General features: G+C 42.2%; 1 protein-coding gene across 1 annotated transcript; it reads right to left on the bottom strand.

The window, feature by feature from the left end:
• Window positions 1–18339: 18339 nt before the first annotated feature.
• Window positions 18340–60779, bottom strand: LOC115465145. The gene is made up of 3 exons (XM_030195549.1): window positions 60545–60779; window positions 19923–20404; window positions 18340–18659 (listed from the first exon to the last, which is right to left on the bottom strand). Exons 1-3 carry the CDS (start codon window positions 60578–60580, stop codon window positions 18503–18505), a joined length of 675 nt encoding a protein of 224 aa, XP_030051409.1. The 5' UTR covers window positions 60581–60779; the 3' UTR covers window positions 18340–18502.
• Window positions 60780–68505: the final 7726 nt, after the last annotated feature.

Here is a 68505-nt window from a genome sequence, read left to right as displayed (position 1 = left end):
TTGAAAGAGAGAAAAATCAAATCACTTTCATCCATTCTACACCACGTAGACCTCAATCATACGCCTCCTTAGCCGTCTCTTTTCCAAACTGAAGAGACCTGACCTCTTTAGCTTTTCCTCATATGAGAGGAGTTCCATCTCCTTTATCATTTTGGTCGCTCTTCTTGAACTTTTTCTAATTCCACCATATCTTTTTTGAGTTTGGAATCCAGAATCATAGAGCAATGCAGAGGCACTGTAATATTCTTGGTCTTATTTACCATCCCTTTCCTAATAATTCCTAGCATCCTGTATCTTTTCTTGGGTGCTGACTGCTAAGGTGGACCCTAGTATCAGATAACTACGATTTGGATTATTCTTCTCAATGTGCATCACACTTGCATTTGTCCATATGAGCACACAAGAAAGTCAAGGTAGAAAAACTGAATGCCTTTAAAGTATGGGCTATCTTTCATTAGACTTACTAAGGGGTCCTTTTACAAAGCTGTGGTAAAAAGTGGCCTGCGGTAGTGTGAATACTTGAAAATTGCCACGCTCCGAAGCCACTTTTACCACAGTAAGTATAAATCAGAAATACTGGCATGCTGCGATTTACTGCCTGAGGCCTTACCCGCCCCTATTTAGTAAGCGGAAAGGGCTCATGCACTAACCCTGTGGTAATCGTACAGCACAGGCCAATTGTTGAGTACCGCCAAGCATGCCTACTCCCCACCCCCCATGCGGGAAACGCCACACAGCAAACACAGAACTACCGCAGGGCACCACAGTGTACCATGCAGTAGTGTTGTTTTGCCGCTAGCTACCCGTGCGGTAGCCATACCACGCCTTTGTAAATGGGCCCCATATTTATATTTTTACATAGGTGATATCTTAAAGAGCACCGAGGGCCTCTTTCTCAGAGAACTTTTCAACAGCAATTAAAAGGGAAATATACACCCAAAGTAATGCACCTTTAAAATGGCTTACATTGAGGGGCATTTTTGACCGGGGATGCCTATCTCTAAGGGCGCCCATCTCTGAGGATGGCGCCGTGAAGGGGCGGGGCCAACCATATTTTTGAACGAGATGGCTGGCCATCTTTCATTTCGAAATGTCAGAGATGGCTGGGTTTGAGATGGCCGGCCTCGGTTTTTGCCGATAATGAAAACCGAGGCCAACCATCTGGTCGTGGGAAGAGCCAGCATTTCTAGTGCACTGGTCCCCCTGACATGCCAGGACACCAACCGGACACCCTAGGAGGCACTTCTAAAAATAAAAAAAAAATTATAATAGCTCCCAGGTGCATAGCTCCCTTACCTTGAGTGCTGAGCCCCCCCCCCAACAAATCCCCCCAAAACCCACTCCCCACAACTATACACTACTACCATAGCCCTAAGGGGTAAAGGGGGGCACCTACATGTGAGTACAGTGGGTTTCAGGTGGGTTTTGGAGGGCTCCCATTTTGCATCACAAGTGTAACAGGTAAGGGGGGGATGGGCCTGAGTCCGCCTGCCTGAAGTCCACTGCACCCATTAAAACTGCTCCAGGGACCTGTATACTGCTGCGATGGACCTGAGTATGGCATTTGAGGCTGGCATACAGGCTGGCAAAAAAAGTTTTTAAAGTTGTTTTTTTGAGGGTAGGAGGGGGTTAGTGACCACTGGGGGAGTCAGGGGAGGTCATCCCCGATTCCCTCCGGTGGTCATCTGGTCAGTTTGGGCACCTTTTTGGGACTTGGACCTGAAAAAAAGGGACCAAATAAAGTAGACCAAATTCTCGCCAGGACGCCCTTCTTTTTTCCATTATCGGGCAAAGCCGGCCATCTCAAAGCATGCCCCCATCCCGCCCCTGTCCCGCCTTCGCTACCCTACCGAAATGCCCCCTTGAAGTTTGGCCGGCTACGCGATGGAAAACAGTTGGCGCCGGCCAAAATCGGCTTTCGATTATACCGATTTGGCTGGCTTTAGGAGATCGCCGGCCATCTCCTGATTTGTGTCGGAAGATGGCTGGCGATCTCCTTCGAAAATAAGCTGGATTGTTCCTATGTGTCATTGTGAGAACAAGATGTGGGAGCTAGTTGTCTTTTTCAAAACGTACAATTTACAATGTTATGTTATCTTTATATAGCTCAATGCCCTGTTACATGATTTCTGCTGCTATTATTTACTGATAGTGAACTTTTCTTGACATTCCATTTCTTTCTCCGTATTTCAAATAGGTCTTTACTCTGCACAGTTTCAGAGCTGAGTAAATAGCAGAATTTAGGGAGATATTCGGATTTTATCATGGTGTCTATTTAAAGGCTTTGTGAAGGCAGATTTTAGATAGTACACTGGGTTCGATTCCCACTGCAGCTCCTTGTGACTGTGGGCAAGTCACTTAACCCTCCATTGCCCCAGGTACAAAAAAAGAAGTACCTGTATATATGTAAACCGCTTTGAATGTAGTTGCAAAATACCACATAAAGGCGGTATATCAAGTCCCATTTCCTTTTCCCTTTCCCCTACATGGAGAGGGGAGTTCGCATGTCTAGGGCAAGACATTGGGAATTCCCATGCTATTTTACAAGAGGATCTGCCAGGTGTACAGCCTCTTGTAAAATAAGTACAGGACCACACATGTAAGTCCCTCCATGTACAGAGGGAACGATGATTTTAGAAAGCAGCAGGTGTTTTATATTTTGTTACTGAGCACCTAGATATTAATTAGGATTGAGAAATTGTGATGGTTATTTTGTATTTCTTGGAATATGTTTGCCAGCTTCCTTGAGTGTAATCTGCAACAAACTATTTTTGGTATTTGCGGGCTAGAAGATCTATATTACATAATATAACATAACATAACATGCTCCCCCTGCAACAGGACAACCCCCTCAGTAGCATCAACTCTCCCCCCCCCCCCCCCCCAAAGCAGAGTCCTCCCTATGTAGCCACATTTCCCTACCATGGACTAGATTCTATATAATCATGCCTAAAAAATTGGTGCCAAAACAAAATTCACCTAGGCGTATTCTATAGGCCTAAATTTCCGCTTGGTTTATAAAATACGGAGAGCATTCATGTGATTAAATTTAGTCACAGGCAGTTACACCAAGTAAAACGTGGTGTAAATGCCGATTCCTAAATTAAGCGTGGATCGGGTGTATTCTGTAACAATGCACATAGGGCCCTTTTTATGAAGCTGTGGCAAAAGGGGGCCTGCGCTGGCATTACCCTGTGTTTTTGATGTGCACCGAGGCCCCTTTTTACCACAGTGGATTAAAGGCAGGTTTTTTTCTTTTTCATGAAATGGCCGTACAGCAAGTGAAGCACTTGCGGAGATGGCTGTAAGGGCTCCTGCACTAACCTGGTGGTAACTGGGCAGCACATGGCACTGCCCGATTACCGCTGGGTACACACCGGCACTACAAAAATGAAGTGTGCTGGGGTGAGAATTACCACTGGGCTACTGCAGTACCCCGGCAGTACTTCTCTTTTAGGGAGCGTTGGGCTTTGTAAAAGGACCTCATAGATTTTAGAAATGCCTATTACCTGCCCATTCCTTGCCCATGGCCATGTCCCCTATAGCACTGCAAGTAAATTCTAATTATTTGTTACATTAGTATCCCACATTTTTCCATCTATTTGCAGGCTCAATGTGGCTTACATAGTACCGTAAAGGTGTTCGCCATTTCCGGTATGAACAAGTACAAAGTGGTGTTGTGGTAGAATAAAGTTCATGTGTAACAGACACATTAGGGAATCGTAGGGAGGAAGAGTTAAGTTATGTGCATTATGAGCTTTGTGTTGCAGGGTTGAGGCATTGAAGTTGGATCGGTAGGTAATTAAAGCCAATTAATGTCAATAATTGGTTGTTATGTGGCAATTATTGACACTGATTGGCTTGTTAACTAATTAAGTTGTATGTGTAACTTAAGCCGCGCCATATAGAATACGGGGCATGTGGGTAATGCTACATAGTAAGTGCTGTACCGGGTCCAGATAGAACTGGGTCAGAACCACCCCAATTCTTGTGACGAACACCAACAATTGGTTCAGTCTAGGTCACAACAATAAAACTACAAACAAAAAGACTCTTATCACATTAGTAATATTTATTCTTACCAAGATTATGAATTGTAAGAAATTATTAGCAGCAAAAATAAAGCAGGGGAATTGGAAACATAAGTAAAAGGGAAAAGCTGGTGAGAGAAACAAATATCTCATTGCTGGGTCAGACCAACACTGAGAGATTTTCAGTGTTCTCTCTTGTCCGTCTCATACAGGGCACTTATATACAATTTCTCTTAGCTCAGAGTAGAGAATGATATGGGGTCAAAGTTTGTCCCCATCCCCGTCCCTTCCCCGTGGGTTCTGTCTCCGTCCCCACCCCATCCCCGCAGGTTCTGTCTCCATCCCCACCCCATCCCCTTGGGCTCTGTCCTCATCTACAGAAGCCTTGAATACTTATGATTTTATACTTAAATCTTTTTATTAAAGTATAAAAAGGAACAATATGCTGTGCAACTGTTGTGTATAAATTACAAATAGAAAACAATAATAACAATGAGCAGCTATAATAACCCTCCTTCCCACCACCACCACTCTCTACCCTTCCAACTAGCAAATGACAAGGGGATAAAGTTTGTCCCCGTCCCTGTGGGCTCTGTCCCCATCCCCGTCCTGTCCCTGTGGGATCTGTCCCCGTCCCATCCCAGCGAGCTCGGTCCCCGTCCCCATCCCCGCAGTTACTGGGGTTCCCTGTCCCCATGTCATTCTCTAGCTCAGCATACAAAAAAGCTGGTTCTGCAATATGTCATTGTCTTTTTATTACATGATTGAGAAGGAACATAAAAGATGCATTTCCTGGGTCCTCATTGGGCACATTCTTTATTGCAATTATAAAGCAATGGGTCATGATCCCGAGGAAAAGGTTACATTCTCAGGAACCAGTTTGTTTTCCTGTTCCATCTTTTCTCCCTCACCTTAGGGTTAAGATCTCTTCACCTGACCCTATATTCCTTCTTCCCAGACCCTTCCACCCATAAATATAGTGCTGATAGAACAATGGCCTCCTGCTCCAGCTGGCTCTCTCTTTGATACACATGTAGTCCTGGATGTAATTATACAGTAGCAGAGTTCTTTTCCTCAGGGAAAAGGGGGAGGAGGGGGGTTCTGAGGCAATTGCTTAATTACTGTGGCCTGAGCAGTGCAGGGAAATTACTGTTTTTGATCCACAGTAAGAGAAATGTATTTAACATCTCACTGCCTGTAGATCTGTACTGGGCCTTCATATTTACTAGGCCATATTCTCAACAATGCTAACATGTACGTGCAAAATACATGGCTAATGGTTAGATTCGAGTAATGGTATATATATTTATTTAAAAAACTTTAACCCCCACTTACTGCTATGCAGATTACAAAAGAATATCACATACATAATTTTTAAAAAACCCATGCACACACAAAAATAAACCAAACTATGATATATGTGTGTATGTGTCTGCATGTGTGCATAAATGCCAAAATTTCACCTGTACTATTTTATAAACAGGTGCATAAATGCAAGAGAGTGTTATTGGAAGGCGGGTGCATACATGGGTGGTGTTTGGCGGACTGTGGGCAGGGTGCACTGTCACATGCATAAATTATAAATTGCTATGTAAATGCTACATAGACACCCTCTAGGCACCTAAATATAGGCGCACAACAACATCATCTTGAAGTGCCCCCAGAAGACCCCTTCACTTCCCATCCCACAACCTGCTCCAATACCCACCCTAACCTTACTAGGGTTTCATGGTGTCTAGTGGGGCAGGAGTGATGCTCAATTACTACCACTACGATAGTCCCAAGTCTCAAGTATATTTAAAATAAAATCAAAATGCCTCTGATAGTATTACTAGAGATCTCAGCAGTCATTTTGAGACCTGGGTTGTGGTGGCAGAAGCAAGTGGGCATTACCTCTGGTTGCATGAATTTATGTGCTGTGTCATGCCTCAATATGTTCTGCATTGGATCTTATTCGCCTGATATTCAGCACTCTTTAACCAGCAAGGAACGTCTCCTGACCGGTTAAATAGCCTTAAAGTTGGCTAAGAGCTAATATTCAGTGCAAGATAGCTGGCTATCTCAGCTGAATATTAGCGCTTAAGAGGCAATTCTCAGAGTTTTCTAGTGCATAAAATCCTCTATGGTGAAGCTCCTGCTTATATGGGTACCCTTATCAATTTGCCACCAAGGAATTCTCACAAATCATCTCATTTGTACTTAAATCTCCATTACCCAGCATGCTGTGGCCTCAAATATAAGACCACTTATGTATTCACCTTTCCCTATATTAGCGCACATTTGTGGAATGAATTACCTAAATCTGTAAAAATTTCTCATGATCATTCGACTTTCAGAAAATCTCTCAAAACAAATTTATTTGGAAAAGCTTACGCCAAAGTCCCTCCTTGCATCCATAACTCCTGAACTGTAGCTATCATAACGACTTATTGAACCCTATTGCCCTTCTCCTTCTCTTCTCCTCTGTAATTACTCCCTAACCACTTCAACTTCAATGTACTTGATTGGTTTTTGCCTGTTTGATGTATGTCTTTCAGACTGATGTAAGCCACATTGAGCCTGCCCATGGGTGGGAAAATGTGGGATATAAATGCTATAAATAAATAAATATGGCACCTACAAAATCGGCACTGACTTAGCGTATTCTATAATCAGTGTCTATATTTAGATGTCAGTTGTAGAATACGCTTAGTTCATATTTCAGCACCTAAATCTACGCACATCCATTTACACCAACAAAAACCTGGTGTAAACCCCTGTGTGTTGATTTAGGCGCACAAGCCATATTCTATATCTAGGCATGCAAATTTTAGGAACGCCCACAAAATGCCCATTTCCCCATCTATAACCATGCCCCTTTTTGCCTTCACACGTTAGAAGCTTGGCGCACTTCGTTACAGAATATGTTTAGAGAGTTGTGCGCCTAAATTCTAATCAGTCCCAAATAGTGCTCATTAGCTTGTTAAGCTTGTTAAATTATATGCATTGTTATTTATTTATTTATTTGTTTGCAGCATTTGTATCCCCCATTTTCCCACACATTAGCAGGCTCAATGAGGCTTACAAGTCACCGTATTTGGGAGCTCCAATACGGTCGATGGTAAACAAATGCAAATAGAATCAGGGTAAGGGAAGGTAGGGGTAAATGGGAACAATAAATGGCAAAGATATAAGAAATAACAGTGTCTTTTAAATCAGTGCAGTGCTGAGGTTGCTAATCAGAAACAGCAGGGTAGGCCTTACAAAACAGATAGGTCTTCACCTGAAGTTCACCTGAATTGTAGATGGCCATGTATCATTTTCACTGCCTATGGTAATGCATTCCACATTTGCGTACTTAAATAGAATCTGTGCTGATTTTGGCGCCGATCTTTAGGTGCACTATCTAGAGCGCAGTGCAGCACCTATACCTGCTGGTCTTGCACAGGGCCACCAAGAGACAAAGCTGGGCTCGGGGCAAGCACCCCTGGGGCCACCTCCCCCTCCAGGCCCACTCCACTTACTTGTTCTGCTCCTGTCACTGTGCACGGCAAAATTCCCCAGGGCCCAGAGTTAGGATTGCTCTCCTGTTCCTGTGCGAGGCAGCACCACAGAGCAGAGTCCTTTCCTTCCTGCTGCTTCCAAAGAGGCAGTTTGGACGCAGCAGAAAGGAAGAACTGTGCTCTGCGGTGCTGCCGCGCACAGGAACAGGAGAGCAATCCTAGCGCCGGGCGAGCCCCCCTTGGATGCCAGGTCCTGGGGAATTTTGCCCCCCTGCCCTCCCTCTCAGTGGCCTTGGTCTCACATTGCCTGCCTTGCTTTTCTCAGTCATGCCGTGCACCAGGGGCATTGCTGCTATGGGGCCACGGGGGCCAGGGCCCCCGTAGATTTGGCCCTGGACCCCCTACCATTGACCCCCCCCACCCGCTCACCTGCCCACTCGCTCGCCGTCGCCTACCCGGGCTGGCGGGGACCCCATCCCCCGCCAGCCAAAGTCTTCTAACTTCCTTTCAGGTTTCTGAGTCTGACGTCCTGCACGTACAACGTACAGGACGTCAGACTCAGAAACCTGAAAGGAAGGAAGAAGACTTCGGCTGGCAGGGGATGGTGTCCCCGCCAGCCCAGGTAGGTGATGGCGAGCGAGCAAGCGAGGGGGTCGAGAGGGTTGGTGGCAGCGGGGGGTTGATGGCGATGATGGCGGCGGCGGCAGGGGGGGTGGCGGCAGCGGGGGGGGGGCTAAAATGTGCCCCCTCTCAGCTCTGGCCCCCCTACTACTGAAGGTCAGATACGCCCCTGCCGTGCACACTCATTTTAATGAAACTGAGCATGTTCAAAGTGTCACGCATGTATGGTTACCATTTTGTGTCCTCTGAAAAAGAGGACACATGCCACGCCCCCTGCCCCGCCCCATCACACCCATACCCCGCCCCTGTCACGCCCCTTTTGGGTCCTCATGCCGCACCCTATTCCCCTCCCCTGTCACATAGTCCCCTCCCCACCCCCATCACATACCCCCCCTGTGCCCCCCGTCACATACCCCCCCTCACTTACTATCTAGCCCTGGTGGTCTAGTGACGTCTTGGAGCGCTGCCTGCCCTTGCCTGCATCCTCCTTGGTCTCGGCTGGGGATTCAAAATTGCCGCCGAGAGTTGAAATGGCCTAGCGAGACTACAACTCTCAGTGGCCATTTTGAATCCCCAGCCGACCAAGGAGGATGATGGACAAGGGAGGCAGCTCTCCGGGCAGGAAAGAGGGGGCTCTTTCCTGCCCCGAAGACGTCACTAGACCACCAGGGAACATGGTAGGGAAGGGGAGGGGAGACCAGACCAGACCCACGGTGCCGATTGCCCGCCCGCCCGCATGCATGCATGCACGCACGCCCACCCGTGCCCACGTTTGTCCAGAAATCCGGACAAACGTGCGTGCGGGCAAAATCCGCCGGACGCCCTGGACATGCCCTCAAAAAGAGGACATGTCCGGGGAAATCCAGACGAATGGTAACCCTATGCGCGTGCTCAGTTTCATTAAAATAAGCACGCATGATATGACTGAGAAGAGCTGGGCAAGCAATGTGGCGAGACCAGCATGGGACAAACGCTTCAGCTGGTGAGGGTTGGGGACCCCCCACCAGCCAAACCAGGGGCTCCAGAGCCAATTTAGGGTGGCCCAGGCTCCTGTGGCTCCCCATAGCTACACCACTGGAATAGGGCACAGGGCAGATCCAAGCATAAACCCAAATAAGTGCCAATTAACACCAATTATTGATAGCTAACAACTCATTAACTAGCTGGTTTGTATGCAGACCTGGGATGTGCACCCAAATTTTGGCAACCTATATAGAATCTGGGGGAATTGCATTAATTTATTGCTACGTGAGAATTGTCTTAGTTATCAGAGTTCTAGCTTGGGTCAGATTTGTAATTCAGAAAGGTGGTTTATAAATTATTAAAGTAAATTAAATTAGGAGAAAAAGATAAAATATTTTTTTTCAGGCAAAAAGAAATCTAAGTGAGACATACTGATTTGGAACCTAATTATAAAATGCTGTTGAAGAACTGCAGCTTTCTTTCATGAATACCAATCAGATCATGTGTCCATTAGGAGGCTTTCTGACTTGTATTTATAAATTGGGACATCACAGACTAGATTTCACTGCAGTGGCCTACCAAGTAACCTGTTTCTCTCCTTATCTGCAGGGTTAAATGCTGCTTAGCTAAGGTTGAGTTTCACCACACAGCACTTATTTATTTGTTACATTTGAATCCCATATTTTCCCACCTATTTGCAGGCTCAATGTGGCTTATAGTGCCGGAGAGGCGTTCGCAGACTACGGTGTGAACAACTACAAAGTGGTGTTGTGGTAATATAAAGTTCATGTGGAACAGTCAGCGGAAGAGTTGTGTTATGTCCAATACGTACTTTACTTTTGTTGTGTTGCAGAGATCAGGCATTTAGGTTGGGTCGGTAGGGTGTGCCTTTTCAAACAGGTTAGTCTTTAGTGATTTCCGGCAGTTTAGCTGGTCGTATGTTGTTTTCAAGGCTTTCGGTAATGTGTTCCACAGTTGTGTACTTATGTAGGAAAAACTGGTTGTGTATTTAAGTCTTTTGCAGCTTGGGTAGTGCAGATTTAGATATGTTCGTGATGATTTAGATGTGTTTCTGGCTGGTAGGTCGATGAGGTCTGTCATGTATCCTGGGGCTTCTCCATAGAGAATTTTGTGAACCATGGCACAGATTTTGAAGGCAATACGTTCTTTGATTGGGAGCCAATGTAGTTTTTCACGGAGGTGTTTTACCAAATATCAGCCTGGCTGCCGTGTTTTGGGCAGTCTGAAGCCTCTTTAAGATTTGTTCTTTGCACCCCGCATAAATTCCGTTGCAATAGTCTACGTGATTTAGTACCATTGATTGTATCAGGTTACAAAATATTTCCCTCGGGAAGAATGGTTTCATGCGTTTGAGTTTCCACATTGAGTGGAACATTTTCTTTGTTGTAGATTTCACTTGGCTCTCTAATGTTAAGTTACGGTCTAATATAACGCCGAGGATTTATAACACTAAACCTGACTATGAGGCACAATGGCCCTCTGTGCCCCCACACACACCTCCCCATACCTTAAAATCACCTTGCTTCACTCCAGTTTTCACCTGGGCAGCAGCAGCGGCATTCATAGGCTGCCTGGGGCCTGCACCAGGACTTCCTCTGTGAACTGCCCTACCCTTCACAAAACAGGAAGTTGCATCAGAATGGGCAGGATGGTTCACAGACAAAGCCCTGGTGCAGGCCAAAGGCAGCCTATGTGTGCCACTGCCACTGCCTGGGTGAAGACTAGAGGGAGATGACTTTAAGGCACTGGTGTGTGTGTGTGGGGGGGGGGGGGGGGGGGGGGATGGACTGTTGCAACACATGTGCCTAGAATAGATTTGCGACTGATAAGGCACACTAGCAATCATATTTTCAGTAGGAAAGGATCACACATTTTTTTAAAATTTTCATATACCTTAATTTTAAAGCTTAAAGAAGTTTATGAATCTTAATGAATTTCTTGACTTGTCCATGAAACATTTCAGTATCCTACAGGGCCTGTGTATCCATAGCAACATACTGTCCTAAGTAAACCTGAAGAACTGGTCAGAAGTCATCCATGAGCATGAAACTTTTTGTGTGCACTCATACATGTCAGTTCTATACCTGGGTGCCCATATTTATGCACCCCTTGTGCATGTTAAATTACAGAATACTAGCTAGGACTTCTGGCCCCAATATTCAAAGCCATTTAAGTGGGCAGGAGAGGCTGAATATTGCCACTAACCAGCTATGTCCTTGCTCTACCCCTGGACCTCCCCTAACCTAACTGGTTAGGGAATGACCGGTGAGGGGACATGTATTCAGCAGCACTACCCGGTTGAGTGCCACTGAATATGTATGGCTGGCAAGGTCAGCAGGCTTTAACCAGGCAGCAGACCCTTTTGAATATCTATCTATCTATCTATCTATCTATCTATCTATCTATCTATCTATCTATCTATCTATCTATCTATATACTGATGTATATAGCTAGCTTCATTTAATTACTATAAATTATGTGGCTTAATTTCATTCAGAGGCCACGATCAGACCCACAGATTCAAAAAACATGGAACCCTTCTAGAAAGATGGCCAGGTCCTAATCTGACTGGGTAAACTGCACAGGCATTGAACCCCCTCCAGATAGCAACACTGACTATGGGCCAATCCCAATCCACCTACTCAGCCAGGCAATGAAAATATGCAGGTACACCACTTTGAGGGTTCTAAGCTGAACAGTTTTTGTTCCTTTCTTTGGCTCAGTTAAATCTTGTTAGTTGTTGAAAAAAGAGAAGGGTAAACCATGTCAACGCAAGCTGAAGATGTCATGTTATAAGTGATTATGTGCTTACTGGAAGCTCAATAAAAACAATAATAAAAAAATAATATCATTCATGATAATCATTTTAATATTAATGAACTCATTTGCATGGACTTGCATCTTATATGTTTCATTTAAATATGTGGGTATTCCACCTTCTTTCTGTATTAATGGTAGCCCACATTAAAGTTTTAAGTACATGCTAATACATTAATGTAGTTAAAAGCCTTGATTTACTTAAATCGTCATCTCCAATCTGTACAGAATACAGCCCTTTGTGCCATGCAAAACGATTCGACCATGTCACTCTACTTCTTCAGATTAATCACTGTATCCATTGTAGGATACAATTCAAGATTCATATCCTGACATACAAGGCACATCTTTCTTCCTTAATAGTCCCTTATATTCCATCAAGGATGTTACGCTCTCAGCATGATTGGAAATTGCACATTCCCTCAGAATCTCATGCTCATTAAGGGGCCTTTTTAGTAAGCTGTGGTAAAAGGGGGTCTGTGCTAGTATTAGTGTGTGTTTTGGACGCGTGCTAAGGCCCCCTTTTCCTAAGGTGCGCTGAAAAATGGTCTGCTCTATTGTAGGCACCAGGGCTGCCGAGACACTAGGCCGGGCCCGAGTCAAGGCCGCCCCACCTCCGCCCCCCCCCCGTCACTCCCCCTGCCGCTGCCACCCCCGACACTCCCCCCGCCGCTGCAGTCCGCGGTCTCACCTGCCTACATCTACGGCTCCGGGCCCCTTTTATTCAAAGCGACAGTCGCAGATCGCGTCTCTTCTGGCCTTCCCTCCCTGTGCCCTGCCCTCATCTGATGTAACTTTCGGTTTCTGCGAGGCCCGGGGAATTTTGCCCCCCCACCCCCCCCCCCCTCGGAGGCCCTGGTAGGCACGTGTATTGGACAGACGCAAGTCCATTTTTCAGTGTGCCTGCAAAAAAGTCCTTTTTTGGGCTGAAAATGGATGTGTGGCAAAATAAAAACTGGCGCACATCCGTTTTGGGCCTGAGACCTTACTGCCACCCATTGACTTAGCGGTAAGGTCTCACGCGTTAACCGGGTGGTAATCGTCAGCGTGTGTACACTGCTGATTACCGCCCGGTTAGCGCCATGAGGTAGAAAATAAAATATATTTTCTGTTGTGCGTATCGGCCGCATGTAAAAAAAAAATGGAATTACCGCCTAGGGCATGTGGTAGTCAGGCGGTAGTTCCAAACTGATGCATATTGGACGCGCATAGGCGCCTACGTGCCGTAGTAAAAGGGCCCCGGGTAAAAGGCTGTATTTGTTTTGGAAAAGAAATGTCTGTGCAGTAAGTGAAACACGTACCACATGGCCATTTCGGTGGGAAGGCCCATTGAGATGGCGGAAAGGGCTCCCGCGGCGGGCTTACCACTGCTTAGTACAATGGCTTCTTAGTTTCTACTGGTTCCTCTGAATTTTATTACACTGCATCCTTTTTTGTGGAATTCTCTTCCCACCCATCTCAGTCTGGAGCTCTCGTATCTGAGGTTCAAGTCCGCTCTGAAAACATTTCTCTTTTGCAAGGCCTTTGCTTCTGCAGTGTGACGCCAGTGTTATGGTTTGGCTATCTGGCTCCTTATCATTTAGTTTTAACATATCATTTGCCCTGATCAGGGTTTTGTGGTGTTAGCCTCAAATGTGTCATGTTTGATTCTTCTGTTTTATGACTGAGCCTTGTTCCTATTTTATTCTATCATTTTAATGGAATTCCTTTCAATTCTTTCTTTTATTTTTGAATTGTGGTGTATTAAGCCTAATAAACTATAAACTGTAACCATAAACCATTAAATCAGGCTGGAAGTTACCACTAGTGCTAAAATTTGGCCTATCAGCCACAAGTTGCATTTCAGATATTTTTTAGACCATTTCATTTCTTTAGAAGTGGCATGACTATTTTTATTCCCAGAAATCAGCATATATTCATTTTAAAATCAGCTCTTCAGCACGTCAGTATACTGAAGGCTGTCATAATGGACTTTGGCCAGAAGAGAAGAAGGTAATAGATATAAAACAGTGAATGAGCAAATGAGCGAATGATTAACATGTTGGAGAAGAAAGATGGCAGAGTTTAACACATACATTACTGCATGAAAGCCTTTATACACAACAATATGTGGCAGGAAAAACCGTATGACAAATATTCACATGAATCTTCTCCATGCTGCACATTTTTCCCAGGCTGCTTGTCTGTGTTTTCATGTCATAACTTCGAATAGGAAAACATCCCCTTCTGTACTTCACAATATGGCATTGTGATTCCTCTTATGCAGATTTCAAGTTTAAGTTTCAAGTTTATTTAGGACTTTCTAGCCCGCTTATCAAACAAATGTCTGAGCAGTGTACAGCCTAAAAGATAGAGGGGAGAACAAGATAACACAAACAGGAGGGAGAAATTGCAATATAAGATAGAAAAAGTGAGGGAGGGGGGAAGGAGCAAATAAAGATTGCTGCGTAATACAAGGTCACCTTGGCCTAGATAGATAGATATAGATAAATAAATGCATTTTTAAATGTATAAAACTATATCGCTCTTGCAAAATAGACCTTGTAATTTTATTCTGCTTACCCCTTTATGTCAGTGAGACTCACCTTAGGTTTGGTAGTCATGTGGTGATACTGTCCAACATCCTAATTGTTTTAAAATGCACAGGATAACATAGTGGTAATTTGATTTGGCTTCTGGACAGTTAAATCTAACTGTTCATTTTCAGCGGCACGTAACTGGTTAGTGCTACAAATAAATAAATTGCCGCAGTCTGAATATCGAGTCCATCTACATTTGTTTCTATATATCAGCATGGCCTGTCAGGTTCCATGGTAGATGGAGCAGAGAAGGGTTAGTATTCAGGTAAAACCCAGAAGACCCCCAAATCTCCATGGAAAGTAAGGGGAAACAAGCAGAAACCCCTTCTTACCTGGAAGCCTCACCATACTGGCCCTGGGAAATGCTGAGGTGCAGAAGTAATCAAAAGCTCTGGAGAAGGGGCATAATGAAGCAAAACCAAAATGGCTGGCTAAGCACACAGCTTGAGAAAAAAGCCAATTCACATGGGAAATGTATAGATCACTAAAGAACATGTATAACCTATGCATGTAAATGTGCACCTCACCCATGCTCCACCCAAAGTCCTCCCATGTGAATACCTACCTACCTGCAAACTATGTAGAAAAAGGATGAAATCTAATTAAAGCAACACTTAAATGACCTCATAGCTTGAGTGAGCTTTGACAGCAGCTTCCGAGGTTGGGAAGTAAGACCAATGCAGGTAGATTTCTATGGTTTGGGTCCTATAAATGGCAAAAAATGATCGGGATCAAGGCAGGAGTGGGCTTTGATGGTGACTCTAGTAGTTGGGAAGTAGCACCTGTGTTGGACTGACTTCTACAGTCTGTGCCCCGAAATTGGCAGGAAGAGATAGAGATTAAATAAACCAGTGTTAAATCATGAAGAAGTGGAACCTGTGCACAGTGCCAGATTCAACTCTGGCCACCTTGTTAGGCAGACTGGATGAAATGTATAGGTCTTTATCTGCTGACATTTACAATGTTACTTTCCGCCAGATTCTATATATGGTGCCCAAATTTCGGTGCTAATCCATGATGTGTGTCAACTTAATTGGATAACAAGCCATTAACAAGCAATAATTGGAGGCAAACATCAAAATTATTGATGTTAATTGGCACCAATTAAGATTTGTGCATGTATCTGACTGTGTGCTATTGTCATGGTCTCAGGGTCTTAGCAAACTGTCATGGACTCAGGGACAACGTGAGCTCTTGGGCTACTGTCGACGAACGGCAGCAGCAGGCAACCCTACAACCAGGACTGGACTGAACAAGCAGGACTGGAGGAGACTAAAAGTGCAATAAGCACACAGGCAGAAATAGACCAGAAGTGCACAGAGCACACAGGCTGTACTAAGACACAAACCAACTGGACTGAACAAGCAGGACTGGAGCAGACTAGAAGTGCAATAAGCACAGGCAGAAACAGACCAGAAGTGCACTTAGCACACAGACAATACTAAGAAACAGCACTTGACTAGGCAGGGAACACAGGGACAGAACCAAGTAAAAGACAATAATTAGAACAAAATGCAGTGTGCTGGAGCAAAAACGTATGAATCAATACTATATGAGAGCTCCAGCCTAAACTTGTTAGTGTTGAATTGGTATAACAGAGAAAAAAGCCCTCAGAAACCGCTGGCAAAATGCCTGCGGTTTAGTGCATGGTTATATATTATTCAATTTATAACTCACACAGCGTTTCTATCACTGGGCAAAAAAACTCTGTCACCTCTGGGCTATATTGTTTGAAAGCAGGACTGGAGCAGACTAGAAGTGCAATAAGCACAGGCAGAAACAGACCAGAAGTGCACAGAGCACACAGACAATACTAAGAAACAGCACTTGACTAGGCAGGGAACACAGGGACAGAACCAAGTAAAAGACAATAATTAGAACAAAATGCAGTGTGCTGGAGCAAAAACGTATGAATCAATACTATATGAGAGCTCCAGCCTAAACTTGTTAGTGTTGAATTGGTATAACAGAGAAAAAAGCCCTCAGAAACCGCTGGCAAAATGCCTGCGGTTTAGTGCATGGTTATATATTATTCAATTTATAACTCACACAGCGTTTCTATCACTGGGCAAAAAAACTCTGTCACCTCTGGGCTATATTGTTTGAAAGCAGGACTGGAGCAGACTAGAAGTGCAATAAGCACAGGCAGAAACAGACCAGAAGTGCACAGAGCACACAGACAATACTAAGAAACAGCACTTGACTAGGCAGGGAACACAGGGACAGAACCAAGTAAAGCCAGAAAAGAAAACACTCAAATGGGCCGCAAGGCCGAACTGGAACCTGTGCACACAGAACCCTCTTATACAGGCCGCAAGGCTGAACTGGAACCCAAACACAATGGCAGAAGGCAGAAGAGACTAGGCAGAGCTCTAGGCAAGGCAGACTAGGCAGAGCTGTAGGAAAGGCAGACTAGGCAGAGCACTAGGCAAGGCAGACTAGGCAAAACCTTAGGCAAGACAGACTAGGCAGAGCACTAGGCAAAGCAGACTAGGCAGAACTCAAGTAGTAGTAGTAGTAGTAGCAAGACAGATTAGGGAGAACACAAGGCTGAGCCACATAGCCACAAGGGTAGAGGGAAGCCACAGGCTGTGCCACACAGCCACTCAGAATCAAAGAACAGAACAGACAATAACCAAGACAGAAGTGCTAACCCTAGCACACAGACAAATAGAGGAGCTAAGGCAGAAGTGCCTACCCTAGCACACTGACAGATTAGAACCAAGGCAGAACTGCCACACAGGCACACTAACTAGGAAACAAGACAGAAGTGCTACACAAGCACACTGACTAGGAAACAGGGCAGAAATGGTATACAAGCACACCGACAAACCTGGAGACCTTTGGGTTAGCAAAGTCCCCGAATGAATGTCATCACTTTCCTTATGAGGGCCTTCACTGATGATGTCACAACTACAGGAAATAGGCTGGAAACACACAGAACACCAGAGTGAGGCTTGGAACACACAGGAAGTGGTAGCAGAGGCAACAAAGCAAAGAAAAGAACAGAACAGACTGGAGCCACCTCTGATGCTGACCACCGGAAAACAAGGTGAGACTGAAAGTGGAGTCTTGACCACAGTCGTGACAGCTATTCTATAACGCTGAGTGTCCAAATCCCATAATGCACAACCCAAAGGGGGCATGGCCATGGGAGAGACATATGCATGTCAGGGGCATTCCGAAAAGTTGGGCACAGTGTTATAGATTATGTGGGATCTGTGCCCAACTTGCACAACAGGATTTACACTAGTTTTCAACTGGTATAAAACTGGCACCCAGAGCTGGGCACAGGAATCCAAAGCACTATTCTATAAAGGGCACGCACCCTTTATAGAAATGCACTCAGCGCCAGTTTTTTCCGGTGCTTAATTTTGAGTGCCACTGTACAATTCCCCCCCATGCTACTATTATTATTAACATTTGTATAGCGCTACCAGATGCACGCAGTGCTGAACACCTGACACAGAGAGACAGTCCCTGCTCGATAGAGCTTAAAATCTAAAAAATGCATTTAGACACCACTTTACAGAATAGCATATAGCTGAAGTATTGATATTTATGCACATATGCCACTATTCAAATTATTTATGTACATTTTCGGCACCTAAATCATGTCATCCTCTTTTACAGATCATGAATAGAAAAAGAAAGCAGTAGAGGAATTTTATTCTGTTTGATATGAGGATCTCAGATAAAGTGACTGAACTCATTGCTCATGCTTATCCAAGCTTCTAGAAGTGTGAATATAATATATTAAGCCTGTTCTATTAAACCTCTCTGTCACCTAGCCATATGGATAGTTATCTTCATCACTTGCTGGGAAGGTAATAATGTTAAGGTAATAAACAAATTATAATATGTGCTACAGAATATAAAATAGCAGAAATTTATTTATTCCTGATGGCTTATAAACACTATTTGAAACAGTCTTTTCTCCAGTTGTATGAAGCTTGTCACTGCAGGTAGTCTGTTCTGTTCATCTTGCTCAAGGTTTTACAGTGTTTCTGTGGGCCAGGAGCATGGATTTTTCTAGATGCTGAGTGAGTACCATATCCAAGTCCTGTGAGGCAGTGTCTATCTGCTCAGCAAGGTGACTGGTTATTTTCAGCAAATATTCCATCTCCAGGAAGTCTTTCTTCAACCTGACCAGAAAGTAGAAAGAACACAACAGCTTCATTAAGAAAGATGTTTTACATATTTGTGACTGTCTCTGGGGGAAAGGTGACTAAAGTCTCAGATCCAAAATATTGAGAATGGCCAATTTTTCACGACAGGGGCCCATAAGCAGTCTGAAACGGTTAAATATTTGAACGTCTGTAACTTTTTTTTATTTTTTTTCCACATAAGAGGTGTGGTTTGGACTGTTGTATTACAAATTGTTTGCTGTAATAGAATTAATTAAAACCTCATTTTTTGTTCCAGAGATAGTCAGATTTTAAGCGTTTTCTGCTCAATATTCAGCTGGAGGTGGCCAGTGATTTATTTTTAAGTGCTGGTTGCCGCCAGCTGAATTAGATCTGGGTATTCAAAGCTGGTCCCTATTTGGAATCTGCCAGTTGCTTTTGTATCTTGGGCACTCACCCCAGCCTAACAAAATTATGCATAAAATCAAAAAGAATGTCTCAGCATTGTTTTTGGCTGCCAGTGCTTTCATCGTTATGGCCAAGACACAATTACCACAGAAACTAACCACAAGCCTCTGCTAGCAAAACAGGAAACATGCCTGGTGGTGATTCTGAAATGAAATATGGCTGAGATATTAGGTCTGCTTCATTGCACCCCCTATACAATGCATTACATTTGTGCCTGCTCTATACTACAGTCAAATTGTTCCATAAACCTCTTGATTTGAAGGTGCACATTAGCCACAGACTTTATTTGCTGGAGTTATTTTGAGGGAGGATACAAGAGATAATGGTGGACAGATAGAATGTTATTGTAAATCCACCCATCACTGAAGTAGGTTCGTGAAATGTTCACATCATAATTAATTTCTTATGAGCCACCACAGGAGGTCAATATTCAGCTGCCTGGAGAATATATAATTTAAAATGTCTGACTTAGATGGTTGCAAATCATTTATCAGCAGAAACATTTCTTTCTATACATTAGGGTTAGGTCATGTATTCTCTGTTTACGTTCCTTGAATTTAGAAAAGGCAAATCCACTCTGTGTTTAACTCATCCTTTCAAATTGTTTCCAGATGATCCTTTATGTAGTAAATCTGAGAATGGAATTGCTGAAAACATCACTTTTAACATTAGCAGTTTATTCAAGTAAATTAGTTGCTTACCTGATTTACTCAACTGAGAGAGCTCCATTTTAACATCATCACACTAGTGTAATCTATACTGAACAAATTTTATCTTATAACTATTCCAGCAGCTAACATGAGACATACTTACTTCTTTTTTTCTTCTGAAATGTCAGGATTGCTATCTTCCATTTCTGTATGGAATTTATCTGTGACTTTATGTAAGTTTCTGTAGAATTCCTGGTTGTCCTCTCCGATACCTGTGATGGCTTCTAAAATGGCATCTTGATAGCTGAACTGACCTGTCTCTGAGTTGATGGTATATTGGAGGCTCTGAATGATCCTGCGTGTGTCTTGGAAGAGCTCCTTGAGATATGCTAGGTCTTCCTGGGATACAGATGCCTCATCTGTGCTTCTGCAAAGAGCTGAAGGCCCAGGCGTAAAAAATTTGAGACTGCAATGGTTTAGGTTTGATGGATAAATGTTAGATTCCTCAGTTTTGACCATCGATTCTTCTGCAATGAACCCTGATCCTGTGTCTATCAGATCTTCCTCACTTTGAGCCAAACTTGTGGGTGCTATAAGGCTCAGTCCCAGCCCTGTACACATTATCCAGAGCACCATCTTTAAAAGCTGGAGAAGAAAGACAAATTAACACTTTCCAAATATATATCCTTGACATGCTTTCAAAGCAAGTTAAATGTTTGAGCTTTGTAGATACCTCACCCAAAAGGAAAAAGGAACTTCAAATATTCATGTATGAACTCAACAAGATGGGAGACTTTGTGCAGGGATTCAGTCATGACAAGGTAAATCATTATGTCAATTTGGTATCATGTACTGGATTACCTATCTATGGTCCCCATACACTGACAACTGCACAATGTGAGTGGTTACATTTCAAAACCTCCTTCCTCATGGGCCTGTATGCAGCAGCTAGCATCAAATTGGTGCCTTGGGGTAAGCAGAATTTTTTAAATCCTGTTTTGGAATGCAAATTCTTTTAATAATAATAATAATAATAAAAATAGCCTGCAGTAAACCAATGGCCAGTCTGATGGCTTGCTGCTCTGGATTGTTTCACCCATCCCTCTCTCCACCATACAGCCGCCCTATGACTGTTGTCCAATCTAGGTTTGCCAACTGGATCCAGATTCGCTCAACAGGATTAATCCAGTCCTGGGCTTACACCAATGTATGCAGGGACTTGTAGCCTTGCTTTTTTTAGGGAATCCAATGGGGCAATCAGAACCACATGTCCCTACATGCAATGAGGTAGGCCCAGGACTGGGTCAACCCTGTCAGGTGAATCTGGTCCAGTTGGCATCCCTAGTCCAATCCCTCTCACTTTTCAGCATCCCTATCACCCTGGCCTGATCCCTGATACAATGATATTTCTCAGCACTTATTGAGTCTTAATGTCTTGTCACAAAACATTAACACTCAACAAGTGCTGAGTAATATCATTGTATCAGGGATCAGGCCAGGGTGATATGGATGCTGAGAAGTGAGAAGGTTTGGACGATCAGTTTAGCAGTGAAATGGCTGAGGGCAGGGCCGTGCAGACATGGTAAGCGAGGTAAGCAAGGCAGGAGGGCGCCATCCTCTGGGGGGCGCCCCGCCGCACCATGCTTACCTCGCCCTCTTCTCCCCAGATCCTTGTCCTTTTTTTTTTGTTTAAATTTACCTCTCCGGTGCGTGGCAGCGTAGCGTTAGTGAGGAGGCGGCGCTCCCCCGCCCCGACGTGTCAGTCTCTTCCCTTCGCTCGGTTCCGCCTTCTTCTGACGTCAGAAATGACGTCAGAAGAAGGCGGGACACTGAGCGAAGGGATGAAGACACGTCGGGGCGGGGGAGTGCCGCCTCCTTCTCACTAACGCTACGCTGCCGCGCGCCGGAGAAGTAAATTTAAACAAAAAGGAAAAGGATCTGGGGAGAAGAGGGCGGGTAGTGTAGCGATTGTTTTCAGGGGGGGGACGCGCCGGCGGGGCCAACTGCAGGGGGGCGCCGGAGACCCTAGGCACGGCCCTGGCTGAGGGGCACTATTGTTGGGCTATGCTTAAGGCATCAGTTGGCCTTAATCTGTCCATGCTTCTTTGGATTTGTCTGAAAGTGTTCCTCGGGCTTTGCTGGCTTCCAGTAGAGTTTCAACTAGCAGGTCATATGGTTATAAATGGAAGATGTTTGCAATCTTTTTATTGTGTTGCTTTTAGGGTCCACTGAGGTGAAGGATTCTGCTAGCATAAGTATTTTCTGTGTGTGTGTCTGTAGATAGATTTCCAATAATTTGTGTATTGGTGGTCTAGGACCTGGTATAATATCTATAATGCTGTCTTTTCATAGTTAGGGGGATTGCAGTTTGAGTATTGGGAGTAGGGTTATTGTGGCAATTTTGATACAGGTTTTGAATGTCTTTTTTTCAGGGTTTTATGTTAAATCACAAATTGGCATTGAGCAAGGTATTTGTCACAAGCTGGACTTCTCTAAAATAATTGAAGATTTTGCCTCTGCAAAAGCAAAGAAGGCCCACTTCACCTCTAAGTGATTTTGTTCACCTTTTTGATGTTTTATACTGTTGAAGAAATCTTGTTTTGCTTTTTCTACTTACAGAATAAAGGTTATTTAAAGTTGTATTATGTGTGGTAGTAATGGTGGTTGAGGAGATTGTGGAGGGGGGTAGGGAGGAGAGGTAATCAGAGGGGCCCTCTCTTTAATTTCTGCCCTGGGCCCCAGAAGGTCTAAAACCAGCCCTGCCTATACTCAAAGCAAGTTACAATCATAGCTACCGAGGGGGGGGGGGGGGCAGGGGAGACAAAATTCCCAGGGCCTGGGCCTCCAAGGGGGGCCCGGCGCCGCAGTCCCACCCGCCCTCCGTCGTCGACCGTCTGCCACCGGGCCGGGCCCCCTGCATTGAAATCACAGCTCCTCTCACCTCCGTGTGAAAGCGGTGCAGGCAGCAGGGCAGCAAATCGCCTCCCTTTGGGCCTCCTTCCCTCCCTGTGTCCCGACTTCATCTGACGTAACTTCCGCAAGGGCAGGACACAAGGAGGGAAGGAGGGCCGAAGGGAGGTGATCTGCTGCCCTGCTGCCTACAGCGCTTTCACGCGGAGGTGAGAAGCGCTGTGATTTCAATGCAGGGGGTCCGGCACGGTGGCGGACGGAGGGGGGCGGGTGGAGGGGGGAGCAGCGGCTGCGACCGCGGGGGTAGGGGTGGTGGAGGGTGGGAGTGGTGGGGGGCGGCCTTGCCCCAGGCCCGGCCCAGTCTCTCAGCGTCCCTGGTTACAATTCACGCCCCTGAGGGATGCAAAGGGATGCAGGGCCATATATAGAGATTCATTGGGGACCCTCATTTACACAGAGGCCATGTGCACAGTCACTCAACAGTAGGGCCAGCCTGGTTCACGTCCTATGGATAATTCCTTGCTGGAGAGGGCTTGCTATCTAAATTGGTATATAAGGTAATGGAAGGTAAATTTATTGGAATCCTGGCTCCCCACTAAGCCATGGCACTCCTCTGATGCAATCTTTGTTTTACAAATGCCATCATGAAAATTTAACCTAGGAGTTAAAATAGATTCACTTCAAGTCGTCTATATAAAAATTACCTTCAAATGTCAATGCTGTGCATGGGGGACATGCAGCCTTCTTAATATGAAACCTCTATGAGCTATGATGCTACTTCTGATGTCACTGCTTTTTCTTTGAGGTTGTGTTTTTTTTTTACCTTCCCTTCATATTTGTGACTGAGCTCTTTCTTCCTTCTTCTAGAGCAAAAGCAGATTGAAAAGTCCAAGGGAAGGGGGAGGTGACACCTCAAGGTCACCCATCAGAAATGAGGCATGGAATATATTGCTAAAAATAATACTTTTCCTGAGATTGATACCAGAATCATTAAACTCCAGCTCCTGCCAGGCGTGATGACATTTGATTCCTGGAATAGTAGTTAGAAACATCTGCCACAATTTTGATCTACAAAAGAAACGATTTGCCATTGCCATCTCCCCATGCCTTTTCATTCTGTAACTGTATGACAGCCATAAAACACAGTAACACCATGATTAGTGTGAAAAGAAATTCCAATTACCATCTGATAGCATCAGACTGAAGTCATTTACAAGAGGGAATCCTCTTTATTACAGTGTTTACCTTTGAGAATAATTATTTATTTATTACATTTATATCCCACATTTTCCCCGCATAGCAGTAGGCTCAATGTGGCTTACAGGTTTCAGAGAGGAGAGTACCAACTCCGGGAATATATACAGAGTGGAAAATAGAGTAACAGTAGGTGCAAGGAAGCTGATAAGGTTCCGGAAAAGAGAATACAAGTCTGGAACGAATATATAGTAGCATATAGAGAAAAGTAATCCCAATGAGGCTGATAAGTCTCCGGGGATGGGACTACAGCTTCTAGTGAGCAATATAGAGTAGGATAAGGGTAGAAGTACACTTAATTATAACTGGAGTGGTAAAATTCGTACAGTTTGAAGTAATAGAATTATTTGGAAGGGGTATTGTTCATTTCTTAGATCGAAAGATGTGATGCATTGTTCATGAATTAGTTCGGGTCCACTGGGTAGGCTTTCCGGAAGAGGTGAGTCTTGAGGTCTTTTCGGAATTTTAGATAGGTGTTCACATTTCTAATGTTTCTAGGTAATGCGTTCCAGAGCTGGGTGCAAATGTAGGAAAAGCTGGATGCATATGCCTTTGTATCACTCCATGGTGTGAATGCATCTCAAATATTGTGTGCACTTCTGGTCACCACATCTCAAAAAAAGACATGGAGGTGTATTTTTAAAGCACTTGGGCCCAGATGCACAAAGCTTACCCTTCTATTAACGTTTGCTTTAAGCTGGTTCTAGCCAGTCTAAAGCAAACGTTTATGTAGCTAGTAATGCACAAAGGGGTTTTCCGTGGCTCTAACATGTGCCGTTAGCAGCCACTAACAATCCCATGCAAATGTATTACAGTGAGCTTATTAGTATTCTAACAAGCTCATTCGTAGTCTAATGTGTATTCCATGGGATGCACAGCTCCAGAGCAGCTGTAACTTAACAAGCAAATTTTACGGCTGCTCTGGAGCTGTCGGAGAGGATAGAAGCAGCCTGCTTGTGCTTCCTACATCTCACCTCCTAGCTCCATTACCACACAGTTAGTAGTTAACCCGCATACTGGGAAAAGATGTTATTTGTAGTCCATAACTGACTAATTCCAGTCAAGTAGTGTATGCAATTAAATGTTTCTGCTCTTTTTGGTATATAGGACAGACTAGGTTGAAAATTAAACAGCATATTGCATGTCATTTAAGTAACAGAGTTAACAAAAGAGAGGCGCCCCTTGAGGACCATTACAGTAATGCTGGTCGTACCTTAAGGGACCTGCAATTTGTACTTTTATTACAAGTGCCCTTACCCTGAGGGGGAGATGCTTCAGCCATTCTTGAAAGAAAAGAACAATGTTTGATTTATTTATGGAATACTATTTCCCCTCTGGGACTAAATGAAGGTACAGACAGTAGTTTGAAAATGATTTTGGATTTGTTGATATATTGAGTTGTTTTGCTGTGTTTTTTGGTGTATGCGTTTGGTTTATGCCTTCGGGCTGCAGTCCCTTGGGGGATTGTTTTGAGTTTATCTGCTCTTATTTATTTAATTATGCATTCTTATATCCCCCAGTTATCCAAAAACAATTTTCAGTTCAAAGTGGCTTACAATTTACATTTTAGGTGAGAATTATAATAGTATTTTACTGTTATGACATGGATAGGACATCGGTGTTTTATGTAGTTATCTTTAGAATTTTCAGAGAGGTAGTTTTGAAGAGGTAGGACAATAGTTTATGTAGTTATCTGAAGAGTTTTGATAAGGTAGATTTGTAGGGGTGGGACATCGATAGTTTATGTAGTTAGCTATAGAATTTTTCAAAGAGGTAGGTTTTCATTTCTTTCCTGAATTGAAGATACAGTGATGCTTCTTGTGGCTTTTGATATTGAGTTCCACCATTTGGAACCCAGGTAACTAAATCCTGCTGTGTAGATGGTTTTATAGATCATGTTTCTGCAGTGCAGTTGGGTAGGTGGGAAGTAGGTAACTTCTGGTTTCTGGACTTTGCATTTCTCGGGGATAGTTCATTCACATCTAGCATATATTCAAGTGCCATTCCAAACAGTATTTTGAAAATGAGAGTGCTTGCTTTGAAGAGTAGTCTTGCCTTGATTGGTAGCCAGTGCAGTGTTTCGAGAAGTGGACTTGCTTTTCCATATTTTGACTTCTTGAATATCAGTTATGCTGCTGTGTTTTGGGCGCTTTGCCGATCATGTTTTGTGAGTATAATTGATATTTAAATAATTTCTTTAAAGTGCTTTTTTGTATTTGGTTTGTGGGAAACTATGACCTTTGATTAACTGCTTTATTTGTATGGTTTTAGATCTTGATCTATAGTCTCGCTCCGGATGAAGTCTAAATGAAACACAGCGAAGACTTTTATATCTGACGATTGGATTGTGGTTTGTGGAGACTGATATATATGAGGATTTCTGCCACCCTTGATTTTTTTTCAAGCATTTGTATCTACAAGCTTACTAATTATGTCGATCAGTTTTCAACTGAATTGGGATGCCATGAAGGACCTAAGACGCTGAATTGAAACCATGCCAGGAAGCAGTTGGAGCGCTTTTAAACTGCCAAAGGATCTCTTGAACAATATGAACAGTGTTTGTCTTCTCTCATTACTTACTTTATCTACCTTTCTGCTTCTAGCAAAAATGCTGAGAGCGAACTAAGATGTTGATATAAAATCCTTTAAGAGAACAGTTGGTATCATCAGAGCTAGTTAAGGATCTTTTTTGAATGTATGAACAAATGCTGACTGCTCCTGATAATCTAAGATTGCTGTTAAAGGGTTCTGTACTGGCTGTGATTATAGTTAGGGTCATTTTAAGATTCTTGCATATATTGAATGGGGAATGTGTTATTATTTCACTCAGTTTTGAGATTAGCTTTATTCTTGTGACCAAGTCATTAAGATTTCTGGAGTATGTTTTAGATGGGATTTATTTTCATTTATGTGTACTTTATACGAGCCTTCTTTTTTTGTATTCTTTCAAACCTGATAAAGACCCTTTCCTAGTTTAGAATTATTGTCCCTTATCTCTTATAAATATTGATGCTAAAATATTTGCAAAATTAATAGCTCAACATTTACTGAGGGGCCCTTTTATTAAAGGGTTGCTGAGCGGCAACCCAGAACTACCGTCAGCCCAACGCTGCCACCGGCGGCAGTTCCACCTTGAGCGCGTGCCATTTCTGGCAATATGGAAAATAATTTCATATTTTCTATGGTGGCACTAACCCGGTGGTAATCACTGCCCAGTTACTGCTGGGTTACCGGGGGAGCGCTTACCGCCACCTCAATGGGTAGCGGTAAGGGTTCCCCCCAGTATGGCCACTCAGTAAGAATAATCTTACCGCATGGTCATGTCTTTTTTTTAGGGGCATTTTACCATGACGGTAAAAAGGGCCCTTGCATTCAGCAAAAACAGCCCCTGCTGCTAGCTTGGTAAAAGGACCCCTTACTGTATTATCCACATTGATTAATACTGACCAAACTGGATTCATGTCTGGTAGACTTTGCTCAGATAACACCCGTCTTCTTATCAATGTATTGTTACAAGGTCAGTTATCGTCAGAACCAATTGTAGCTACATGATATTGAGAAGGCTGTTGATCATGTTGAATGGGAATATATGTTTTATGTTTTACATTGGTTTGGTTTTTCTCCAGAATTTTTCAATGTGGTCAAAATACTATATAGTAAACATAGTACTAGAATCCAATTAAATAACAGTGTCTCAGACTCCTTTCACCCTACTAGGGTCACTCGCCAAGGCTGCCCGTTATCGCCTTTATTATTTAATTTAGCTCTGGAACCTTTTTTACTTGCTATTCTACAATCCCCAAATGTCCAGGGTGTTCCTCTTGGTCAGCATATGGCCAAAGTATCTGCTTATGCAGATGATGTGTTACTTTACACTACTCCCTCTTCTATATCTGCGATTTTGGATATAATTTCCAAATGCTCTGCTTATCTGGTTATAAATTGAACGCTACTAAGACTGAACTGATGCCTATTAATTGCCCAACTACCAAACATGAGATAACTCCCAATAAATTAATTTGGGCCCCAGAATCTATGAAGTATTTAGGCATACACTTTGGTCTATCTATTGAAAATACCATATGACTGAAAACTGCTTATATTTTGAAAGTCACTAAAGATCTGACACGAAAATGGTCTCCTCTAAATTTAACCTGGTGGTTGCATTTGGACACAATAAAAATGATGATAGTTCCAAAGGTGACCTACATACTCTGTATGCTGCCTTTCCTTCTACAGCGTAGCACATATAGAGCCACTGAGACTATTTTGTCTAAATTCCTATGGGCGAACAAACCTGCTCGCATTGCTTTAAAAAGATTGAAAGCCACTAAACTGTTGAGTTATCCAGATCTCCTATATGGATGCAAATTAAAGCAGATAGATCTCTCGTACCGTATTAAGATTCTTACCTTGGGCATATATAGAAAAATCTAAATCCAACCCTATAATTTCGACCACTTAAGCAATTTTTGCAGAGATTAATAAGTATGCTCAGCATCCACCCTTAAATACTACTAACATCCCCATATGGAGTAATTATTTCTTTAAAATTAATAATGTGTGTATTAATTGGTCTATGCATATAAATATAGAAACACAGTCTCAAGTGTGTAAGCATAAGTGTAGCTTTTCTGGAGGAAAACGCCTCTAGAAGTACCTCCCCGTATTTATAACAAGCTGAGGGCTAGGGCTTCATCATCATCGGCGGCTAAAAATCTCCTTATTTTAAAATTATTTTTCAATTTATAAATACATCGCACTTCTGTGCAGTGCTAGAGAATTACTTAACTTAGGCAGACGAACAGCCTTCTTCAACCAAGACCATGACCGGACCATGGTCAACAGGTCCCATTTCGCGTTAGCTGCTTCAGAACCAACAGTCTTCAATAGAACAATTCACCGGTCTTCAATGTTAAGCCCGTTCATTTTGCCGACGGTTACATGCCGGCTTTTCATATAACCATCGACAAAATGAACGGGCTTAACATTGAAGACCGGTGAATTGTTCTATTGAAGACTGTTGGTTCTGAAGCAGATAACGCCAAACGGAACCTGTTGACCATGGTCCGATCACGGTCTTGGTTGAAGAAGGCTGTTCGTCTGCCTAAGTTAAGTAATTCTCTAGGACTGCACGGCAATGCGATGTATTTATAAATTGAAAAATAATTTTAAAATAAGGACGTTTTTAGCCGCCGATGATGATGAAGCCCTAGCCCTCAGCTTGTTATAAATACGGGGAGGTGCTTCTAGAGGCGTTTTCCTCCAGAAAAGCTACACTTATGCTTACACACTTGAGACTGTGCTTCTATATTTATATGCATAGTAATAGTAGGAAACCAGTTCCCTAATAATATCTATAGTTTATCTCTATATATCAAGTGTATTAATCGGTCTGCATGGCAAGCTACCAGGATTTGGTCTTTGAATCAACTCCTGAATAATGCTGACTGGCTTCCTTTTAAGACTTTGTGTATACAGTTTAACCTGAATCTCAATTACTGATTTCAATGGTTACAGCTCAAACATTGTATTTCCTCTTGCTTAAATGAAAGCAAACTTACTTCGGATACACCTAGTTACTGGCAACTGTTCTCATTGCTTGCCAATGTTCCTGGTGCTGCATCTAAATGGTATAAACTTGTACAGCAATGGGAATTCCTCAGCTCCACTGGTTCTGAATCACCACGGGAAAAAGATCTGAATACTAAGCTATTTATCACACATTGGCAGGACTTTTGGATTGCACTAACTAAAGCTACCTGCTCTGCTGCTATATCTCAATCTATGTTTTTCCTGATACACAGAAACTTATGGACAACACAATGTATCCAGAGTGTCAGAAAATGGAGATGACAAATGTTGGTCCTGTAAAAACAGCATTGGTACTCTTGAGCGCATTATATATGCTTATCCTCACTTAAAGATTTATTGGATGTCTGTATGGAAAATGATATCCCAACTTCTGAATTGTCATGAACCGTTCTCATTTAAACTTTTAATTCTAGGCCCTGATGGCTTGTCTTGGCCTATCAACAGATACAAAGCCAAACTGCTTAGGATCCTTTTACACATTACTTTTAAGACATTGTGCCATTATTGGAGAGACTTTTCCAAAACTGATTATCTTATATGGTGAAAGTCCTTGTGCTTTAAGCTAAATACGAAAGAGTGGCAGCGGACCACTCAAGAGTGCTACAATCACATGAAAAGGTCTGGGCTCCTTTAGCTGAATTCTCACATTACCCTTTACTTGACTTTTTTCTACTTCATATTTTCTGATTGGCTTAATTCTAGGCGGATAACAATAAAAATATACATAAAATGAAAACAGACAAACTAAAAAATCATAAAAGTACATGATAGATTATAACAAACACTAGCCGTTAAGCCTGTAAAAACGGGCGAGATTTCCAGCTACCCTCCTCGCCGCCGCTCCCTCCTCCCTTCCTGCCGAGCCCCCTACACTGACCTGACAGCACCTCTCACTTCCGTGTGAAAGCGCTGCAGGCAGCAGCAGATTGCTCTGCTGCTGCCTGCAGTGCTTCCACACGGAGGTGAGAAGCGCTGTCAGGTCAGTGCAGGGGGCCCGATGCGGAGGAGGGCGGGAGCAGTGGCGGGGATGGGGGGGAGGGTGGAGGTTGGTGCGTGCAATGTTTGTTTCCAGGCGGCAGCGTCCAACAGTGATTCCGACTCCGTTTCCCTCTCTGTTCCGCCCTCTGACGTCATCACGTCTTGACGCGAGGGCGGGACACAGAGAGAAGTCTCTACTGCGCATTTGCAGGTGAGTCGGTCACTTGCCGTTTATATGCTTGATTGGTGAGCTGGCATGTGTGTGCCTAAGAGACAGTGATACATGCATAACTTATAGTACTCTATAAGTTACAGGGGCAATTCTATGACTTGGTGCCAAGATGTAGGTGCCACCATGGGATGAATTCTATACATGGCACCGAAAAGAATTGGTGCCAAGAAAGCACTGTTCTATAAGCCACACTTAAAGATAGATGCGGTTTATAGAATAGCATGTACACTCGGGAATTGCAGCTAACTTTAGCCGCGGCCATTTGCACCAACTGAAACGTGGTGCAAATATACACACCTTATATTAGGCATGTATCCCCATTATTCTATAACAGCATGCATTAATTTTAGGAACGCCCCTGTTATGCCCATGACTCTCCCATTTCTGTGTCCCCTTTTTGAACTCACATGTAATGTGCGTATATTCCAATTAAATCTAATTAGTGCCAATAATTGCTTGTTAAGCCAATTATTGGTGCAAATTAGCTCAATGTTCAATTAAATTGCACACACCCAAATTTGCACATGCAGTTTTTAGTGACTTTTATAAAATTAGGGGGTTAGTGTCAATTCTATAACACCAAGTGCTGCTCTGCAGTACTAAATTTAATTATGGTCAATGATGCCAAGTAAAACTTGTTGCAAATCCCAACACCTAAATTATGCACGGACCAGGTGTATTCTATAACAACGCACATAGATTTTAGAAATGCCCATGACTTGCCTATTCCACACCCGTGATCACGCTCACTTTTCAACTATGCGATTTAGAATTTACGCACACCACATTATAGAATACACTTAAGACAGTTCTGTGCATAAATTCTAATCAATGGCAATTAGTGCTAGTAATTGGTTGTTAACATCCAATTATCAGCGCTGATTAGCTTGTTAACCAATTAGCTCATGCACATTGTTATGGAATATGCTTCGATGCTTCGATTTCCACGTGGAAATCTCAGCGCAATATATAGAATCCTGGGGTAAGTGACTTTGGTCTGTACTTTATAGAATGGTGCCTAGGATTTATACCTGTAAATGACAATTATTGACACCTCTGACACACATAAGTGGTCAGTGCTACCATTCGATAAACTACTCACGCAGCAGGTGCCTAATACAATGAGGGAGGACATGAGTAAATGTGCATCCTGTCCACACTTCATCCAGAGTCTGCCCATGCACATGCCCACATCTCATCATAGATATATGCATATTTTCAGAATAGTGCACGTGTGCATGTAGACACCTATGTGCTAGAATTCTGAAGACTTATGCATGTAGCTGTTGTGTAAATATTAGTCTCTACTTTATAGAATTACATGGATCTTGCCAGGCATTTGTGACCTGGATTGGCCACTGTTGGAAACAGGATACTGGGCTTGATGGACCTTTGGTCTGTCCCAGTGTGGCATTACTTATGTACTTATGATGCTAGCCATGTCCCCTGCATTCACCACACAGGTTTTGAACTTACCTTACCTTAAGTTTTGCACTTAAGATATGACCCTACCTTTCCCTCCACTTCCCTTGATGCCAAGGCGTGAAGTACAAAACCATTCACATAACAAGCTTCCCTTACGTCTGCACCAAAATCTGGAACGCCCTATCGAAAGACTTAAAATACATGAACAACTACCTATAATTCAGAAAACACCTGAAAGCCCACTTCTTAAAAAAAAAACATTCCTCCCCGACAACACCACCTAATCAACAGAGATTAAGACAACACTCCTTAATCAAGAACTAGAATGTCATCTGAACTTGGAATGACCTGAACCTTGCATAATCATACAACATGGCTTCTTAACATGTAACCAGTTTTCACTTAGTTAATTGTAAGCCACATTGAACCTACCAGCAGGTTGGAAAATGTGGGGTACAAATACAGTAAATAAATAAATATATAGAGTAAATGCAAAATCTTACAGCACTTTGATAAAAAGCCCCATATTAGTACTAAAACACATAAATGGCTTGCAGTGATGCAGGAGTGCACATTAGTAAATCTTCCTTGTATCATTCTCCTCTTATCAGCTAAAATAAATAAATAAAATATATATATATTCTTTTTTTGTTTCCCTGTTGGAAGCAGAAGTGTGTGGCCTTTCCCATCCAGCGAGTGCTTCTGAAGTATTACTTTGCAAAATCTCTTTGTTATCCTGTCTGGATGAAAGACATTCTATAAATCCAAATTATTGCAACTAAGAAGATATGAAAAGCAGCCAGCTCGAACAAAGGACAGAAGTATTTCAGGGCTCATGCTTAGAAAATGCCAGTTGATAGCAGCATTTGGGCCTTGGGGATAATGCCGCATCATTCACAGCTTCTTTCACAATAAGCAAGGCACCAAATTAATTAATCTCGCAAAACGCCAGCAGTGCAGTCCTTGAGACCATCAAGCATTATAATGTACTTGAACAACAACAGTTCAATTGTAATGGAAATAGGAAAAGGCATCTGTGTTATACTTTTGCAAACTGAATACAGCACCAGGAACAAAATGAGTTGACATTAAATTAATCATTTGTTCACAGAAGCTTCACCTTGAGTAGATTGCATGGTAATTATTGTATGAGGAGGGTGAAACTGCAGAACCTGAAGCCTATGATTGTATTGGGAATTATCATTTTCTGCCAGTTAGTTAGAAAAAAGAAGGATAAATACAGTACCCGCTTGAATCATTTAAATATTCAGACAGAGAAGATGTTCTGGGGAACCTCTGCATGAGGTGAACTATAATTTCTTTACTTAAACTTATACTCACTTCTCCAGAAACTCCAAGCAAGGTATACAAGTTTTAAACAAAAATCAATGCAACAAATAATAGACAAGATATAAAATATAAAAACAATAACATAAAATTAAGCAAGACAAATTTTATAAATGGATTTTTCCAATATAATGAGTACCTTTCTAAAATGTCAGACATATAAAAATAGGAGTAAGAACCTCAAAATGACAGGTTGATCTAAAAGCCTGTAAGACGAGATTATGCCAATGAAATAAAATTAGCTAGAGGCTATAAATGACCACTAGTGATAAATGGAAATGTGAAATACCTGCCTATTTATTTTCTGATTATATCATCATCATCATCAATCCTGTAAAGTTGCTCCTTTATTATTTTTATAGCTGTGTGTGTGTGTGTGTGTATGTGTAGGGGGGGGGGGGGGTGTAAAGAGTCATGCATTTGATATACTGCCTTTCTGTAGATACAACCAAAGCAGTCTACGTTTATTACTAGCACAGGTACTTTCTCTTTCCCTAGTGAGCTCGCAATCTAAGTTTTTGTACCTTGGGCAATGGAGGGTTAAGGGGAGGATTCTATAAATGGTGCTCAGAAATGGGCACTGGAAAAGATCGTCACTAAGCACTATTCTGTAAAAGTACACACCCTTTATTGAATAGTGCTTAGCACCGATTCTCACATTCCAACTCTGGGCACTAGACATACCCCTGCTGAAACCTGGTGTAAATGCTGGTGCCCAAGTTGGGCACGGAGACCCATTATTCTGTAACACCACACAACTTTTCGGAATTCTCCTGATATGCCCATGCCCCTCCTATTGTCATGCCCCCTTTTGAGTTGTGCCCAGCATTATTGAATAGCCACAGCCAATGCTAGATGTGGATGGGGGTGGGGGTGGGGGCTAGAGAAGGGAAGGGGAGATGCTGGACATTGATGAGGTGCTAAAGAAGATGAGAGATGATGGACATGGGGGACAAGAGAAGAGGAGATGTTGGACATGGATGGGGGGGGCTAAGGAAGGGGAGATGTAGGATATGGATGGGGCTAGGGAAGGGACAATGATGTGGACATAAAGGCTAGGGAAGTGCAGATGCGGGACATGAATGGGAAATAGGAAAGGAAAGGGAAGGGTGGTAGGTGCTGGATGTGAATGGGCAGAGCAATGGAAGTGAAGGGAAGATGCTAGACAGAGTGGAAGGGTGGCCTTGAGCTACCCTTGGGAGAGAAGTGTGCAGCTCAAGGTTTTCCTAGGGCATCAGATACACTTGGGCTGACTCTTAGGAAGAGGAAAAGAGAAGGATGTTGAACAGGGGAAGGGGGAAAGAGAAGGATGAATGCTGAGCTGAGGGTACAAGGAGAGCTAGGAGAAGCTGTCCCAGAGCTGCTGCTTGCATTGCATATTTTCTCATTTTTATTTATACACCTATTTTATTTTATTTCAATCCAAATCTATTTATTGCATACCAGATATAATTAAAATAGACTAGGCACTTATTAAAGTATATCTAATATATAACATGATGTGGTGGGAGAAAAGGAGGGGGCGTGTGGAGGTGATGAACAAAAACACTGACAGAATTCAAAAATGTGTGGGATAAATACAGGGGATCCACACAGTACTTCTCACCAAAAGCAACAAGGGGCTCAGCAGCCTACCTGGAATCCTTCTCTCTGGCGCGTCCTGTCCCTGCGTAAATAGGAAGTTGAGTCAGAGGGGGTGGGATATGCTAAAGAGAAGGATTCTGGGCAGGTTGCAGAGAGAGTGTGTTTATCGCTTCTGCTGCCCTGTCGCCAAAGCAAATTGGTTTGAAAAACCACCGGGGGGGGGGGGGGGATAGGAGTGATGATGGATCTGCAGATGGAGGGACAGGAACGGGAAAAATAGAATTTACCCCCACCCCCAAAAAAAGCAAAAAAAAACCCAGTGTGATGGCAGGTCAGGCACTGACCATACGCCACTGGTGTAGAGGTTTCTGAGCTCCCCCTTGTTGTTTTTATGGATATGGGAGGTGCTGGTTGGTGCCATTGAGCCTCTCTTGCTGTTTGACATGTTTACTGAATCCCCTGTTTTAAATGTCACCACACGCTACTGGGGATCCCTAAATAGAAAGAGAATGGAATAATAATAAAAAAACTTAAATGATCTTTTGACTGCTGATGTGTTATGATGGCCAGAAAGAACCAGGCACACCCATTAAAGGGGGGCCGACCACAACCGGGCTGAAGGCCAGCGAAGACAGAAGTGTGGGGGAGGGTACAGGGAGGGCCTAGCTAGAGAGCAGAGGTAGTAGTGGGAGGGAAACAAGGGGTAGCAAGGGGAGGGGGCAGGAAAGAAGGGGAGGAGCAAGGGAGGAGGAGAGAGGAATTTGAACTGCACAGGAAGTCCTTTTGAATTTGGAAGCAGGAGAAGGGTTGATACGTCGGAGTGTGTGCCGAATGCCCGAGTTGTTGGTGCTGTCCAATATTTGAAAGACTTCTATTGTCTATGTCTTACAAATGGCAAAGACAGATCAAGAGGGGCTCAAGATCCAGAAGTTTTGCAGTACCACAAGCTGCCATGATAGGTCGTGACAGCCATTTTCTGTAGGCAGCTGCAAGGGGCAGGAGCGAGTGGGCTTTGCTCCTACCCCCATTGCCCCCACTGGACCACCAGGGATGGAAGGTAGGCCCAGTAGGGCGGGGAGTTGGGGGATGTTTCAGTGGGAGGGGGTTGTGACTCTCGCAAGAAGAGAGAATTGAAGTAAAGAGCTGCATCGGGGGGGTGGGAGGGGTATCACGGGACTTTATGCGAGTGTCGGCCAATATTCAGTGCCAGCACCTGCACAGCTAAGTGGGCCAAATTATTTCATTCTCTTCCCTTATGTGTACTGTTATTTCATTGTCTACCGGATAATGATTGTTGTGCAATTACTTTCCCCTTCGTTTATTTTTAAAAATGTTTTCTCCTACACCTTGTTTGTTCTTCCCAGTGCAATGGCTTATGTTCAGTCATAACTAAGTACTATAAACTGGAAAGAGAAAGTGCCTATGCTAGTAATAAATGATTTTGATTCAGTAGTGTAGCCAGACCTCAATTTTTGGGTGGGCCGGTGGGTGGACTGGGTAGGCATGACCCACATATTTCCTCTCTGTCCACCCCCCTCCCGTAAAGATAAATACCTAGGCTGGAGGGGATCTCCAGGCCCTGCCAGCTAAAGAATCTTCTGGAGGCCCCCAAGGCTTGAGAAGTCTCATCCCTGCGCCAGTCACCAGCATGGCGAGAAGCAGCGTTCAGCAGCATTGCCTGCATGCCTGCCTGCCTTTTAAAATAATTCGTCTCCCCAGGCTCCGCTGCATTTACTTCTTCACCCATCGCAAAGCGCTGCCGTTCGCACAGGCAGCTCCGCTCCCCTTTGCCGTGTCCATTCAGCCCTCTCTGATCCACTTCCTGCAGTGGATACGTAGGGCCAGATGGACGTGGCAAAGGGGAGCAGAGCTGCCTGTGCGAATGGCAGCGCTTTGCGACGGGCGAAGAAGTAAATGCAGCGGAGCCTGGGGAGACGAATTATTTTAAAAGGCAGACAGGCAACGCTGTTGAACGCTGCTTCTCGGATCTGGCGGAGCTGCGGGAGAAAAGGCAGCGACAGCAGCAGGATGTTGGATGGGCAGGCCTGGAGGGAAAGTGGATGGGCCTGGGCCCGTCCAGGCCCGCCCGTGGCTACGCCCCTGTTTTGATTGCAAGGACTGGGGCTGGTCAAAGGACAGATGCTGGAAGAGTGAGAAGGAAGAGGATGACAGAAACTATATGGAGGTAAGATGGAGGGGTAGAAAGGTGCATGCTGGTGATGGGCAGATGCCTTAGAAGGGAGAGAGTTGTAAGGGTGAAGAGACAGGGGAATGGATGCTAAGAATGGGAGAGAGGGAGGGGCAACGGATTCTGATAGACAAAAAAATGGTGCTAGCTCTGTGGAGGAGGTGAAAGAGAGTAGAAATGGGGAAGCAAAAGGGAGAATGAGAGTTTGGATAAGGGGGCAAGATATAAGAAAGGGCCTGGAGGTGAAGAGGCATGAGTGACAGGGAAGGAACTGGGGTTGGTGAGAGACAGTAGTAGATGAGGCTGAAGAAGGAATGAATATAGAGGATGAAAATGGGGGTCTAGAAAGTGAATGAAAGAAAGGGGGACTAGAAGGCTGGGGAAGGAATAAGACAGGTCGAAATGGAAGGATGAGGAAAGTAAAGGTAGGAAGTGGAAACACAGTATGTAGGTGAAAGGTAGAAAGAGGGAGACTGAGGATGAGGGAGAAGGAAGAATGACATCTAACTACAGTTATATCAAAAAGTAGGTGAGAGAAATGGAGAAAAAAGATGAAACAGAAAGATCAATGCCAATTACAGATGTAAGGAAAGAAGATAGGAACAGAGAAGAAACTGAAACTTGGAAATGGGATCCTGGAAAAGGCTTAAGAGCAAACCAACAAAAGAAATGATAAAGAGAGACCAAGCTCAACCAACTGGAAAAAACAAAATGATCATACAACAAAGGTACACGTTATTTTCAGTTTTTAGAGAGCGAAATGCTTATGATCTTTCATCATCCAATATGGCCGTTCTCTGTATCAGCTTAGACATCTGATCATCCGAGTATCCAAACAGTCTGGTTTCCAGAGTTTTCTAGATTCCATTTCATTTTTTATCTATATATTTCTAATTTATAGTTTCTTACCGCCTGATATTTAAAACCATTTAACCAACCAGGAATGGCTCTTGGCCAGTTAAATGGCACTTAACTGGCTATCCAGCAATATTCAGTGAGAGATAGCTGGTTATCTCCTCCTGAATATCACCAGTTAGCGCTTAGGGGGAGATTCTATATATGGCACCTACAAAATTAGTGCTGAAATCAGTGCTAAGAGTATTCTATGATCAGTGTCTAGATTTTGGCACCAATTATAGAATACGCTTAGTTGATATTTTAGTGCCTAAATCTAGGTACAACCATTTACACCAGTGAAAACGTGGTATAAATTTCAGCGCATAGATTTATGTGCGCTGGCCCACATTCTATAACTAGACATGTAAATTTCGGAATGCCCATGAAATGCCCATTTCCCTGCCCATAACAACGCCCCTTTTTGCCTGCACGTGTTAAAAGTTCAGTGCACATCGTTACAGAATATTTTTAGCGAGTTGCGCGCCTAAATTCTAATCAGTGCCAATTAGTGCTCATTATTGCTTGTTAAGTGTTGTTAAATTATGTACATTGTTACAGAATGCGCACTGATATCTGTGCCGATCTCTAGGCATGCTATATACAATCAGGGGGCTAGCGGATAACTGGTTATATTGTGCGATATAACTGGCTATCCGCAAATATTCAGTGCGTCACTGGCTACGTATGATGGCCAAACTAGGCTGCCGGAATAGCAGGGAATATCTTTGGCCTCTTTAAACTTAACTGACCAGTGTTGAATATGGGCTTGGCTAGTTAAATGTAAACTGGCCCAAAAATATCCAGACTTTCAATGCCAGTGACTGGAAACGACCTGGCATTGAATATCCGGGCTGACCGCCAATCGCGGAAGTTAGCCGGGCTCCGTCCTGCAATCTGAATATTGGGCCCTTATTCTTTACTAGGTGATACTCTGCATTTTCATGTGCAACTGAGGTGAGGGATTCTGTTCATGTGACAGTTCTGTGCAGGAACCCATGACAGTCTGGATAGTTCTCTTTTCTCTAGCTGGAGGTGCCCTGGGGTTCTAGAATATTTGCATTGATGATTTTTATAGGTACTGTTCATGCAGTTTGAGTTTTTGAATGGTGCTCATATAATATGGTAAGCTGGATGGTTCTTGCACTTGGTATGGTATGGTAAAGTCCATTTGCAGGGTTTTGTGTAACTACACAAAAGGGCCTTTTTACTGGAATGTGCTAAAATATGAATTTAATGCATACTTTCCCTTGCGCTAAGCCCATATTTAAGGCACCAGTATTTTAAGGAGTTTCTTTTTTGAAGATCTCACGTTAATTTTTCCATTAGCACATGGGACTTGCAAAAACATTAACATGGAAGTGCCTCCTATTTAGGAGGTGCTGAGTGCTCCCATGTAAACCTTGCTTTATCTAGCTAGTATACACTAGCGTGAACATGCTAATCATTCCCTGCCCATGACATGCCCCCTCTTGAAATTTTTTTTAATGCACAATTAGCATATGTTGACAGGCAAATTACCGCAAAACACTTTAATGCATTTTGTAAAGAGCCTTATTTCTCACATTAAGTGAATGTTAGCATTTAATTCAGTTTTGTAAAAGGGCCCCAGAGTGTGTGCTGGAGGGAGGGAGAAGAGGGAAAGTTGAGAAATAGTGTCTCAAGAGAGGGACTGCCTGGAGGAAAGGGAGGGTGAGAGAAAGAGATTGCTAGGGTTGGGAAAGTTCAGAGATAGGAGATCGATAAGAGGGAATGATGTGAGGAGGGGGGAAGGAAAGAAATAGAGAAGGGGAGAGAAGGTGGAAGGAAGAGAAATGGAAAAAAAAGGCAAGAGGTATGTATGCAGTTTGCATAGCAAGCAGTACGAGGAGAGACTTGATGACCTGAACACGTATACCCTGGAGGAAAGGAGAACCAGGGGTGATATGATATAGACATTCAAATATTTGACAGGTATTAATCCGCAAACAAAACTTTTCCAGAAATGGTAAAGTGGTAGAACTAGAGGACATGAATTGAGGTTGAAGGGAGGAAGCCTTAGGAATAATGTCAGGAAATATGTTTTTCACCGAGTGAGTGGTGGATAGGAGATAAAAACCATAACGAAATTCAAAAATGCATGGGGCAAACACATAAGAATCCTGTTTAGAAGGAATTGATCCAAAGAAGCTTAGCAAAGACTAGATGGCAACACTGGTAATTGGGGGGGGAGGGGGGGGGGGAAGCCAGTATGGGGCAGACTTCTATGGTCTGTACCTTGAGTGTGGCTGGATAGATTTGGATGGGCTGGAATGGAGCTTATCAAGGGCTTTGATAACATCTTCAAAAGTTTTTAAAAAAAGTACAGTGCCATGCAGACCTTTGCAGTCTTTGTTCTGAAAATAGCATGGACAAATCAAGTTCAAGTATACGTATGTTGTATCACCTCTCTTCGGGCAGACTGGATGGATCATACAGGTCTTTATGTGTCGTCATCTATTATGTTACTATGTATTTAGGAGAAAGAGAGTTAGGAATGGGGAAGGGAGGGATGATGGGGAGGAAGATGAGCTGAGAGAAATATGAGGAGATGAGTGGCAAGGGGCAGGAGTGGAAAGAAGAAAAGAGGGAAAAGGTAATGTTGAGAAAAGAGTAGAAAGGAGGGAGGGGTAGAGAAGGAGATGAGGGAAAGAGTTGAAGAATGAGGAAATTATGGTGAGATGGGAAAAGGTGAGTGCAGAAGAATAGATTTGAAGTGGTAAAGAGTGTGAGGAAGTGAGATGGGAGGAAGAGAAAAATGGGTGCGATAAAGGAAAATACAATGAAAAAGTAAAAGAAAAGAAACTGAATCTATAAAACAAGCAAAAGAAAAGTTGACCAATGCTGAGAGAACAAAATGGGTAACAGAAGAAATAAACTTAATTTATCTTCAAGTACCAGAACCATCTCCAGATTTCTCATGGCATTATCCAGTTAGTTACTGAAAATCCTTGCAGACTGGATAAGCACCATGGCAATCTGGAGGCAGAGACAAACTAGAACAGCAAATTATCTGGATAGGTGTGATAGCTGGATAACTTAGGAGAGTAAAAAAAACTGTCAAGTTATTATTATTATTATTATTACTGTAAGTTTTGAGGTTCTGAGAAAGTGAGGGAGTATCCTTAAGAAGTGGCAGTGTCTTATAGACTCCCTCACAAACAGCAATGACTTATATACTGCCCAACCCAAGAGATCTGAATGACTCACAAAAGATTATGAAACTGCAATGCTGAAAAACTAAAGTAAATCGTAAAAACAATTAGCAATCTGCAATCAAAATATTTCTGGAATAAGGTTTAATTTTTCTAATTTGCAATAAAATAGTTTCAGATCTGAGAGTAATTGAAAAGGAATTTCATAGAAGAGGATCAACTTCAGAGAATAGCAGGAAGTAGAAGAAAATGATGTTTTTGAGGAGAATACAATTTGCAGTGATCAGGCTTTAATGCTAAATAAGATGACAAGTAACCAGGGCTTATTCCATGTAAAATTTTAAATGCAATACATAATAATTTAAATTCTACATGAAATTCAGCCAGCAACCAATATAAGGCACAAAACAGGGGAGACACTTTATCAAATTTTTGTTTACCCAAAATCACTTTAGCAGTACAGTTTTGAATCAACTGAAATTTAGCTATGACCTTTCTTAGAAGACCCAGATATAAAAAATTACAGCTATCGACGTGTGAAAGAATAAAAGCATGAACTAGTTTCTGAAGGTCATCAAGAGAAAAATAAGACTGAATCTGCCACAGTCGTGGGATGGAAAGAACATAAACAAATTCACTCATTCATATACCTCTTCCTGTTTAAAGAAACCATAAGTGATTTTTTTTTTTTTTTTTTGGGGGGGGGGGGGTAAGAAATTGAAGCAGCTTTAGTCAATAGAGTGGCAAAAATTGCTGGAAGACTTGTTATGACAGCAGTCAAAATATTTAGCCTTTTACCCACTGAACTGAATTTAATAATGGTTTTCAAACCAACAGTGGAAAATACATTTGGTCATTTGCTCCGATGTGGTTCAATAGCAGCTACATTTTGTTTTCCATGGCTCTTTTTAATTACATAGACCTATAATAACAATGTTTGTATGGTCTAATTTTTTGTGATTTATTCTTTTACAGTATATACCAGAAGGCCTTAACATTCTTGACCAAGATGTGATTGACGTATTTTTCAAAATTTTTTCTTCAAAGCTAACAACTGCAGACATATAGGGGTGAAATTCTATAAATGGCACTTAAAAATCGGTGCTGAAACAAAGCTTAGGGCCCCTTTTACAAAGCGTCGGTAAGACCAACACGGGCTTACCACTCGCTAAAAGGGAAGTGGGGCTACCGCAGCAGCCCAGCAGTAGTTCCCACCCCTAGCGTGCGTCATATCCGTCGCTATAAAAATATTTTTATTTTTGTAGTGCTGGTGTGTACCCGGCGGTAATCGGGCAGTGCTACGAGCTGCCCGGTTACTGGCGAGTTAGCGCGGAAGCCCTTACCGTCACCTCAGTGGCCACATGGCAAATGCTTCATTTGCCGCACTGCCATTTCCTGAAAAAAAGAAAACCCTGCCTTTTACTCACTGTCAAAAACATGTGGCGATGCCAGCACAGGCCCTCTTTTGCTGCAGCTTTGTAAAAGGGGCCCTTAAAGCAATATTACTACTACTACTTAACATTTCTAGAGCGCTACTAGAGTTACGCAGCGCTGTACAATTTAACAAAGAGAGACAGTCCCTGCTCAAAGAGCTTACAATCTAATAGACAAGTGAACGGTCGGTCCGATAGGGGCAGTCAAATTGGGGCAGTCTGGATTCACTGAACGGTAAGGGTTAGGTGCCAAACGCAGCATTGAAGAGGTGGGCTTTAAGCAAAGACTTGAAGACGGGCAGGGAGGGGGCTTGGCGTAAGGGTTCAGGAAGGTTGTTCCAAGCATAGGGTGAGGCAAGGCAGAATGAGCGGAGCCTGGAGTTGGCGCGGTTTATAGAATAGCACTTAAGCCCAGGGATCGCATCTACATTTAGGCGTGGCCATTTGCACCAACAAAAATGTGGTGTAAATGCCCCCACCTCTATTTAGGCACAGAGCCCCCTTATTCTATAAGTATGCATGTAACTAAAGTCACGCCCCCGTTCCACCCATGGCTCTCCCATTTCCACACTCCCTTTTCCGCTTCATGAGTAAAATTTAGGCACGGATCCTGCACCTAAATGTATACATGTAAATGTTAATTGAATCTAAATAGTGCCAATAATTGCTTGTTAACAAGCCAACTATTTCACTAATTAGCTCATTATCCAATTAAAATGTGTGCACAAACCCCAAAATTCTATATAGTGCACCTTAATTTCTGTGTGGAAATCAAAATGTCTTCTGTAACAATGCATGTAACTTAATTGGTTAACTAGCTAATCAGCACTGTCAATTGGATGTCAAGAAGCAATTATCAGCACTAATTGGCATTAAGACTTACATGCACAACTCCTAAGTGTATTCTATAATGTGGTGTGCATAAATTCTAAGTCGCATAGTTGAAAAGGGGTTGTAGCCATGTGCATTATTATAGAATACACCCGCTCTGGGCTCGATTCTATATATGGCGCTTAAAATTAATGTGCCTTAGGCAATCACGCCTAAGCGTGTTCTACATACCACGTATGAATGTACACATGGTATTTAGCATATGCTTAGGTGTAGTTCATGCGACTAAATCTACACACGTCCATTTACGCCAACAAAAAGCTGGTGTAAATCCCCGCATGTACATTTCTGCGCACTAACCAATATTTTATAACAACACATTTAGATTTTGGAACGCCCATGAAAGACCCATTTCTATGCCCCTAAGCATGCCCCCTGTGTACGTTAGAATTTAGATGCAGTACATTACAAAATACGCTTAGCAATGTACGCCCGTAAATTCTAATTTTTGCCAATTAGTGCTTGTTATTGGTTGTTAAAAGCTGAACAATGCTTAACAGACTGTTAAAACAATTAATCTACTTGTGTAGTTATAGAATACACATAGATTTACTCACGGAACCACGTGTAACTCTAGGCGTGCTAAATAGAATCTAGGGGTCTGCGCCTAATTTAGGCGTCAGAATTTACACCAAGTAAAACATGGCCTAAATGGATGCAACCAAATTTGGTCACATGGCGAGGCACTCGGTGAATTCTATATACCGTGCAGAAATTTAAGCCTATTCTATAAAATTTAGGTGTACTTCAGAAAATATGCCAAGGCGTATTATTTTTTCTGCATGGATTTTTCAGTTGTCTTATATAGAATCTAGCACACATTTGCGCTCACATTTTTAAACTCTTTTTAGAGAATTAGGGGGATATGTACTATATAACAAATATTTTTCCTGTGGCTGAGATGTGCATATTTGTCTGTAAATTTAAGAAATATTGCTTTTGCTATGATACAAAATGTGAATGTGAAAACGTTTTGTAGTAGAATATTGAATAAGGTAATGAGGTAGCCATGTTAATTCATTCATGTATGCAATAACAGAAAGCCATGATTCTCAGGAGATGGTATTTTATTGGATTCATTAACTATTAATGCTGAATGTGCTATCTATGGTATGAGAGGTTTTATAAAGTTTTTATTTATGCTATTATCTATTTTATGCAAAAAATAAATTGAATCATAAAATGTTTGAAAGGACAAAACAGAATGAAAGAATTCTCTTAGCAATTCAAATCATAAAAATAATACTAATAAAAGTACGTAATTACCATATCTGATTCTTCAGTAGAACAAATCTTACATAAAGCATGGGAAATCAAATTCCAAAGTTACTTAAGAAGGAAAATAAAAACCACAGTAGTAAAGCAAAGTGCTAATAGTGCCACGAATATATAATATAACAACATGATATTCAGTACACCAATTTATTTTCACTAATAAGAGTGGAGTATCCAGTGTCTTCTGTGACACCTTGAGGGGCATAATCGAACGTCGCCGGTGAAATAGATCACCGGCAATCTATTTTGGCGGCAGCGCAACAGCTGGCCGGAACCGTATTATTGAAAAAGATGGCCGGCCATCTTTTTTTTTCGATAATACAGTTTAGCCCAGCCAAATGCCAGAGTTCGCTAGGTTTGAGATCGCCGGTTTTGTTTTTCAGCGATAATGGAAAAAAATGCCGGCCATCTCAAACCTGGCGAAATCCAAGGCATTTGGTAATGGGAAGAGCCAGCATTTGTACTGCACTGGTCTCCTTGACATGCCAGGACACCAACCGGGCACCCTAGGGGGCACTTCTAAAAATTTGAAAAAAAATATACAAATAGCTCCCAGGTGCATAGCTCCCTTACCTTGGGTGCTGAGCCCCCCAAATCTCCCCCAAAACCCACTGCCCACAACTCTACACCATTACCATAGCCCTTATGGGTGAAGGGGGGCACCTACATGTGGGTACAGTGGGTTTTGGGGGGGGGGGGTTGGAGGGCTCAACACTTAGCACCACAAGTGTAACAGGTAGGGGGGGTGGACCTGGGTCTGCCTGCCTGAAGTGCACTGCACCCATTAAAAACTGCTCCAGGGACTTGCATACTGCTGTCAGGGAGCTGGGTATGACATTTGAGGCTGGTTTATAGGCTGGCAATAAAGTTTTTTATTTTTATTTTTTTACTGTGGGAGGGGGTTGGTGACCACTGGGGGAGTATGGGGAGGTCATCCCCCATTCCCTCCAGCGGTCATCTGGTCAGTTGGAGCACCTTTTTGAGGCTTGGTTGTGAAAATAAAAGGACCAAGTAAACCCGACAAAATACTGCTTAACGCCGCTTTTATTTTTTCCATTATCTGCGAAAGCCGGACATCTGGTAGCCACGCCCATGCCCGCCCATGTCTCGCCTTCGCTACACCGCCGACACGCCCCCTTGAAGTTTCGCTGGCGCGGCAACGGGAAAACAGCGATGATGTCAAAAAACCCGATTTTGCCACTTTTGAGAGATTGCCGGCCATCTCCCAATTTATGTCGGGAAAATGGTCGGCGATCACTTTTGAAAATAAGCCTGCTTGTGACCTTTGATGTTTGAGAAGTTATCTCCATTTCAGAATATAGATATGTTTTAAGTCTACTCATTGGTCATTTCTATCCAACAAAAAAAATATTCTCATAGAGGCCCTTTTATTAAGCTGCGTAGGCACCTATGCGCGCCCAAAGTGCACCAAATTGGAGTTACTGCCCAGTTACTGCCCGGTTACTGCGTGGCCATTGCAATAATTTCAATTTTGGCGCGTGTCCGCTATGCGGCAGCTACGTACGGCAAGTTGAATTTGATGCACGTAGACCATTACCTCCCGGTTACTGAGTGAGACCTTACCGCTAGGCCAATGGCTTGCATTAAGGTCTCAGACCCAAAATAGACGCACTGCAATTTTCATTTTGCCACACGTTCATTTTCAGCAAAAATTTAAAAAAGGCATTTTTTGTAGGTGCGCTAAAAATTAATTCTGCGTGCGCCCAAAACACACATCTACACTACCGTAGGCCATTTTCAGCGCACCTTAGTCGAAGGACCCCATAGCTTTTTCAGACAGAAGGACATAGATATCTCATGTGGAATTCTGCATCCAAATGAATTACATGTTATTATTTAGAAACAGAATGTTTTCCTTTTGAGTACCAAAATAAAAGAGAGGCAAAAGCCAGCAGCAACAAAGAATGCAGGATATAACAAAGCAGTACAGCAGCCAACAGGCAGAATCAAGTTTATTAAAATCAGTCAGTGTAAAACGGTGGCTCAAAGGTGGTATATATGTGTCCAGACTTTATATGTGATCTTAGAACCAGCCCAACATGTTTTGACATCACAGTGCTTGCATCAGGGCCAATTTTAAAATGTATTGCAAGTCAGATGCTATCTGGTGGATTTTCAAAACAATTTAACCATCCAGAAATGGCCACTGACCTAAGTCGCTTGTTCGAGGCTATCCGCCTTATTTGCACTGGCACTTAACTGGTTATCACTGCTAAAATTTAGTGGTTAGCACCTACGTGAAATCTGGCTATTTTGAGGGCATTCCCGGCATTTGGTCTGTTAAGTGCTGATTTTCAGCACTTAACAGGCCAGGGTAACCACATAAATGGGACAGTCCTATCTTTATGTGGCAACTCATGGCTGCTTAAGTTCTGAATATCGACTTAACTGGCCATGTGTTAGCTGGCACGACATAAACTGGATATTCAATGCCGGAAGCCCAGACGTGGTCTGGCATTGAATATCTGGGAATAAAACCGGCAGCGATCAGCAAAACTCTCACCGTGACTGACTGAATATTGACCCCTAAGTTGTACCACCTCAAAATACAAAAAATGAATAGAGTTATTACATAAGTATTGCCATACTGACACAGACCGAAGGTTCATCAAGCCCAGCATTCTGTTTCTAACAGTGGCCAATCCAGGTCACAAGAACCTGGCAAGATCCCAAAACAGTACAATACATTTTATGCTGCTTATTCTAGAAATAAGCAGTGGATTTTCCCCAAGTCCATTTTGATAATGGTCAGTGGACTTTACCTTTAGGAAGCCATCCAAACCTTTTTTTAAACCCCGCTAAGCTAACCACTTTTACTACAGTCTCTGGCAACGAATTTCAGAGTTTAATTACACATTGAGTGAAGAAATATTTTATCTGATTCACTTTAAATTTACTACTTTGTAGCTTCATTGCGTGCCCCCTAGTCCTAATATTTTTGGAAGAGTAAACAAGCGATTCTGGTCTACCTGTACCACTCCACTCATTATTTTATAGACCTCTATCATATCTCTGCTCAGCCGTCTTTTCTCCAAGCTGAAGAGCCCTGCCACTTTAGCCTTTCCTCATTAATGGTAATGCCTAAAATCAGGTTTTCCAGCATGATGCAATGTGTCACATCGACTGAGGGTTACTCCTGCCCAAGGAACCCCTTGACCACCAGGTAACCTAAGTACTGGCACTGGGCTGAGGGGGAGATTCATTGAGGGCTTTATCCGAGGGCCCAGAATGGAGGGGGTTGGATTGGGGGGATGCCTTGATTGGGGGGTGATCTTGTGATATGAGTGAAAGTCACGGCAGAGAGCACTGGGCTGTGGCTTGGCAGCCTGATGCTCCTGGGAAGGAAAACAGCTGGGGTTATTTTACTGTAATTTTAGGGCTATAACAATACTTGGAGTGTGTTATGTTTATGTGTATGTTTATTTCTATTTGCTAAAATCACATTTTATTGTACATCACAAATCAATGCGATGTACAATAAAATCAAAAGATAAAATGATAAGAAAGGAAAGATACTCAAACATACCAAGAGAGCATTCAAATAATCAAGTAACATTGACTGCATGCTGTTCTTAAGACAGCAGTCGCGTTATCATTTTTACACAGTAAAGTGCTGCTTTTACATACATTTGCATATTTAGCAACTCATCACCATGTAACCCACAGTGACCTAAATATCATTGCAGTAAGACTAGTCAGATTGTGTGCCACGTTAAGGGGAAAATAACACTACTTAAAGTCCTAACACAGCTTGATAACTTCTTCTCTTGGTGTTACATTTTATTGCCAGTATATCTATGGATTGTGATTTAAATAAAGATCAGATTGTTTCTAGCCATACTATGGGTAAGGAAACGTCTATGTCATTTCCAAAGAATTTGAAATCATTACTTGATAATGTAGTTAGTTGTGTGTGTTACCATGCCAATATATTTGTATTTAAGGAATACATTTTATTGGTTTGTTCAGCCTTCCCTCATTTCCCACTCCTTTACTTGGTGTTGGATTCTCCATGGGATTTTTTTGTGTTTAGTTACCGCCTGGTTCCAGGGATATTTCACATACCTGTGTGATTAGAAAGCAGGCTTGAAAGAAAACCTATTTGCATTGCCGAATATATGACAATTTGCTAAAGATTACTGGTGTCATATGTTAACATGTGTTCTTTACCATGTGTGCAAGGGGGCCTATTTACTATGAACATGGACCCCCCTTAATTCTATATCTTGCATGAACAGTTGTTCATGCAATTGCATATGTGGAAGCAAAAGAGCCCTGCAAAAAACACTATATGCAGCACTACAAGCTACTTGGCACTTTCAACCTGAACTTTAAAATACATCTTTCACTACTGAAGCCTGTTGCTAAGGCCTGTGAATATGGTGACTAAGGGGCCCTTTTACTGTGGTGCGCTGACAAATGGCCTGCGGTAGTGTAGACACACGTTTTGAGCTTGCACAGAATCATTTTTCAGCGCACCTGTAAAAAATGCCTTTTAACAATTTTTGCCAATAAATGGATGCGCGGCAAAATGAAAATTGCAGCGCGTCCATTTTGGGTCTGAGACCTTACCGCCAGCCATTGACCTAGCGGTAATGTCTCACGTGGTAAATGGGCAGTAATGGTCTACACACGTAAAATGCCAATTACTGCCCGATTACCACCCATGCACCAGAAAATAAACAAATATTTTATGGCGCGTGTAGCGGATGTACTTCAAAAATGAAATTAACACAAGTGCCACGCGGTAGCCGGACGGTAACTCAAAATTGACAGACGGGTGCACGTAGATGCCTATGCGGCTTAGTAAAAGGGCCCCTGAGCCAACATAATGGCTGGAGCAGCAGAGAGACACAAGATGTTGTTATTGGATAATGCATTTTCCGGTCAAAATGGATCTGTGTTAGCATGAATTTGATGTAATGCTTTGGTTCTGTAAATCAGTATTGTAAAGTCCCTGGCATATTATTCCAAACTTAGTAGCATCTTTCCACCCCAGAAAAGCACTTGGTTACCTGAAACACTGACCTCATGGTTAAAGTGCTCTTCACTGTGGTGCCAGTGGTAGAGCCACAACTTTGGAGACAAACAAATTGTTGTGCATCAACAGCAAGGCCAAGAATGTACGTCAGCATCCTGGCTGCAGCTGGGCGCTTTCACTATGAGGGGCTGTCAGCTAGAATACGGGGGTTGAATTCCAGCTGAAGTGAGGCCCACCTTCACGTCTGTCTGACCATCTGAGGAATCTGCTGGACGCCTGTATCATCTACCAAGGTCATATGTTTGCATTGTACCTTTTGTGTAGTCCTGTGGGTTTATAGTAACAGGCTGCATTAGGAGCCTTAGGGAAATGTGCATTTACTGTATGCTGTTCTCATGATAAAATCAATACTGTTTCATGTATTTTCATTCTGTTCTCGCTGCTATTATTTTTTATTATTATTTATTTACATTTTGCTCACACCTTTTCTCAGTAGTAGCTCAAGGTGAGTTACATTCAGGTACACTGGATATTTCTCTGTCCCAGGAGGGCTCACAATCTTGTACCTGAGGCAATGGAGGGTTAAGTGGCTTGCCCAAGATCACAAGGAGCAGCAGTGGGATTTGAACCTGCCACCTCTGGATTGCAAGACCGGTGCTGTAACCACTAGGCCACTCCTCCAAATTAGCTTTTATAGCTCAGGTGATACACATCTATCTTCCACAAATTTGTGGTGATTGGGTACTGCACATGCTTCCATATTTGGACCCACCTTGACGTGTTTTACTTGGCAGTTTCATGTGCACTGCAGCCCTGGTCTTATTAAATATGTCTCATTTTCTGTACATTTTCAATAACACATCTACATTTACTCATCCACATGGCGCTGTATATGTTTTACTATGCCTTGGGACAATCTTGCCATTGTTCAGTCACTTTGACACTTGCTGTGCTGTGGGGTGTTTTTGACGCTGTTCAGGCACTTCAACTCTTTTCCTTTGCTATGGAGTGGTCATGTCACTCTTCATGTCATTTTCCCCACTCTCTGGGCTGGCGTTATACATGTTGTGACTCAGGGCAGAATTTTTGGATGGTAGGCATCCTTCTTCAGCTTTGAGCAGGCTTGGAGTCCCTTGTAGCCTGGGGACTCAGGGCATTTGCTCTGTTTGCACCCCCTTAATGCCAACCCTGCCCACTCTGGTGCCTTAGGGTGCTGTTGCATCTCCTGTTGATGCCTGCCTCCAAATTTCATGTAACTTGGATTGAAGACACCAGTGTTGAAGAGTCAAAAACATGGCAAATTGCTTCCTCCACTGATTTTAATAGAACACAAAATGAACAACAGAATGAAATAAAGAAAATAACCTGAATTAATTGAATGCAACAAAAAAGGGCAAATGTAAAGGAAAAATGTTTGTGCACATCCCTAGTACTGTGGTGATAAAAGAGAGGTTAATTGTTGTATTAAAAAAATAAGTATTTTTCTCTCAATAGAAGTAGAACGTTACACCTTGAAAACACTAACACAAAATAAGGAGAGAATTGAATAAATGGTGCTGAAAGAAATTGAGTTCTAAGCAGGGGCATAGGTACCTGGGGCCATGGGGGGCATGGGCCCCCACAGATTACACCATGGCCCCCTCTACATTTGATCCCCCCCCCCCCCCGTTGTTGCCGCCCGCCCCTGCCCTGCCATCGAATCAGGTACCTTGTTTGCCTTCGTTGTGTGATTATCTATTTCTGACGTCTTATGTCCTGAACCGTGCATGTAGCCCCATGCAGGAAGTAAGGCGTCAGAAACAAATGATCACACAACGAAGGTGCCGGAGTTGACCGGCGCTGAAGAAGACTCTTCGGCTGGCGGGGATTGGGGACCCCCGCCAGCAAACAAGGCACCTGATGTGGCGGCGGGGGCGGGCGGGTGGCGGTTTTGTGGTTGCAGCAGCGGGGGGTCGATGGAGGGGGGAGGTGGCTAAACAGTGCCCCCCCACCTCGGGCTCTGGCCCCCCTCCTGCTGAGGTCTGGCTACGCCCCTAGTTCTAAGTACTATTCTATAAAGAGAATGTGCCCTTTATAGAATAGTGTTCAGTGTGGATCCAGTGTCTAATTTTTGGGCACCATGATTATACCTACTAAAAGCAGGTGGTAATGCCAGCGCCCAACTTAGGTACGCTTTAGGGGAATTTTGTAAATCCGCATGCAACTTTTTGGAATTCCTTTGACATGCCCCCTTTTTAGATATGAACGATTGAAGTTAGGTGCCATGCTTTATGGAATCAAGTAGTTAATGTCCCAAACAGTTATATCTAAAGCAGGAATTCACAGCATAACATCTAGTGCATGGGGATAATCAGACTAACTGCTTACCACAACCATATGAACAATAGTGTTCCCTCGCACAGGCGAATTGGTGTGGAGCAAATCCTCATATACATCCCCTTACTTCTATTTCTTTTTATCGATAATCTTCCATCTTTTATATATCAAAACTGTGCAAATTCACATCAATCAATATTTACATTCTTTTTAAATTCTTTTTAAACAATCACTTATCTGTAAAAGGCAGCGATTTAACAGTAACAGGGAACCCCCGCCGACATGGCCAAGTTTCGCATAACGCTTTCTCAAGGAAGAGGCTCTCTGCAACACAAACCAAGTGCATATTACTGCTTGCAGTAAAACAAAAGCAACCATCACTTATTCTACTTTAAAATAAACTTATTACCGTTTCATCCTGCATATATCCCTGTGTATCAGAAAATGGCCGCGGCGTTTCTACGCGAACCTTACCTTATAAAGAGCTACAGCTGATCAGAAAAGGAGCAATGCGATTGGAGCAACCATCCACACTACACAACCAATGAAATCGCTGCCCTTACGATTACATCATCGACCACCAATCAATTTCCGAATTGAGCCCGTCAGGAACTAAAGTCTGTAACCTGAATATCCATTGCTGCTCCCTAAAGTTTAAAATTTGAGCAATGTTACCACCCTCCCACCCCACGCTCACCTGATCAATTATCCTCCATTTAAGATCAGAAAGTAAATGTTCCTTTTCCACCCAATGTTGTACCAAGGGTGCTGACAAAATAGAATTTTTGATGCGAGATTTGTGTTCATTCAATCGTATTTTAATCGATCGACTGGATCTTCCTATATATAATTTGTTACAGGGACAAACTATCATGTACACCACATTCTGCGACAGGCAGTTTGTATTAGAATGAGCATGTATAAATCTAGACCTCTCAGAATATCTCCATGAGACCCCCTCAATCGTGTTTTCACACCATTGGCATGACCCACATTTTGTATGACCCGAAGTAACAACATTCCTGTTCTTACCATCAATATCTCTAAGGGATAATAATTCCCCCAAGGTCTTACTGCGAGTATAGGCTCCAATAGGATGTTGAATAAAACATTCATAAATTTGTAGCACATGCCAATGTTGATGAATACTTGCCATAACGTTTAAACTTAAAGATGAATAGGGGAGCACAGCAGTTAACCTATCCTCATGCTCATGGGATCTATATTGTAATAATAAGTCCCTATTCGCAAATTTCGCTCTCAAATAAGCTTTTCTAATCACTGATCTAGGATAGCCTCTTTCCAAGAATTTATTTGTCATCTTTCTAGCCTGCTCCTCAAACATCCCCATATCAGAGCAGATTCTCTTAATCCTTAAAAATTGACTAATAGGTAAGCTTCTTTTGAGATGGTAAGGGTGAAAACTAGAAAAGTGTAACAGAGTATTCCTAGAGGTGGGTTTTTGAAACATGGTTGTATGTATCCCGTTAGATGTTCTAAATACCCACACATCTAGAAACTCAAGTCCTTGACAATGATGGTGAAATGTAAATTTTAAATTACCTTGTAAAGAATTTAATCTAGACATGAATTGTAGGAGAGATGCCTCAGAACCCTCCCAGATCAAAAATATGTCATCCAAATATCTCTTCCAATATGAGATATTACTGAATTCTTGTAATGTATATACCAGAAGATCCTCAAATCTGGCTAGATATAAAGTGGCAACCGAGGGAGCCAAAGTGGCCCCCATCGCTATGCCTATTTTCTGCTCATAAAACTGTTGTTGAAAATAAAAATAATTACTTTCAATTACTAGATGAGCCAGTTTCATAAGAAATTCAGTAGACATACGAGGGGGGGTAGGACGTTGGTCAAGAGTTTCTTTAATAATCTTTAAGGCCTCATCCTGTGGGATAACAGTATATAAAGATGAAACATCTACAGTCACAAAAATTGAATTCTCCGTAAGTGTAACATTTTGAAGACTGCACAAGAAATCCGTCGTATCTTTTAGGTAAGATTTTACCTGTTGAGCAACTGGTTTCAAAAAAATATCCAATAGTATCGATAACGGTTCCAATACAGTATTACATAATGCCACAATTGGGCGACCAGGTGGTTTAGAAATATCTTTATGCACTTTTGGAAGGAAATATATCCGAGGAGTTTTAGGACATTCAACATGCAGAAACCGCGCTTCCCGAGAAGTCAACATCCCAGCTGCAGTACCTTCTTCAATAATAGATTTAATGTTTCTTTGAAGGTCCACAACTGGATCCCCCATTAATTTTTTATAAGTGAGTTCATCCTCTAACTGACGATGGCTTTCCTGTATGTATTTGTTAATATCCCAGAGAGCCACCGCTCCTCCTTTATCCGCTCGTGTAATCAAAATATCATGTTGATTTTGCAATTGAATCAATGCTTCATATTGTTGTTTAGAAAGATTCCACATCTGAATATTATCTTCTTGTTGTTTTTCCATTATTTCTAGATCATGTAAAATACATTTCTGGAATGCTATCACAGACGGATCTAAATTTTCGAATGGCATCCAAGCAGATTTCGGATGGACCAAAGAGTTATCAGGAAGAGGTGGATTCACCAAAAAAAATTTTTTAAGATGTAATTTTCTAAAAAATCTAAACAAAGAAACTCGCATAGAAAACGGATCGTATTTAGTTGAAGGAACAAAACCTAATCCCAAATTTAATAGTTGTTCTTGACATCCAGATAACTCAAATGAGGAAATATTAATTATTGCTGATTTTGATTGGTCCACGCCCGGGTTTGATAATATCTGCCCGGACCTGGAGGATCCCCATGAGTTCCTTGCGTTTGAAAACGTGTTTGTCGTCCTCAAACATTGCTCAAATTTTAAACTTTAGGGAGCAGCAATGGATATTCAGGTTACAGACTTTAGTTCCTGACGGGCTCAATTCGGAAATTGATTGGTGGTCGATGATGTAATCGTAAGGGCAGCGATTTCATTGGTTGTGTAGTGTGGATGGTTGCTCCAATCGCAATGTTTGAGCAATGTTTGAGGACGACAAACACGTTTTCAAACGCAAGGAACTCATGGGGATCCTCCAGGTCCGGGCAGATATTATCAAACCCGGGCGTGGACCAATCAAAATCAGCAATAATTAATATTTCCTCATTTGAGTTATCTGGATGTCAAGAACAACTATTAAATTTGGGATTAGGTTTTGTTCCTTCAACTAAATACGATCCGTTTTCTATGCGAGTTTCTTTGTTTAGATTTTTTAGAAAATTACATCTTAAAAAATTTTTTTTGGTGAATCCACCTCTTCCTGATAACTCTTTGGTCCATCCGAAATCTGCTTGGATGCCATTCGAAAATTTAGATCCGTCTGTGATAGCATTCCAGAAATGTATTTTACATGATCTAGAAATAATGGAAAAACAACAAGAAGATAATATTCAGATGTGGAATCTTTCTAAACAACAATATGAAGCATTGATTCAATTGCAAAATCAACATGATATTTTGATTACACGAGCGGATAAAGGAGGAGCGGTGGCTCTCTGGGATATTAACAAATACATACAGGAAAGCCATCGTCAGTTAGAGGATGAACTCACTTATAAAAAATTAATGGGGGATCCAGTTGTGGACCTTCAAAGAAACATTAAATCTATTATTGAAGAAGGTACTGCAGCTGGGATGTTGACTTCTCGGGAAGCGCGGTTTCTGCATGTTGAATGTCCTAAAACTCCTCGGATATATTTCCTTCCAAAAGTGCATAAAGATATTTCTAAACCACCTGGTCGCCCAATTGTGGCATTATGTAATACTGTATTGGAACCGTTATCGATACTATTGGATATTTTTTTGAAACCAGTTGCTCAACAGGTAAAATCTTACCTAAAAGATACGACGGATTTCTTGTGCAGTCTTCAAAATGTTACACTTACGGAGAATTCAATTTTTGTGACTGTGGATGTTTCATCTTTATATACTGTTATCCCACAGGATGAGGCCTTAAAGATTATTAAAGAAACTCTTGACCAACGTCCTACCCCCCCTCGTATGTCTACTGAATTTCTTATGAAACTGGCTCATCTAGTAATTGAAAGTAATTATTTTTATTTTCAACAACAGTTTTATGAGCAGAAAATAGGCATAGCGATGGGGGCCACTTTGGCTCCCTCGGTTGCCACTTTATATCTAGCCAGATTTGAGGATCTTCTGGTATATACATTACAAGAATTCAGTAATATCTCATATTGGAAGAGATATTTGGATGACATATTTTTGATCTGGGAGGGTTCTGAGGCATCTCTCCTACAATTCATGTCTAGATTAAATTCTTTACAAGGTAATTTAAAATTTACATTTCACCATCATTGTCAAGGACTTGAGTTTCTAGATGTGTGGGTATTTAGAACATCTAACGGGATACATACAACCATGTTTCAAAAACCCACCTCTAGGAATACTCTGTTACACTTTTCTAGTTTTCACCCTTACCATCTCAAAAGAAGCTTACCTATTAGTCAATTTTTAAGGATTAAGAGAATCTGCTCTGATATGGGGATGTTTGAGGAGCAGGCTAGAAAGATGACAAATAAATTCTTGGAAAGAGGCTATCCTAGATCAGTGATTAGAAAAGCTTATTTGAGAGCGAAATTTGCGAATAGGGACTTATTATTACAATATAGATCCCATGAGCATGAGGATAGGTTAACTGCTGTGCTCCCCTATTCATCTTTAAGTTTAAACGTTATGGCAAGTATTCATCAACATTGGCATGTGCTACAAATTTATGAATGTTTTATTCAACATCCTATTGGAGCCTATACTCGCAGTAAGACCTTGGGGGAATTATTATCCCTTAGAGATATTGATGGTAAGAACAGGAATGTTGTTACTTCGGGTCATACAAAATGTGGGTCATGCCAATGGTGTGAAAACACGATTGAGGGGGTCTCATGGAGATATTCTGAGAGGTCTAGATTTATACATGCTCATTCTAATACAAACTGCCTGTCGCAGAATGTGGTGTACATGATAGTTTGTCCCTGTAACAAATTATATATAGGAAGATCCAGTCGATCGATTAAAATACGATTGAATGAACACAAATCTCGCATCAAAAATTCTATTTTGTCAGCACCCTTGGTACAACATTGGGTGGAAAAGGAACATTTACTTTCTGATCTTAAATGGAGGATAATTGATCAGGTGAGCGTGGGGTGGGAGGGTGGTAACATTGCTCAAATTTTAAACTTTAGGGAGCAGCAATGGATATTCAGGTTACAGACTTTAGTTCCTGACGGGCTCAATTCGGAAATTGATTGGTGGTCGATGATGTAATCGTAAGGGCAGCGATTTCATTGGTTGTGTAGTGTGGATGGTTGCTCCAATCGCATTGCTCCTTTTCTGATCAGCTGTAGCTCTTTATAAGGTAAGGTTCGCGTAGAAACGCCGCGGCCATTTTCTGATACACAGGGATATATGCAGGATGAAACGGTAATAAGTTTATTTTAAAGTAGAATAAGTGATGGTTGCTTTTGTTTTACTGCAAGCAGTAATATGCACTTGGTTTGTGTTGCAGAGAGCCTCTTCCTTGAGAAAGCGTTATGCGAAACTTGGCCATGTCGGCGGGGGTTCCCTGTTACTGTTAAATCGCTGCCTTTTACAGATAAGTGATTGTTTAAAAAGAATTTAAAAAGAATGTAAATATTGATTGATGTGAATTTGCACAGTTTTGATATATAAAAGATGGAAGATTATCGATAAAAAGAAATAGAAGTAAGGGGATGTATATGAGGATTTGCTCCACACCAATTCGCCTGTGCGAGGGAACACTATTGTTCATATGGTTGTGGTAAGCAGTTAGTCTGATTATCCCCATGCACTAGATGTTATGCTGTGAATTCCTGCTTTAGATATAACTGTTTGGGACATTAACTACTTGCTTGGATGATTAGTCCCCACAGTGTGCTATTTGGTGACATTTAATTTAAGAGATGCTTTATGGAATAGCATGCAACGAGATGTGTGTGCAAATTTTTAAGATTGCCATTTAACATCAGTAATTGTTTGTTAACACTTAAGTGTTGATGTTTCCAAGCTCATTAGTCAATGTGCACAAAACGTTAGGCACACAAATTTGGGCATGATGGGCTAGATTCTATATATGGTGCTAGAATCTAGGTGCATCTGATAGAGATGCCTAGGCGTATTCTATTATACATGCCTTCATTTAGGCACACTCATTTATGCCAGTGAAAAGCTGGTGCAAATGCGTGCACCTAAATCTACGTGCACTGGCACATATTCTGTAATACCTTGCATAGATTTGATTGATAGACCCATCATGCCCACACTCTGCCTATGGCTGTGCCCCCTTTTTGGCTGCACATGTTGGAATTTACACACACCGCTTTATAGAATGTACGTAGCAAAGCGTGCACGTAGATTCCAATTAAATCCAATTAGTGATGATAAATGGTCATAATCGATCACTGATCATGACTAAGTGGATCGTTAAACAATTAAGGCACGCACACAAATCTATGCACGTGCCTCAATGCGCCATATATAGAATCCAGGGGAACGTATAGAATCTGGAAAATGGTTAAGTCTTAAAGCTAGAGAAGCTTAAAATGCATTTGTCTAAAGTCCTGATTCCCAAAGACTTATGACAGGAATTATAAATTAAAGCCAGATATAATAAAGGTTTTTGTTTTCCATTGTGTGTCTGTGGGAAAATGTTTAGAACCTAAATCCACTAGATGTACCAATAGAAAAGTCCAAATAAATGCACATTTGAGAGTTCATTTCAGAGTGAACAATCACTTTAAACTGCCCCTAAAAGTTAATCGTCGTAACAAATTTCAAGGTGTCTGCATTTGGACTGGTAAAAGTGGAAATTGCAATTCACTTTCTTTTTTCTTAATGAATTTTTTATTCAGAGCACCTGGCAAGATAGAGGAATGCATGTGTAAATCTTAAAATGTCTGAGCAGCCTGCATTGACCTTAACGACGGACGACACTGATGGGCTGTCCCCTCAAAGGGAGTGTGATACAGTAATTGAAACTCAGTGCCAGCTGCCGCTCACCTCTACTGAGCAGAAATTGCCCATCTTTGTCAAATTGTTCTGGTCTTCATCTGATGATTTTATAATCTGGCCTTTCCTACCAAGTAGTGAGCTGAGACTCATGAAAATCACATTTCCCAGAAGTTGAACTGCAAACCATATGCCATAGAGCTTTACGGTTTCTAGACATGCTGCTCAAGTCCTTTCCTTTCCCTTGGCCTTCATTATTTCAACACATTAAAAACATACACAAAACCACAAGCTCCCTCTTTTTCAAAATGTCTCACCCTTCCCAATGACATCTGGCAAGCAGGAAAAGTTTCAAAATTGTTTTGTAAAGAAAAAAAGTGTACTGTGTAGAAAAGTATCAAGCTGTTGCCTTTTGGCCATACTAATCTTATTGAAAACTTCACTGGGTCACACCTACTAAATAGAATAAGATATAATCTGTGCAGTTGTTCACTTGCTGTATAAAATCTAATCCTAAACTTATAGGAACGTCCATTGTGCCTTCCAATGCATAGAAATACAACTTCATAAATCTGTGCCATATAAATACCCAAATTAAATACATTATATTAAAATACAGTCCATAGATGTGCATTAAATACAACGTATACAGAACAATTTAAATTCAATAAATAATTGTAACAATACAATAATAAGAAAACCTTATCACCCACCTAACACGTCTTTCTCTCACAGAAACAGTAGATAACACCCAGTCTCCCATTCTTGTTATATTCCTTATCTGTTATGCAAATCCATTTATAATACTGCGCTACTTAATAAGGGAGAAAGCATTTTTTCTAAATCTGTGTTAGTGTCGGTGCAACATATTTTGCAATCAACTGCCCAATTCTAGGTTGAACAGAAAAATTCCTTTTGTGTAATTCTTTGGTTCGGCATAAAAATCTTTTAGTTTCCCTGCTAGGATAAACTTGAGAACTTTTTTCTTCTCTCTGTTTGTGCCAGTTGTTATTAGTGATAGTTCTTGTAATATTTTCACTATTATGGTTTAATAAATACTCATGAGCAAATTTCTAAATGTTAAAAAAATCAGATTATTTTAATAACCCTAAGAATGGATGCCAATATCCCAGGTCAGTCACTACAATAGCTTTACATTCACTATCCAGTGTTGTAGCAGTATTGAGATCCATGCCTGGTAGTAGCATCAATTATTTTAAACAGAATCAGAGTCCCAGCTCACCTTGTAACCAAAGTGCACATCAGAAACTGGGGACATTGTCCTGGGGTTACAGCTGATTCATCATCCTTAGTCCATTTCCAGATCAACAACCCCAAATAAAAATCCAGTGAGGTGAGACAGCGGTCAGGTAGAGCAGTGTGCCTTGCTGTTTGCTTTGTAGGATGCCCTGAGTACTAAAGGTTTCTCCCATGCCTCTGCTTATAAGAAAAGTGTAGGTTACTTTTTATCAAGGCTGCTGTCACACAGACTGAGCAGACCCAGCCTCCAAACTTGGCACCAGGAATTCCTGTGAGATGGAAAGACTATACTCAGATTGAATGGATTCTTTCTTCCCACAACTGTGTTTTTTGCTTGTTAAATCTACTTAACATCTGTGGAATGCTAACCAGTGACAGATGAAGCATGCAGTAAAAAGGCAACAGGGGTATGATGAGGTCTTTAACGGAATACATTTTAAAATTGACTAGACAGACTGGGAGATTTTAACAAGGAGAAGTCCACCTCAGCAGAACTTTCTCTATCCCTTGAGTTTCTAATCTCCAGTCAGACCTGGCATAGATAAATAATATTGCTTTTGGACTTCAACCCCTGAATTCTATAAAAAGCACTAAAATTCTGCGTGAAAATTTGGGTATGCAACTAATTTGCATGTGCAATTTATTAGAATAATGAGCTAATTAGTGCTAATAATAACATTGTTAACAAGCAATTATTGGTACGTTAGATTTAATTGAATGTACGTATATAAATTTAGGTGCCAGATCCACGCCTAAATTTTACGCATGAGTCCAGAAAGGTGGCACGGGAATGGGAGGGTCATGGGCAGTTCGGTAGTGTCCTTAGTTTTTACATGCATAAAGAATAAAGGGGATCCATGCCTAATGTTGGCATGAGGATTTGCACCATGTTTCAGTTGGTGCAAATGGCCGTACCTAAAGTTAGGCGCTTTTCCCAGGCATAAGTGATGTTCTATAAACTGCACCTAACTGTAAGTGCATTTTATAGAATGACGTTTTTTTTATGGCGCCAATTGTTTTAGGCACCATTTATAGAATCTAGCCCCAAATGGTACTAGACTGGGGGAGAACATCTGGACACACATGACTGGACAAGAAAGCATTAGAAATTCAAGGTACTTCAGCTTACTAGTTGTTTCTTTAATAGAACAATGTCTTCTTTCCTGTACATCTTTCATATACAACACTGATTTATAGCATGTCTCCATGTTCTGAAACTTCAAAAGGAGATCTTATGTACATCTTTCATTTAACTTAGCTGACATTTCATGGGTGTCAGCTCTATTTACATTAAACCATAAATCTCATTGCACTGTATGATATCTATCAAACTCTGCTGATGGAGTATCCTTGGACAAGTCACTTAAGTGTTATTGCCTTAGGCACAGACCAAAGACTGTAAACTCTCGGGGGACAGAAATGCAACTTGCCTTGAATTACAAATGGAATGGCATGAGCTAAATCCAAAGTAATAATAGCACTCCTTGTGTGACTGGTATCCTCAAGGCTTATGTTACAGTGTTGGGCACATGTGATAGTGCATACTAGGTACATTTGTTTTAAATTTGTTCATGTCAGATACAATTATTATGCAACTGTTTGTCTTCTTGTATATTCCAAAATCTATTGCTAAGGATCCATATCTCAAGTGCATGCCAATTATGGGGCTCATGCAATAAAACTCATTCTATATATTTTTAGTGTGCAAGATCATGAAAATTTGGTGTCCAAGGAAAAGCACCATGTACCATGGGAATCAATAAGTTGCATTTAGAATTTTTGCCACTCTAGTAGTGGAGGAGTGGCCTAGTGGTTAGAGCACCAGTCTTGCAATCTAGAGATGGCCAGTTCAAATCCCAGTGCTGCTCCTTGTGATCTTGGGCAAGTCACTTAACCCTCCATTGCCTCAGGTACAAACTTAAATCATGAGCCCTTCTGGGACAGAGAAATATCCAGAGAACCTGAATGTAACTCACCTTGAGCTACTACTGAAAAAAGTGCAAGCAAAATCTTAATGAATAAATAAATATATGACAACTAAAAAAATCTATGTTGTGCATGCTACCTACTAGCCCAAATCACATGCTAATCAGCCCATTGACTAGACAGTTATGTATGCCTTACCTGATAACTCTAATTTCTTGAGCCCTACTAGACTAGTCCAGACCAGTGAGATTTGTCCACCTGCCAGAAGGTGGAGACTGTATAATTATGGTACATACAGAGACCCCCCCCACCCCCCGCTAAATTTAGAACAAGACAGAGCCTATCTACTCACCCTCCCTACATATGCTGGTGCAGCCAGGAAGCAGATCAGTATACCATTTATCAAAGCTTCATTTTCCTATAACTTAGAAATTCATCACTAACACAACAACCTATTCACTGTATTTCATTATCAGCTGACCTCTATCCCCCCTTATTTTTTTTCTATGAATGAATTGTCTTATGCTGTTAAGCAGTAGATCAAGTTTAAACTCTCTATCTGCAACACTTAGTGGGGTAGTTATTAAGGTGCATCACAGATATAATGTGGTAAACATACATGTTTGATGCTGAGTAATGTTTTTGTATTGTAGTTGATTATGAATGTTTTCATGGAAACCACCTAGTTACAGGTGGTATAAAAGTTTTAAAAAAATAAATAAATAATAAATAAATAAATAAATGGCAATAATGTGCATTATATTACCATAACACATATTAATATTATACCATTGGATAAGTGATAGTAATGTGATACAAAGAATACAAATGTATGCAAAACATCTTATTACTATAAAAGTCAAATAATATGGCTTGCAATGAACACCACGAACTTTAGCTAGCATTATTTTTCCTGGCTGGTAGCATCAGGCCATGAAGCCGTGGCCTGTTGCTTCCAGGCCGTATCTTAAAGGAACTGGACATGCCCCTTAGCAGTAATACTGTGAGGCTACCACTAGGGGTCACAACACCATTTTTAACCTGCTACCAGCAGGGGGCAGGCATGACTAGGGATTGTTCATACCCCATATCCAGTTATAGAAGCCAACTTTCCAAAATGATTGTGGGTGCTCAACTTGGCACACATAACCTTGTCTGTAAAAAGGAAAACAAAGTATGGCAGTGTCATGAGCACAATTAGCCAGGCCATATTTAGATGTAGAGCACAACAGATAGTACACACACTAGAAGGACTGATGGCTAAAAGAAGAGCTAGGGAAGCACTGAATGTCCCATCAATCTCTCTTCTTCCTCAACCTCACTTCATCCCTACCAATTTACTCCATCTCACTTCTTCTCCTCCCTCCCACCCACAACCTTTCTATACCATAGTCATATCCCTTCTAGTCCAGCCCGGCCTATTCATACCATCCACACTCAGGTAGGAAGATTTTTTTTTTTTTTGTGTGAAAAAGGAACATGATGATCCTTTTCCATGTCTCTTTCAATTTGAGACTTGAATATAGGTATTCTCCATTATAAAACTTTTCCAGATCATGGCATCATGTACTGTCAAAACTCCCTCTGCTCCCCCTTGTCCCTTCAGTAAAACAACTTGTTTATCCTGGTGATCATAGGCTGCAGGAGAATGGCAAAATACTAGATATTCTCCACCCTTGACTTAGCCCAGCTAGCACAGAAATCTTTACTTTTGTGTCTATAGTTTGCCTTATATCCTCTGTCTCTGCTTATTCTTGGTCTTCTCTTATGCTTCCTCTCTGCCATCATGTTCTTTATCTTTTATGAATTCTTTTCCAGTCTTCTCATTTATTTAATTTCTCTTTACTCTACCTTCTCTCATCTCACTTCCTTCTAGTGTCACCCCTCCTGCCACTTCTCACTCTTCTCACCTTCATGTCTCTTCCCTCCATCATGACCTGCCTTTCCTCTTACCTTCCTCTCAGCCCCCCTATTCCCAGTCTCACAAAGATGCACTCCATCTCATGTCCCCTATGCCTGCCCTTCTTCCTGTCTCCCAAATCATGTCTCTTTTTTCCATCTCCCTTCCCTCATAATAGCCCATGCACCGTCCCTGAGTTCCTTTCACTCTCACAGCCTATTTCTTCTCCATCCACACAGCTACATTCCTAGTTCCCTATCAATTATCTTCTCTTCCCTTTAGAGCTTTCAGACACTTCTAGCAACATTCTCTCAACCAATAACCTCTTTCAGTTCCCTTTGCCTCTTCCTAGTCCCCTATATCCCTCCCTCCACAGCTGCAATACCAGTGCCTGTCCCACTCACCCAGCCCTTCTCCTCCTTACAGTTCCTTTCTGTTTCTTCCAGCCTTTACAGCAGCATTCTCACTCCCAGGCAGTAACCTCTTCCTATTCCTCCCCCTACTGCTCCACTCTCAACTTGCCCCCATTATCCAGCATCTCTTCCTCATACAAATCTTTTTCTGCCTCTTCCAGCCCTTCATAATATAATTATCTCTCCCTGCCCTGCCAAAAACTCCTTTCAATCCCCTTCACCCCCTTCCTAGACCATTGTATTTCTTTCTCCACAGCTCCACTCTCAGTGCATGTTCCAAACACCCAGCCCCATCTCCCCTTATATCTCATTTCTGGGAGTTTTTTCCCTCAGCCTATCACAGCAGAATTCTCTCTCCTAGGCAACAACCTCTTTCAATTCATTTACCCTTTCCTATTCCCCTTCCCAAAGCTCCACTTCTCATCACCCAGCTTCCCTCCCCTTACAGCTGCTTTCTGCCACTCCAGTTCTTCAAAGCTCAATTTTGTCTCTCAGCAAGTTACCCCTTTCAAACCCCTCTATTTCTCTTCCAGTACATCTCTGTCCTTTTCATTTAAATTGCTAAACATATTCTCCAAGGACATGCAGGCCTGTTGATTCTCACATGTGGGTCATGTCATCCATGGCGCCCAGCGCAGGATACTGCCTAGTGTAATATAGCTTGAAGAGCTTGTGGCAGCACCCCTGAGTGCCTTCCCACTTGCCTCACAAGCACAGGACCATCAGTCTCTTCTCTTCTGCAGTAAGGACAGGAAGCATTTGTTGTGTCTCTCCCCAGCGTCTTTGTAGTGTTTTTTAAAAGTGCTTCTATGTGCCTTCCCTCGCGGGTTTTTTTTTCTGGCTCGAATTGCCTTTTTCCCTCTTCGGGACCTTTTTCAACTCCTTCCCATATCTTTGTTAGTTTATTTTTCTCCTTTTAAAATTGTCTTTATTTTTCTCGGGCTCACAAGTCCCTCTTAAGCTTGAGCTTTGGTCAGGTACTATCCATTTCATTTTTTGGAGATCTGCCCCTTTTTTTAAATATCATGAGTCATTTGATTTGGCCACAGCTGTTTTCCCCTCCATATCATTGCAGAGTCCCAGTGACTTTAAGCACTGTGCTCTATGCAATAGGACCATTTCTGAGGCTGACACCCATTCCTGGTATATCTAGTGTTTGGGGCCAGACCATAACTAACTGTCTTTGTCTTTGTCTGCGTTTGCAAAAAAAGAAAGAAAATCTTTGTAGCAAGGTACGAATTGTCGACATAGACGTTGACATCAAAGTCAGCACTTGCACCAGCATCGGGTGCATCAGTCCTCATGGCTTTGAAGTCAATACTAATTGAAAAAACTGGCAGAAACAGCTGATGTTAACGATTCTGGAAAGCTAGCTAAAGAAATCGGCAGGAACAGCTGATCAGAATGGTATCAGAGAGCTAGCTGGGAGGAGAAATTACCACTTGCCATCTATATAACAACCTGCCAGAAGAAAGAAGGGACTATTGAATAAGATAAGTGTACTTGTAGCTGTGAAGTATTGGAAAGTTTAAAGTTTGAATATTTACAGAAGTGTTACTGACTGGTGTGGGTACAAATAAGAAAGTCAGTGAAAATATAAACAAAATAAGAAAAGTCAACGGGTGACAGATTTCAATTAATTTTTTCACTGAATATTGTTCTCTCAGTAGTGGGATATATTTAGGGACGTAGGGCTCGTGGGTCAATGGTTTTTCCTCCTAGGTTTTGGTTTTTTTTTTACATTGACCAGTGAGCACTGGGTCCTTTTTTAATAAAATGGACCAATGATAAGATTAGCTCCAATAATAGCGTTGGCGCTCACTTAAATATTGAGCAAAGTGTGATCTCTTGGAGACCAGTCAAGCTTGGAAGCATTGAGATCCAATTGGATAAAAGTAGTAATTTAGACATCTGCTGGGAGAGCAATGTTCAAGTACCAACTGGGAAATAGAATAAGGAATTAGTTTATAAGGTGCCACATGTCTCTATTTATTTATTTATTTTCTGCATTTATATGCCACATTTTCCCACCTCTTTGCAGGCTCAATGTGACTTACAAATACTGTACTGGCGATCGAACTCTATGAACTCTGATGTGCAGTCTGGCCACTTAGGAATTAGTTATTTTATAACTGAAAGCTTGTCAAAGTTTTTAAATGTAAATTGCTTTCATCAATGCTGGAAAGGCAATTAAACACTTAAATGAAATTAAATGGCTTTTGTCTCTGAGGGGAAGAAGGTTGTTTCAACATACCCTGATCACACTTTTACGTTTTCATTTTGGAAGGACAGCCAAAATGACATAATTGTCAGCAACGCAATGTATTTACACTACAAAATTGTAGACGCAGTGAAAATAAAACATTTTGGGACCTCAATGATCATGAGAGCATCCTGAAACATAAACTGCCTTTAAGGGATTAAAACAAACCATTTCTCGATGTACCTTGAAGGAACTCAGAACAAAAGCTTCTTTTTCTCAACTCGGGCATTCGGCACACACTCAGACGTATCAACCCCCGCCCCCTTCAATACCACACTACAAGCCATATCTTCGATAGAATTGGATTTATTTTGGCCGCAGCCAGGAACATCAAAATTGTTACAACTTAAACAAATTACATTACATCTTCTACTAATCATTATGCCAGCATGCATTTCTACCCGGGTACACAGCTTCTACACGTAGTTGCATATTCTGGGCCACAGGCCAAGCCGTACCAAGCCCCTGTGGCCCCCTGTGCTGTTTTCCAAGCACCCGACGTCACTTGGTGTCTCCCGTTGAAGGAGGCACCTACCACATTTACAAAATGACGTTCTAGGCCTCCCGGCCGCCCAAGCCAGGAGACAAGCTGTATACACGTTGTTTCCTGTTGAAGGAGGCACCTACCACATTTACAAAATGACGTTCTAGGCCTCCCGGCCGCCCAAGCCAGGAGACAAGCTGTATACACGTTGTTTCCTTATAACAAGGCTGCTCACATGCAAGCCTACCATTTGCATCAACTTGATAATTTTCCACACAACTCTTTCTGCAGCAGTAGTTACCCCAAACTTGTAACTGTTATGTGTCAAGCTGCTGTGTACCCATTGCTGGCTGTGCGTAAACATTGTAGTCTAACGCCTCGCTGCGACAAATCTTGCCTCTCAAGTGGGTGGGCGGGTGGGCGTTGCTCTTCTCCTGCTTCCAAATTCAAAAGGACTTCCTGTGCAGTTCAAATTCCTCTCTCCTCCTCCCTTGCTCCTCCCCTTCTTTCCTGCCCCCTCCCCTTGCTACCCCTTGTTTCCCTCCCACTACTACCTCTGCTCTCTAGCTAGGCCCTCCCTGTACCCTCCCCCACACTTCTGTCTTCGCTGGCCTTCAGCCCTGTTGTGGTCGGCCCCCCTTTAATGGGTGTGCCTGGTTCTCAACTCGGGCATTCGGCACACACTCAGACGTATCAACCCCCGCCCCCTTCAATACCACACTACAAGCCATATCTTCGATAGAATTGGATTTATTTTGGCCGCAGCCAGGAACATCAAAATTGTTACAACTTAAACAAATTACATTACATCTTCTACTAATCATTATGCCAGCATGCATTTCTACCCGGGTACACAGCTTCTACACGTAGTTGCATATTCTGGGCCACAGGCCAAGCCGTACCAAGCCCCTGTGGCCCCCTGTGCTGTTTTCCAAGCACCCGACGTCACTTGGTGTCT

This window comes from Microcaecilia unicolor, chromosome 3, assembly GCF_901765095.1.
Source record: "Microcaecilia unicolor chromosome 3, aMicUni1.1, whole genome shotgun sequence".
In the NCBI taxonomy this organism is placed as follows: domain Eukaryota; kingdom Metazoa; phylum Chordata; class Amphibia; order Gymnophiona; family Siphonopidae; genus Microcaecilia; species Microcaecilia unicolor.
This window is presented reverse-complemented; position numbering and strand designations above follow the sequence as displayed.

Excerpts from the sequence above, each read along its gene's own strand:
- LOC115465145 (XM_030195549.1), bottom strand. The coding sequence starts at position 60,580 with ATGTCCCCAGTTTCTGATGTGCACTTTGGTTACAAG. Across the intron at positions 20,405-60,544 it reads ATGTGCACTTTGGTTACAAG|CTTTTAAAGATGGTGCTCTG; the intron begins GTGAGCTGGGAC and ends TTTCTTCTCCAG. Across the intron at positions 18,660-19,922 it reads ATTTCAGAAGAAAAAAAGAA|GTTGAAGAAAGACTTCCTGG; the intron begins GTAAGTATGTCT and ends CTTTCTGGTCAG.